This window comes from Lygodium microphyllum, chromosome 7 (assembly GCF_053477565.2).
Source record: "Lygodium microphyllum isolate KBCC chromosome 7, Lygodium_microphyllum_v1.1.10, whole genome shotgun sequence".
NCBI classification, from domain to species: Eukaryota; Viridiplantae; Streptophyta; class Polypodiopsida; order Schizaeales; family Lygodiaceae; genus Lygodium; species Lygodium microphyllum.
In genome coordinates, this window is record NC_141141.1 from 149,618,589 (window position 1) to 149,690,677 (window position 72,089).

Here is a 72,089-nt window from a genome sequence, read left to right on the forward strand (position 1 = left end):
AAGAATAATAAAGAAAAGATTCAATGAAGGAAGACTAATCCAAATTTAGAACTCAAAAAATGGACTTTAAAAATACAATTCCAAAGGAAAATAAGATAAATAGAAGAAGTTAGGAAGAAGACAAAGTTGAAAATATTTGCTACTAAGTTAAGATCTTACTCCCGTTACCTCTCTATTTGTTTAAAACTATTGCTTGAGAAAGAATTGCTTGTGCTTGTAATGGTGCATACAAGTCTAACTTCAAGCTCTTAGAAAGTTGATTGAATAGAATCAAAATCCTAATGTACAAAGTTTGCAACAGGATAAAAAAGAAAGCACACTAGGTCTTCCCCACGGTTAGCTACGGTTCTCTTTTCTGAGGGGGATTAGCTTTGTTGCCTTTTGGAGGATTTTGGACGAAACTCAATGGTGAGAGATTGCTCTTAGAGGATCCTTGGACAAGAGCAACGAAGGGTGCTAGAGGGGCTCTCACCAATAAACTCTTAGAATCCTAGGAATTCTCCAAATCCATATGCTATTTACGATGGACTTCTTGAGGCCGCAATACTAGTTTGGAGCAAAAATCTTGGAAAAAAAATAAAGGCTTTCATGTCGATCTTTCATATGTGAGCAGAAGGTAAACACTTATATAAGAATATTTATTAAATAAATAAGCTATTTTATAAATATTTATTTTCATTGTTTATGTGCTGTGATTTAAATTACATGAACGAATACTATGATTTAAAGGATTAATTAAGAACGCTATTTTTATGTGTACAACTTAAATGTATTTGGTAAGTAGACAACTAAAAGTATTCAACCAAGGAAAGCATGAGGATATTTTTGACGAATCCCCCCTAAGGCAAAGTGGTCTCAGTAAGCCAAGAGCTTCTTTACAAATTCAATACTATCAATTAGAAACTTGACTTGGTATCATTTTAGGGGTAAGCGAGTGAGACTTTACCTTATGGGCATACGAATAAACATGCTCATACTCCCCCTCATTTCTCATTCTCCTTGAACCAACTGTAATACAAGTCAGGTTCAGTTCCAAGAATCTAGCACAAGCAGCTACTTGAAGACGATGCTAGTAAAGTTGAATAGATGACTTTAGTTTACTTACAATCTAATATTCACGTCGATTCTCATGGGAATGGCCAAGGCCTTCCGTTGTGAAGTGGACTTAGGAGAGTGTAGGTGAGAAATATTGTGTTATTCGAAAGAGTTCCAAGTTGTGTCGCCTAGAAAATCATCCCCATGGGAGTCAGTAAATTGTAAACGTAAAAGAAACTAGGGTTTGTCCCTGAGTTTCTTAAAAGAAAATAATAAAGCTAGGAAATCTTAGGTAACAACATCAGCTTAAAGAAACTGAAATGGATTGTTTCGTAACTCCATTATCGCATAGTACGATAAAGGACTTGCGCAGCAAGTACGAAGTCATATGGTCTTGTGATTGAATCACAAGAAGAAAGGCTAAATTCTCGCAACAAGGATGGCAGATCCTTACGCAAGTTATCTTGCAAGAGGATGTATACTTTGATATCCTTCTGAGTAAGGAAGGTTAAAAACCAGAAACTGAAGTACCCAATGAACTTTAGAGTTTGACCAAGTTGGGCTAATAAGGTACGCCTTAACCCAGAATATAAGGGATCTTGCCAAGTTGCAAGACACCTCGGATCGAGTGCTGGATGCATTCGAAAGGAAGGATCCCTTCCTTAGCAGTTTGCCAACAACAAAATCGATCAATGGAAATGTTTGTGCTTGCTAGAGATTTTAGAGCACTGTTTGACTTGTTTGACCAATGAATTACAAAATAAATAAGTATCTATACTTCAGGTTGAAGGCCTGAAGGTGAGAGGCAGCTTTAGTTACCCCCGACTGCCTGCCTGACCCTAACCAAGGGGGTTGTTGACCGCGTCGCGAACGTGGACCAAACACGCCACGAGAGGTCTCTCCGTTGAGCGCTACTTGGAACAGGAGGACGCTTGGGTGCCAGGGGGCTCTGGCCGTAAATCCTTCGCCTTCCAGGTCCTGCACAAGAGGCTAACATGACTCGATATCGGATCTCGAGGCCCGCATACTAGTTGTCAGGTGGAAACTTGGAATAGTGATCCCTGTGGATTGCTAAATAGCCTTCGGGCAGATTGTGGATAAGCCTAAGGGCGGAACTCTTGTATTTCAAAGTTAAATATGATGACCTATTAATAAAAAACTTGTCTGATATTGTTTTTCTATGTCAAGTGATAAGATTACGTGAAAGAACCAGTGCTTAATGGGTTAATTAAAGAAGCTGGTTGTTACATGTCCAACTATTGTGTTAGATAATTACATAACTAAAACAACCTGAGGAAAGTGCGGAGGATGGGCCATGGGTCGTCCTATGGTTGGGTGGTCTCGGTTTTTCGGGAACTTTTCTCAAATCACGCAGAACAACGGGATGATCGTCAAAGGACATGAACAACAAAAGCGTTGACCTAGAGTTATGTCTTATCCCGATTTACACTGTTTTAGGGGAACGGAATGGGACTATGCCTTATGACAGAGAGGTTGAGCTTTGCATCCCTCTCGTTTTCCATTCTCCTTGAACCAAGTGCAGCGTGAATCCGCTTTGCACGTGCCGTTTCTGCGTAAAGTAGTTCGCTTGGGTCCAACGCTAGTTGCTGTTAGGAAATGACCAATTAGGAAAACCCTAATTCAGGTCGATCCTAAGTGGGAACGGTCGGAATACTTCCGCTACGTGGCAGACGCGGAAAGCCCTAGATCGCAAATCTCGTAACATTCCATAGGAGTGCCGGGTAGAGCTTTCTAGACATCCTTTCCGATGGACTGCTAAGACGTGTCCTGGATGATACTAGTGGACACGTTACAGTTGGTATCAGAGCTGACCAACAACGGAATTGTTTTTATGAAATTATAATAAGATGAAGTAAAGCAATTGTTGCTGTCCAAACATTTCCTTACCTTCAATGCTGTCTTGCAAAATTACGAAGCATGGAACAAGTTTTTGGTATTTCGAGTCATGTTTATGATTGACTGCAATGCATTCTCCACTTTATAGACAAAGGATTGGGATGATGAACATCCTGGAGCAGATCTATAATCCATCACTTGTATTGATTACCGAGGGTTGAATCAATCGACAGTCAAGAACAAGTATCCTATTCGTAGAATAGATGAGCTTCTTGATCGTCTTCAGGGTGCGAAGATCTTCTCCAAAATTGATCTCAGGTCAGGTTAGTATCAGATAAGGATCAAGGAAGAAGATATCCCAAAGACGGCCTTCAATACAAGATATGGGAACTTTGAGTTCCTAGTTATGTCATTCGGGCTTACGAATGCACCTACCACCTTCAATAGGTTAATGCAGGATATCTTTAGGCCATATCTTGATGATTTCGTGCTTGTCTTCTTCGATGAAACTTTAATCTATTCTAAAAGGAAAGAATATCATGAACCCCAACTTCGGATTGTCCTTGAGACAATGAGGTCACATAAGCTGTATGCAAAACTGAAGAAGTGTGCATTCTTCAAGCATCAGATTGAATATCTGGGACTCATAGTATCAGCAGAAGAAATCTCAGTGGACCCAACCAAGGTCAGAGATGTGCTTGAGTGGCCAATACCAGTATCCATCAAAGAGATACGTAGCTTTCTTGGATTGACAGGATGGTATAGGGTCTTCATAAAAAACTATGCTTTGATTGCAGCACCTCTGACGGACTTACTGAAGAAGCAAACTTCCATTACATGGTCAACTCCTGAACAAAATAGCTTCGACAGATTGAATAAAAGTTTGGTATGAGCACCTATTCTAAAACTTCTAGACCTCAATAAGGAGTTTGAGGTAGTAACTGATGCTAGCATTCTTGCCTTGGGGTGTGTACTTATGCAGGAAGATCATCCAGTAGCATACTCTTCAAGGAAATTGAAGAGTCATGAAAAGAACTATGCTACGCATGATCTCGAATTACTAGCTATCATCCATGCTCTAAAGCTTTGGAGACACTACCTGTTGGGTAACAAGTTTACTCTAGTAACTGACCATAAGAGTCTCAAATGGATCTTTACCCAGAACGAGCTCAACATGAGGCAACGTCGGTGGATTGAAGTGTTGGAGGAATATGACTTTGAAATCAAGTACCGACCAGGGAAAGAGAATGTAGTTGCTAATGCACTTTAGTCGCAAGGCATTCCTAAATTCCGTAAACTTGCATAATCCATCAACGGCCAGATCTCTAGCTACAAAAGTATCTATGCCAAACAACCCTATACTTGAGTTAGCTAGAGAGGAAGCATGCCATTATTTGGCCTACCAAACAATGCTAAAGGAGATCTCTACCAAGGAGCAGAACCAAAAGTTGCAGGCTAAGTATCAGGAATTTTCCATTAATAGTGGACTTGTCTACTACAGAATAAGGCTGTGTATACCAACAAGAAAGTCACTTAAACAGAAGATATTGTGGGAAGCTCATGGTTCTCCTTTCGCAGGACATCCTGGCTATGCTAAGACTCTTAATGCAGTTCGATAGAGCTACCATTGGGAGAGGCTCAAAGGTGATGTTCTCAAATATGTCACCGAGTGTTTGTCTTGCCAATGTATCAAAGCCGAACATGTCATGATGCCAGGGAAACTGCAACCGCTTGACATTCCCCAAATGAAATGGGAATTCATAAGTATGGATTTTGTTGTAGGCCTACCCCAAGTCCAGGGAGGATACAACTCCATCATGGTTGTGGTTGACATGCTTACTAAGGTTGCACACCTTATTCCAGTAAAGACAAACTATAAAGCCTCAGACATTGCAAGATTGTTTATCAAGGAGATATTCAAGCTACATGGTTTACCGGCAAAGTATTCAGATGACCCCTTTCCAAGCATTGTATGGTCATGATTGTCGAAGTCCCCTAAACTTTTCTGATCCAAACCTAAGGGTTGAAGCTTCAAGGCTAATGTTGGAAGAGATGGATGACCAAATTAAGTCAATAAGACAGGACATACAAGCGGCTAAGGATGGACAAAAGGTATACGTAGATATGAAGCGTCAAGAAAGGGTCTTCGAAGAAGGAGACATGGTCTTCATTCCCGTACGCCCTAAAAAGAGTTCTCTATCCTTAGGAGATTGCATTTCAAAGAAACACAAGAAGGGACTTTACAAATTTAGGCACGGGGAAGGGAAAAGGGTTTATGAGGCCAAGGGGAGTGGGCCTAAGGTGGCTTAAGCACGGGGTGGGGAATTAGTGGCTCCACGGGAAGGGAAGCTTAAAGCCTAAGCCTCCACGGGAAGGGAAGCTTAAAGCGTCCACGAGAAGGGAAGCTTAAGGCCTCCACGGGAAGAGAAGCTTAAAGCCTAAGCCTCCACAGTAAGGGAAGCTTAAAGCCTCCACGGGAAGGGGAGCTTAGAAGAGCCCCCCCTTAGAAGCTTCCCCAAGAAGCTTCTAGGAAGCTTCTGGGGTAATCAAATCGACGTGGAGTAAGAAAACCCCAAAAGAAAGAGGAGGGACGGTGTTAGAAATTGGCGGCATGTAAGGATGGATGGCGGCTGATGACTAATCGGGCTGCACGGCGCAGCACGGACGTGATCTGGTGGCGACCACCACCGCGTAGACGAACATGAGCCAACGCTCGACAGACTCCCCCCCAACTCTGGTAATGTCAGGGCGTCCACTTCCACCACCGCGCAGCCGAACAGAGCAGCTCCCTCTCTTTCCTTTCACCCTTCTCACGGTGATTGGCGGCTCTCTCTCCTTCTCACGTACAGAATCCTCCTTCCCTCTGAACATTCACATATTTTCTTCCTCTCCCTCTCCACCCCCTTGATCTTTAGAGGAGGACATATTTATGGGAAGAGGGGGGTAGGGCCTCCCTCTCCCACGTGGATCCAGCATGCAGTCCCTCCCCTCCACCTCTAACATTCTCCAATTAGAACCATCCTCTTCCCTCGGCCACGCTTCGGCTGGGGGAAAGAGGAAAAAAAAATTGCATTAAGTCCAATATTAATCCCTTATCCTCCTCCCAAGAGGAGGCTCTCATGGAAAATATGCGGTTTCGTTAAACCATGTCTCGTTTGGGCACAGTGGAGAGTGTATTAGTAAAGACTAACCCGTCCCAAACCACAATGCAACATTGTCATTTTCCCAAGACTTCACATGGCCTTATAATATTTTAAACAGAAATATTACATTCTCTCCCCCTTTGGGATAGTCTTCCCATTGGACGAGGCATTCTCTTAGGGTTCTAGATCTTAATTGTCTCTCCCTAACATCTAAGATTCTGTCAAGCCTTAGTTCAAGGACTCCTTGACTAGGCATTACAATTTGTTGGTCATCAAGTACATGGTTAGGGTTGGGTACATATTTTTTCAATAGGCTGATATGGAATACATTGTGAATCTTTAGGTTCTCACGGAGTTGCAATCTATAAGCATTGGGTCCTAGGCATTTGAGGATTTTTTACGGCCCACAATACCTCCGACTTAGCTTCTTGCAATCTCCTAGGGATAGAGAACTCTTTTTAGGGCATACGCGAATGAAGACCATGTCTCCTTCTTTGAAGACTCTTTCATGACGCTTCAAATCCGTGTATGCCTTCTGTCTATCCTTGGCTGCTTGTATGTCTTGTCTTATTGACTTTATTTGATCATCCATGTCTTCCAACATCTGTCTTGATGCTTCAACCCTTAGGCTTGGATCAGAAAAGTTTAGGGGACTTCGACAATCATGACCATACAATGCTTGAAAAGGAGTCATCTGAATGCTCTGTTGGTAAGAAGCATTATAGGCAAATTCAACCAATGGCAAGTATTGAATCCACCTCTTCGGCTCTCGACAGCAGTATGCCCTAAGCATATCCTCGATGACTTGATTTACTCACTCTGTTTGGCCATCCGTTTGGGGATGGTAGGCAGTGCTAAAACAGAGTTGAGTCCCAATAGCTTCAAAGATAGCTCTCCAGAAGTGTGATGTGAAGAGAGAATCTCGATCACTAATGATTCTTCTGGGTAAACCATGTAGTTTGAATATCTCTTTGATAAACAATCTTGCAATGTCGGAGGCTTTATAGTTTGTATTTACCGGAATAAGGTGTGCAACCTTAATAAGCATGTCAACCACAACCATGATGGAGTTGTATCCTCCCTGGAATTGGGGTAAGCCTACAACAAAATCCATACTGATGAATTCCCATTTCATTTGGGGGATGTCAAGCGGTTGTAGTTTCCTTGGCATCATGACATATTCGGCTTTGATACGTTGGCAAGACAAACACTCAATGACATATTTGAGAACGTCACCTTTGAGCCTCTCCCAATGGTAGCTCTTCCTAACTTCATTAAGAGTCTTAGCATAGCCAGGATGTCTTGCGAAAGGAGAATCATGAACTTCCCACATTATCTTCTGCTTAAGTGACTGGCTTGCTAGTATACATAGCCTTGTTCTGTAGTAGACAAGTCCACTATTAATGGAAAATTCCTGATACTTAGCCTGCAACTTTTGGTTCTGCTCCTTGGTAGAGATCTCCTTTAGCATTGTTTGGTAGGCCAAATCATGGCGTGCTTCCTCTCTAGCTAACTCAAGTATAGGGTTGTTTGGGATAGATACTGTTGTAGCTAGAGATCTGACCGTTGATGGATTCTGCAAGATTAGGGAATTTAGGAATGCCTTGCGATTAAGTGCATCGGCAACTACATTCTCTTTTCCTGGTCGGTACTTGATTTCAAAATCATATTCCTCCAACACTTCAATCCATCGACGTTGCCTCATGTTGAGCTCGTTCTGGGTAAAGATCCATTTGAGGCTCTTATGGTCGGTTACTAGAGTAAACTTGTTACCCAACAGGTAGTGTCTCCAAAGTTTTAGAGAATGGATGACAGCTAGTAATTCCAGATCATGCGTAGCATAATTCTTGTCATGGCTCTTCAATTTCCTTGAAGAGTATGCTACTGGATGATCTTCCTGCATAAGTATACACCCCAAGGCAAGAATGCTAGCATCAGTTACTACCTCAAACTCCTTATTGAGGTCTGGAAGTTTTAAAATAGGTGCTGATACCAAACTTTGCTTCAATCTGTCGAAGCTATTTTGTTCGGGAGTTGACCATGCAATACAAGTCTGCTTCTTCAGTAAATCCGTCAGAGGTGGTGCAATCAAAGCATAGTTTTTGACGAAGACCCTATACCATCTTGTCAATCCAAGAAAGCTATGTATCTCTTTGACGGATACTAGTATTGGCCATTCAAGCACATGTCTGACCTTGGCTGGGTCTACTGATATTCCTTTTGATTATACTATGAATCCCAGATATTCAATCTGATGCTTGAAGAATGCACACTTTTTTATTTTTGCAAACAGCTTATGTGACCTCATTGTCTCAAGGACAATCCGCAGTTGAGGTTCATGATGTTCTTCTTGTTTAGAATAGACTAAAGTGTCATCGAAGAAGACAAGCACGAAATCATCAAGATATGGCCTAAAGATGTCCTGCATTAATCTATTGAAGGTGGCAGGTGCATTCATAAGCCCGAATGACATAACCAGGAACTCAAAGTGCCCATATCTTGTATTGAAGACCGTCTTCGGGATATCTTCTTCCTTGATCCTTATTTGATAGTAACCTGACCTGAGATCAATCTTGGAGAAGATCTCTGCACCCTGAAGACGATCAAGAAGCTCATCTATTCTAGGAATAGGATACTTGTTCTTGACTGTTGATTGATTCAACCCTCGGTAATCAATACATAGTCGAAGTGTCCCATCTTTCTTTTTCTGGAATAGTACTGGAGCTCCCCATGGTGAATTGCTAGGGCGGATGTAGCCCTAATCTAATAGTTGCTTGAGTTGTTTCTTCAGCTCAATTGCTTGTGGTATGGACATTCCATAAGGTCTCTTTGCAATTGGTGCAGCTCCAGGCACTAACCTAATCTCATGATCCACTTCTCTTTGAAGCGGAAGTTCGATCAACTCTTCACGGAATACGTCCGCGTATTCCTTTAGCCAAGATGGTCCTTCATGATACTCTTGCTTTTGATCTAACTTATTGAGTTTGATCAAGTAAACGGGTAATCCTTTTCTGACTCCTTTTATGATCCGAGATAATTTGGCCAATTGGATTCTTGGCACTCCTGCCTCACCTTGAGTTATGACTAATTCCCTTTCAGAGTTTTGAAAGGAAACTTGATCTTTTTCACAGTGAATGTGGGCGTCCTTGGGCTTAAGCCAATCCATTCCGAGTAGACACTCATGGATACCTAAATTCATGACTCTGAATTTCACTGAAATCTTCTTTCCTCCCAGAAAGAATTCCACCTTAGCAGTTTGCCTGGTACAAGTTACCTCATGACCATTTGCCAATTGCACAAGCAGGGTAGGTGCTTCTACTGTGGCTATTCCTAATCTTTTTGCACATGCTAGTGAGATAAAGAAATGTGTACTGCCACAATTAATCAAGGTTTTGAAACCTTTACCTTGATAGTCCGACGGTGTCTGAATCACTGAGAACTGGCAATTCGGCCCTTTCTTGTGTAAACCGGCATGGACTGTCGCTCTTTCGAACTCTGCTTCCATGGTCGGATCTTCTTCTTCCCCTCCTTCGCACATTTGCCTATTGGCAATGCAGGCGGTTCTTCCTCTTCCACGGGTAGCGGCTCCTTGACCACGGCCTGCTCCTTGAAAAGGCGCTTGGCGATGTCCTCCGCTGAGCTTGGGACATTGCCTCTTGAAGTGACCGGGTTCCTTGCAATGGAAACAATGGAGGTTTCGGCCATTACTTTGAGTAGGAACAAAGTTGTTGACGTTATTCGTCCTTGCATTCTTTCTTTTCCCTAATTATGACCTTGAGCTCTCTTCCTGTGAGGTCTGAATGCTCCTCTATTTGGGTCATTATAAGACCAAGTTTTGTTACCCCTTGGTCTAGCTTGCACCTCCTGAATTATAGGCACTGCTCAAATGAGTGCATCCTGAAGATCTGATGGACGCATATATTCGAGACGGGTATTTACTGGTGGATTTAAGCCCGCACAAAATTTGGACACCTGCTGTGTCATGTCCATCTGTGGCACATACTTTAAAAGTGAGACGAATTTAGAGCAGTATGCGTCAAGAGTGAGTCCTAGCTGTTTTAGCTTGTATAACTTGTTCATTTTCTGCGTGCAATATGCAGGTGGTAAGTATCTTCCCTGCACGGCTTTCTTCAGCTTCTCCCAGGTAACAGATCCCTCTGCAATCCCTTGATCCTTGCACCATTGCTTCCAGCAAATTGTGGCTTCGTCGGTGAGTTTTAATTTGGTGAGCATAGCCTGATTGGTGGGTGCAGTACCAGCTGCTTCGAAGTAATCCTCCATGGATTCAATCCAAATTTCAGCATCAGCCTGGACAAATCTGCCTCTCCTGTCAAACTCAGGTGGCTTAATCTGTTTGAGAAGGAACTTCTTCTCCTAGATCACAGCAACACTTGATGTAGGAGGCGAATTAGGAACCTGTACCTAGGGTTGTGCCTGAAAAAAGGTTTTCTTAACATTATTATACGATAATCGACGTTATCATATCTTTAATTCAGTTATCTCGTAAACAATGTAGCTACTTAAATTTTTATCAACTCTTATGCACAGCCAGACATTGATGAAAAGAAGTCTTTATTTGTATATACATGGGCATAGCCCTTTCAAATACAACGTTCCCTGTGATGATAAGTCAATTGTTACATTTAGTTTGGGGAGAACAATGTTGTATTGCATTTATCTACAGGAACTGTGTAATAGTAGGGTTTTGGGTCATGGATCTTCAGGAATTGATAAGTCATTGGAAGTTTAGGATATCCTTTCCGTTGGAATCCATACTTCTCATGGCGGCCCAACACTTTAATCGTGTCGGCGGGGATTACACAGGTTACTTCCTCATATACATATGAGTTCATTTCAACCTTCTGACCTCGAATATGTAAAGTCAAATTTACGTGAGCTTCCACAAAAACGAACAGCTTCACGAATTTCAAGTCTTCCAACCACTTGATCCTCTTTAGGTTGGTCTATAGATAAGCAAACCGGTGGGCGGCTATATAGTAGATTCATGAAGCACCCATCCATCTTCGTTCTATGTACAAAGGTGATGGATTATAGATCTGCTCCAGGATGTTCATCATCCCAATCCTTTGTCTATAAAGCGGAGAATGCATTGCAGTCATAAACATGACCCGAAATACCAAAAACTTGTTCCACGCTTCGTAATTCTGCAAGACAGCATTGAAGGTAAGGAAATGTTTGGACAACAACAATTTCTTTTACTTCATTTTATTGAGATCTCATAAAAACAATTCCATTGTTGGTCGGCTCTGATACCAACTATAACGTGTCCACTAGCATCATCCAGGACATGTCTTGCCCGGCACTCCCATGGAATGTTACAAGATTTGCGATTTAGGGCTTCTCGCGTCTGCCACATAGCGAAAGTATGCATTTTGTCAATACGCTCCACGCGAAAATGCCGTCCGCGCGACCACGCTGCACTGTATATTTTGTACTGTATATTGAAACACTCAAATTAGATGTCGCATATAAAATTTAGATACGACAGATTCTAAACCCCTCATCACCTTTGGACTACATCCCCTCGAGAATTCCCACTCCTCCATTGAGACCTCTGTCCCTTCGCTGGATGCTGCGGTCAAGGCTCCATGCAACCATCGTGTTGACATAAACCGTGGCATCTCCTCCATGCCTTCGGGATATCGAATCGATCGATGACGCGTACTACGTCGGAATTCAGCTCGCACTTCCTCTCGATCTTGCCTTGCAATCTGGTACTTGGCGAGCCATGTCTCCATGGAGGCATTGTGCAACATACAAAAGCGATTCACCTTCTCTTCCATTGAGGCATCCATTCTTTTCTCTACCCCATTTCCAACCACCACATCTCCAGTCAGTCTATCATCGTCCTTCAGCGTCCATAGCATTTCATTGTTTGGTTCCACCGTTGGTAGCCATTGTGAGATATGTACTAATGCCTCTGACACCAACTGGGAACTTTTCTCAAAGAACAGCGGGATGATCGTCAAAGGACACGCACAACAAAAGCGTTGACCCAAAGTGATGTCTTAACCGATTTACGCTGTTTTAGGGGAACGAAATGGGACTATGCCTTATGGCAGAGAGGTTGAGCTTTGCATCCCTCTCACTTCCCATTCTCCTTGAACCAAGTGCAGCGTGAATCCGCTTCGGACCTAGCGTTTCTGCGTGAAGTAGTTTGCTCCACAATGGACTGTGGTGTCATGGCAAGGTTCGAGGAAGAGAGCCGACGACGAGCAATGGATCCAAACATGGTTGTGGATGAGATGGAGTATTTTGGAAACTTGCAAAGTATTATTACGGTGGATTACCATAGCTTCTCCATGATACTATTCGATGTGCAGTGGTTCAAAGTGGTACTTGGAGGAGCTGGAGCAATAGTTCGACGAGGTCCATCGGGATTTCTCGAAATATATTCCGAAAAAAAATGGACGGATTTGCGCGACACCTTTGTGTTGCCGCCCCATTGTGAACAGGTGCATGGAGTCATTTACTTGCTAATTGTAATACGACATGGTTTATGTCACAATGGTTTGAACTCGCTTTGTATGTGTTTATGAACAAGTAATCTTCTATCCAAACCCCCGACAATCTCGATGGTGGTATGTTATACCTTCAACTCCCCGAAGTGAGAGAGTATATGATCAAAGCGATGTTCCGAGCATAGATGAAGATAATATACAAATAGAGGGGTCGATATTACAAGGGGTGGAGGTGGTCGAAAGCTTGGAGCCTGCATCGGCTAACAATGATGAAAATACAGGAGTCCAAGAATTTTTTGAGAATGAGGCAGATTCATTCTTTTGTAGTGACATGTCTATCGACCTTCCAGTGTATGCGGAGTTGTGTCAGGAGATTAACATGGGACCATAGGATACTCATACTTGGAGCATCCACTTACTCAATTTGTTGTTTAGATTATAAAGATACATAAGATATGCATTTTAAGAGGGATTTTTTAAAAATGATTTATATTAGTGTGATTTGTATAATTTAAATTGATTATTCTAACACCATTTTTTATTTGTGCAGGTGACATTTTCAGGATGAGTTGAGGGATGAGTGATGAGGAGTTGCAAGACACCTTCGCATGCATGTCTCCAAACCAGCTCGCGAGATTCAAAGAGATGGCAGACCAGGAGCTGTCTCATTCTTTGTCAGGGCACTCTGCTAGATCTGCTTCAACGCGATCAGATGCTTTGGCTTCGAGCAGACGATCTCAACACTCACGACTTGGACCAGAGGGAGGGACTGCATTGGGATCAGGGGGACGTCGGTACACCGGATGTAGAGGGGTCTTCTGGATATACCCAGGAGCGTGGACGGAGATGGGAGAGGATCCATCTTAGGCACACTCCTAGGGGTTATGGATATCTAGTCGATAGTAGGTTAGGAGCCATCATCATGAATGATGAGGGGAGGAGGGCGATGGCTCGCATGAGAGACTTGTGCCAATAAGTTTTTCAGCACAACGTCTTGGATCATTGGAAGAACATACAGGATGGGAGCAAGGACTACATAGTAGTATCCTTGCACGAGGAGTTTCTGTTTTGCCAGCCACAGTAAATAGATTCTCTATGGGCTGGATGATGAATTGCATGTGTGCATACATGTCACATAGACGATCCGACGCACGCAAGGCAATCAAGAGTGGGGCTGCAAAGCCCGAGTGGTTAGATATAGACAATTAGCGTCGACTGAGGGAGGAGGCTACAGATTCTCCAGGACGTTGGAGTCAGCAGCGCGAGGCGGCGAGGGCACGACTCGAGGCCGGAGTGGTCCGTCATCTTGGGAGTGGCGGCCACAGGACATATTTGGAGGACTTTGTAAGTTTTTCTTTTGTCTTGCTTGTTTGTATTTTTAAAATATTCTTTATACTAACAATCATGTTTCTAACAGTTAGCATTTTGTCTTCTTTGCAGCATTCCATTACAAATCGCGATCCGCAAGGCCTTGAGACTCGATATGCAGAGAGGCACGGTCTCAATGCATTGATCGACCGATTGTATAGACATGGCAGCCTGTAAGTCACTCATCTTTCTTGTCTGTAGTTACCATGAGATATTTGAATGCATTATTGTATGGTGGATTGATGTATTGTTTCTTTTTCTGCAAAATCCATTCGATGCTCCTTTGCGGTGAGACGAGCTTTCGGGGGACGAGGATTTGTAGCTCGCCCTTGGATCCTTGGAGCTCACACACCTTTATTTTTTAGTCGCTTGATCTATGTAGACATTTTCTATGTATTAGTGATATCCTATCATGATTGTACCAATCACTTTTTATGCGATCATGTATTTATTTCATGTATCAGTTTTATGATTTCAGTATACATTCTTTTTGTTTGCAAGCGCTTTGTATACAGTAGTGCTGAAACTATTTTGTATGGCTTTCATACAGCACACAGTGCTATACAAAATTTTTTAAATCCCTGTTACCGTTGCTATTAGCGTCGCAAATTTACTGCTCGCGTCGCTATTGCTGTTGCTATGCACGTCGCTAATTTACTTGTTGCGTCGCTATTGGCATCGCTATTGGCGTCGCTATTAGCGACATTTCTATGGCGTCGTTAATAACGACGCTTTTTGCGACGACGGGGACAAATTTTGTTGTTTGTATTTTCGTCACTTTAAACGTCGGTATAAGGTCTATATCTTGTAGTGATGGGACATACATTTGCATCTACTTCAATTTGCATACAATAATACACTATACACAGCTACTCATAAAGCACCTTTTGAAATCATTTATAGACATAGTTTGCCTACACTGTCACATCATTGTCGAACAAAGTTAAAGCTATTGATGATATTGCCAATACGCATGCTACTATTTTTTCTCAAGTTAAAGACATGATTGGAAAAGCCTAACAATCATACACTAAACAAGCTAATAAGAAAAGACAAACCATGAGTTTCAATACTAGTGACTATGTAGGGTTACACATTGAAAAGAGAAGATTGCAAAGTATTGAGAAACACCCTGTTGTTAAATTAGCACTTAGGTTTTATGGACCTTTCAAAATATTTCACAAGATCAACAACAATGTATTTAAATAAGAACTATCCAAATAATGGAAGATCCATAATACTTATCATATCAGTTTGTTTCGACCTTTTAGAAGCCAATTACCTATCCACCTTGTCTATGAAAACCCTCCTTTGTTAGAAGAAGAAATTGAAATCCTTGAACTTGAAACTATCCTAGACCCTGACTTTATGACCACTAGAACTGGCCATAGATATTCTAGATATTTGGTTAAGTTTAAAAATCATCCTCTTGAAGAGGCCCAATGGATGCACACTCGCGACCTTAGTGCTTACCCCTCACGGCTTGCTCCACATTGAGATAATAGCAATTGAGGACAATTGTTATCCCACAGGCTTGGGGATATGATGCCAGGAGACATATTCCATGGTGGATTTTGTAACTATATTTATTTTCGGAGGCTCGTACACAAGGTGGATTCCTTGTGCGAGAAGTTGATGGGGATGCCTGTTCTTTTCGGGCATCAGCTTAATTGAATGTGCATGTGGGTGATTCGATACCGAGTAATTTCATAAAATACATGTTAAATTAAGAGATGTTTACGAGTTTAGAGTGCACACTCTAATTAAATTAAGGTCAAGACAGAGTTCCGACCTATTTAATTGGTACACAGATCGAATGCTGTAAGCGCGCGTAGTGAGCGTCAGAAGGTCCCCAAGAACAAAAGAACTCTACTTTTTGCACACAAATTAATGTAGAAGACTTGTACGCCTTGTGTGAGCGCTCCACAAAGCATGTATTTTATGTATTAATCATCTTCAAGCTCAAATAATAGCCAAAATTACAAAATAGCACGCTTTTGGATTTTGAGTTTGCTTTTGTGCCAAATAGAAATAAAGCTAATGGGCGGGTGCCCAAGAAGTCAGGCATACCCAATACAATGTCCAAATACAAATATCTAAATCGTGAATCCATGCACATACAAAAATAATAAATAAATATCAAACGCCTTGATAAATAGGCGCGACAAAATATAGGCGCTATGCCTAAGATATGCACCCATCAAAATATAGATGATAACTCGAATACACGCTATCCTCCAATGCTTTCCACCGCCACTGCTGCTATCTCTACACATCAACTAAAGCATTCACAATCATTAGTAAAATAATACAATTAAACCAACAAAAGTGAATATCTAGCAGTCTTCAGCTACATAAATAAATCAATTGGTTAGAAATCAATCCTAACCTTAATTTATCATGAGTGTGCACTCTAAACTCATAAATATTTATTAATTTAAATATGTATTTTGCAGAATCACCCGCTATGGAATCACCCATGTACACACTAAATTAACAAAACGTGTGAAAAGGATAGGCGTCCCCATCGACTTCTCGCACAAAGAATCCACTTTGTGTAGGAGCTCCGATAATAAAAGTTTACGGAATCCACCGTAAAACCTCACGGAATCCACCGTGGCACGGAATCCACCGTGTAATATGCCTCCTAGCATCATACCCCCGGGGTGGGATAGCAATTGTCCTCAGTTGCTATTAGCTCAATGTGGAGCTAACAAAGTGGGGAAAGCATTTAAGACTCTAGCGTGCATCCATTGGGCCTCTTCAAGAGGATGGTTTTTAAACTTGACCAAATATCTAGAATATCTACGGCCAGTTCTAGTGGTCATAAAGTCAATATCTATAGTAGCTTCAGGCTCAAGGATTTCAGTCTCTTCATCTAACAAAGGTGGGTATTCATAGACAGGGTGCACAAGTAATTGGCCTCTAAAGGGTCATAATAAACTAATATGAAAGGTGTTGTGAATTTTCCAATGTGGTGGTAGTTCTAGTTTGAATGCATTGTCATTGATTTTGTGAATGATCTTGAATGCTCCATAGAATCTAGGTGCTAATTCACAACTGGGTGTTTATCTACGTTTTTCTATTCTTAACCAAACATAGTCATCAACTTTGAAATTCATGGCTTGTCTTTTCTTATTTGCTTGCTTTGTATATGATTGCTGGGCTTTGGCAATCATATCTTTAACTTCATAAAAAATAGTAGCGTGCATGTTAGCAATATCATCAACACTTTGAATTTTATTTGGTAATAATGCAACAGATGTAGGCAATCTATATCCATAAATCACTTCAAATGGTGCTTTCTTTGTAGCTGTGTGTGGTGTATTGTTATATGCAAACTGAAGTAAATGTAGAAGTGTATCCCATGTATGTGGTTTTGAAATAGTGTAAGCACGTAAAAGATTTAAGATAGTACTGTTAGTAGCTTCTGTTTGACCATTTGTTTCAGGATGAAATGCGGATGAAAAATCAATCTTTGTTCCTAAGTTAGCAAAAAAAGTAATCCAAAAATAATCTAGAATCACGATCAGAAATAATAACTTTTGGTAAACCATGATTAGTAAACACAGTTTTTAAAAACAATTGAGCTGCTTGAGATGCTGTTAAAGTTTTCTTACATGGAATGAAATATTCTTGTTTGCTAAACCTGTCTACAATAGTCCAAATCATATCATGATTAGCTTTAGTGTTAGGTAAACCAGTGATAAAATCCATAGAAATTTGTTCCCATGGTCTTGATGGAATAGATAATGGCATTAGTAAACCATACTGTTTACCACGGTGTCTTTTAACTCTTTGACAAACTAAACATTTAGAAACAATGTTAGATACATCAGTGTCCATATGTGGCCAATAAAAATCTTCAATCAATGTACACAAAGTAGATATAATACCTCTATGACCTTGATATGGAGGACAATGAATCTCATTCAAAACAAAAGATCTAAATGAAACTGTAACACATAATCTCTTTTCATAAAACATGAATCCATTATTGTAAGACAGTGAATCAATAGGAATCCAATTATTTGCAACTAATTTATTCCAATCAGATTGAAAAGTAATATCCAGATGATAAGTATCTTTCATAGGGATAAGGGAATCAAATAATATGATAGAGATATTATGAATTTTTGGTCTTCTACTTAAAGCGTCGGCTACTACATTCTCTTTTCCTGGTTGATATTGTATAAGGGGATGAAAACTCTGAATAAAAGCTGCCCATTTGATATGTCTGCCAGATATTTAGGGTTGACTAAGGAGATGTCTAATACTTTGTTGGTCAGTTTTAATCATAAACTCAGAACCCATTAAGTAATGTTTCCATTGATGTAAGGCTTGTACTACACCTAGCAATTCTTTATCATATGTAGAATATTTAAGTTCGGATGGTTTCAGTTTACAGCTAGAGTAGGCTATGGGATGATTATCTTGTATAATTACAACTCCTATTGCAGATCCGCTAGCATCAGTAACTACTAAAAAGAATGGTCTATTGAAATCAGGTAGTTGTAATACAGGAGCATGGGTTAAAGCATGTTTCAATAAATCAAAAGATTTTTTTTGATTATCAGTCTAGTTATAAGCAATACCCTTCTTTAAAAGTTTAGTCAAAGGCAATGCAAGTAATGAAAAATTTCGCACAAAATTTCTATAAAAACTAGCAAGACCTAGAAAAGAACGTAACTCATGCACATTTTTGGGTATGGGCCAATTTAAAATTGCTTCTATCTTTTTAGGGTCAAGCTTAATACCTTCTGATGAAACAATATGACCTAGATATTCAATTTTTGTTTGAAAGAATTCACTCTTTTCTGGATTAGCATACAATTGATTATCTTTTAACAACTTGAAAACTAAAGACAGATGTTCATAATGCTCATGCTCATTTTTACTGAATACCAAGATATCATCAAAGAATACTATAACACGATGCTGATATTTCAAGAATATGCGATTCATCATTTGACTAAATGTAGCAGGTGCATTAGTTAAACCAAAAGGCATCACTAGAAATTCATAGTGTCCAAATTGTGTTCTAAATGCAGTTTTGAATATATCAGATTTATCCAATCTCACTTGACGATAACCACATTTAAGATCTATCTTACTAACTATGGCAGATCCTTGTAGCTTGTCCATAAGTTCATCTACCCTAGGAATCGGATATCTATTCTTTACTATAATTTTATTTAGTGCACGATAATCAATGCACATACGATAAGTATTATTCTTCTTTTTTACTAATAAAACAGGTGCGCCAAATGGAGAACTACTAGGTCTAATTAATCCTCTGTTTAGCAATTCCTCTACTTGATTTTGAATTTCTTTCTGTTCAATTTGGTTATGCCTATATGGTGCTTTACATGGTGGTTGTGTACTAGGAATTAAATCTATTTTGTGATCTTCAGGACGTGAAGGTGGTAAATCATCAGCAAAACAATCTTTAAATTGAGCAAGAAATTGTGTATGCCTAGGATGCATATGTTTTTCTTTAGCTTGAAGTTCATTCACCCAAATTAAATAAGATTTGCTACTTTTACGTAATGCACATTTATCTTGAGTATGATTAAGCAGTGGAAAATTATTGGAGGCGTGCAACAGGGACACACGAGAGAGGAGGCGGGGAGATTAAGCCTCTTGCTGCTACCGCCGACATCTGCAGTGAGGAAGGACGGAAGGAGATACACCGCTACCCAGCTTCGTGTGCTTTCGCCTGATGCTGTCGCCATCACCACCGCCTGCAGTCCATTTTCCCCCCAGTTCGACGCCGCCATGATTCTTCCCTCCCCCCCTATGGCTCCTAAAACCTCCATAGAAGCTTCAAGAAGCTTCTTGAAGCTTCTAAGGGGGACCACCTCAAGCCCCCCTTCCTGTGCTTTTTCCCTTTCACCCCCCCCTCCCCGGTTTTCTTAAAACCCATTCACCCCCTCATATCCCTTCCACTCCATAAATTCGTCCCCCCTACCCCAGGTTTTTAAAACCCTCAAGTTCCCCTTCCTATACCCTTCCTTACCCTTTCATTCCCTCCCGATTCTAACCTTTAGAAATCCTTTGCCCCCCTAGCATCCCTCGAAAGCCACCTTAGCCCATTTCCCTTGACCTCAAAAACCCTTAATCCCCGTGCTTAAATCCATAAGTCCCATCTTGTGTTTGAAACCCCGTGTTTTACCCATCATATTTCTTTTTTTTAATACACCCCTAAGCCTTTCTAAACCCGTGTTCCCTTTTACTTACATGCCTTTTCCCCCATACTATAAACCCTTGTGTTATCTTTCAAAATTTCCCCCTAGGTTTGAAAAACCCCTAAGTCCTTTCACTCCAGTTTCCAAAAGATCTCCCAAGGCTTTCATAGATGTTGTCAAGCCACACTCACACATAACCTTTCACCATGATTATATCCTATAGACCCTCTTTCTCTAAAGCTTTATAAACCATTTCCCTCTCCGAAGAAGCTAAGATTTTAGAGGTCTTATTATCCCTCCTCGTTGTCAACCTTTTGAACGACTCCTTGCCTCGAAAGAGAGACAGTGGAAATCCGAAAGAAAGAGTAAAAGCTACCTTCACATTCGAACTGCGATGCCACCTAAGAAAGTCCAAGGAGTAGCTAGCAGGAGGGTCATCTCCCGGTATCCATGTGGATATCTCACCCCAAAACCAGGTTTTCCCTTCTTGGTTTTATATTGGTTTTAAGTCAATCATGCAAAAATAAATTGTTAGGGATAGGATATATTTTTCTGAGTTATTTACAATGAAGGAGTTTAGTTTAATTGAACAAATGATAATGTATAGAACATAGTTTCCTTCGAATAGCATCATGCATTATAACGAATTACGAACAAGCTTATCTACTTACTATAGTGGTATATTTCAGTTAAATCCTGAAGGTATAAGAACTGCATCTTGCACCATTAACCCTATTCTTTTTGTAACGAATCATCATGAAATTCATGAAAGGTTTTTTTAACGTTGCTCAAATTACTAAGAAGTTATCAATGCTAATTGCATATCTTTGCAAGGAAAAATGAAGATTAAATTGAATTTACCTACCTCAAAGAAATAAAGTTTAGGACTGAAAAATCAATTGTCACAAGGATAACAAATCGTGCTGAGGTGATCAATATTACCTTCCAAAAGATAACCAAATCAATCTAAACTTAGAAATACCATGCTGCAAAATATGCCTTGGAAATGATTTAAAGACCAAAGAAACGTTTATACCTTAAACACTTGACTAGCTTTCCTGATTGTAGGGTCAATAAATTCGTAAAGGTAAAAGAACTAGGGTTGTCCCTGAGATTCTTAAAAAGAGACCCTAGGTCCGACATACATCAGCTTAAAGAAACTACAACGGATTATTTCATCGCAGGACTTGCGCAGCAAGTACGAAGTCATATAGTCTTGTGATTGATTCACAAGGAAAAAGGGTAAATACCTTCAACAAGGATGGCAGATCCTTACGCAAGTTATCTTGCAAAAGGATGTATTCTTGGATATCCTTCTAAATAAGGAAAGTTATAAACCGGAAACTAAAGTATCCAATGAACTTTAGGGTTGACCAAGTTGGGTTAATAAGGTACGCCCTAACCCAGAATATAAAGGATCTTGCCAAGTTGCAAGACACCTTGGAACGAGTGCTGATACATTCGAAAGGAAAGAATAATTCCTTAGCAGTTTGCCAAACAACACGGTCGATTAATGGAAATGTTTGTGCTTGCTAGATATTTTAGAGCACTGTTTGATTTATGAATTACAAATTAAATGAATACCTATACTTCAGGTTGAAGGCCTGAAGGGAGAGGCAGTTTTAGTTACCCCCGACTGCCTGCCTGACCCTAACCAAGGGGGTTGTTGACCGCGCCGGGAACTGGACCGAACCTACCGCGAGAGGTCCCTTTGTTGAGCTCTATTTGGAGCAAGAGGATGCTTGGGTGCCAGGGGGGGCTCTGGCCGTAAATCCCTCGCCTTCCGGGTCGTGCACAAGAGGCTATTGGGACTCGGGATTAGATCTCGAGGCCCGCATACTAGTTTATGGGCGAAAGCTTGGAATAGTGATCCCTGTGGATTACTGGATAGCCGTCGGGCAGATTATGGACAAGCCTACGGCGGAAACTCCTTGTATTTCAAATATAAAAATTATGATATGTTAATAAAGAACCTATTTGATAGTGTTTTTCTATGTCACGTGATAAGATTACGTGAAGGAACCAGTGCTTAACAGATTAATTAAAGAAGATGATTGTTATATGTCAAATTAATGTGTTAGATAATTACATAACTAAAACAAACCGAGGAAAGTGTGGAGGATGGGCCATGGGTCCGGTTGGGTGGTCCCGGTTAGCCGGGAACTTTTCTCAATATCTCGAAGAACAGTGGGATGATTGTCAAAGAAAACGAATAACGGAAGCGATGACCTAGAGTTATGTCTTAACCGATTTACGTTGTTTTAGGGGAACGGAATGGGACTATGCCTTATGGCAGAGAGGTTGAGCTTTGCATCCCCCTCGTTTCCCATTCTCCTTGAACCAAGTGCCGTGTGAATCCGCTTCGGACCTGGTGTTTCTGCGTAAAGTAGTTCGCTTGGGTTCGACGCTAGTTACTGTTAGGTAATGACCAATCAGGAAAACCCTAATTTCGGTCGATCCTAAGTGGGAATAGCCAGGATACTTCCGCTACGTGGCAAAGGCGGGAAAACCTAGATCGCAAATCCCGTAACATTCCATGGGAGTGTCGGGCGGAGCTTTCTAGGCATTCTTTCCGATGGACTGCTAAGACATATCCTGGATGATACTAGTTGGACACGTTATAGTTGGTATCAGAGCCGACCAACAACGGAATTGTTTTATGAGATCTCAATAAAAGGAAGTAAAGAAATTGTTGTTGTCTAAACATTCTCTTACCTTCAACACTGTCTTGCAGAATTACGAAGCGTGGAACAAGTTTTTGGTATTTCGGGTCATGTTTATGACTGCAATGCATTCTCCGCTTTATAGACAAAGAATTGGGATGATGAACATCCTGGAGCAGATCTATAATTCATCACCTTTGTACATGGAATGAAGATGGACGGGTGCTTCAGGAATCTATTATATAGCCACCCACCGGTTTTCTTATCTACAGACCAACCTAAAAAGGATCAAATGGTTGGAAGACTTGAAGGTCGTGAAGCTGTTCGTTTTTGTGGAAGCTCACGTAAATTCAACTTTACATATCCGAGGTCGAAGGGTTGAGATGAACTCATATGTATATGAGGAAGTAACCCGTGTAATTCCCCTCGATAGGATTAAAGTGTTGGCCCGCCATGAGAAGTATGGATTCCAACGGAAAGGTTATCCTGAACTTCCAATGACTTATCGATTCCTGAAGATCCATGACCCAAAACCCTACTATTACTGAGTTCCTGTAGATAAATGCAATACAACGTTGTTCTCCCCAAACTAGATGTAACAATTGACTTATCATCACAGGAAATGTTGTATTCGAGAGGGCTATGCCCATGTAAATACAAATAAAGACTTCTTTTTATCAAAGTCTGGCTGTGTATAAGAGTTGAAAAAAAGTTAAGTAGCTACATTGTTTATCTAAGCTAATGTCGATTATCGTATAATAACGTTAAGAAAACCTTTATTCAGGCACAACCCTAGGTACAGGTTCCAAACTCACCTTCTACATAAAGTACTACTGTGATCCACGAGAAGAAGTTCCTCCTCAAGCAAATTAAGCCACCTGAGTTTGACGGGAGAGGCAGGTTTATTCAGGATGATGCTGAAATTTGGATTGAATCAATGGAGGATTACTTCGAAGCAGCGGGTACTGCACCCGCCAATCAGGCTATGCTCACCAAGTTAAAGCTCACCGGCGAAGCTAGACTTTGGTGGAAGCAATGGTGCAAGGATCAAGGGATTGTAGAGGGATCCGTTACCTGGGAAAAGCTGAAGAAAGCCGTGCAGGGTAGATACTTACCACTTGCATATCGCATGCAGAAAATGAACGAGTTCTACGAGCTAAAACAGCTAGGATTCACTCTTGACGCATACTACTCTAAATTCGTTTCACTTTTAAAGTATGCGCCACAGATGGATATGACACAGCAGGTGTCCAAATTTTGTGCGGGCTTAAATCCACCAGTAAATACACGTCTCGAATCTATGCGTCCATCAGACCTTCAAGATGCACTCATTCGAGCGGCATCTATAATTCAGGAGGTGCAAGCTAGACCAAGGGGTAACAAAACTTGGTCCTATAATGACCCGAACAGAGGAGCATTCAGACCTCAAATGAAGAGAGTTCAAGGTCATAATCAAGGACAAAGAAAGAAAGCAAGGACAAATAATGTCAACAACTTTGTTCCTACTCAAAGTAATGGCCGAAACCTCTGTTGTTTCCACTGCAACGAACCCGGTCACTTCAAGAGGCAATGTCCCAAGCTCAGCGGAGGACATCTCCAAACGCCTTTCCAAGGAGCAGGCAGTGATCAAGGAGCCGCTACCCGTGGAAGAGGAAGAACCACCTGCATTGCCAATAGGCAAAGATGCGAAGAAGAAGAAGAGGAAGATCCGACCATGGAAGCAGAATTCGAAAGAGCGACAGTCCATGCCATTTTACACAAAAAAGAGCCAAATCGCCAGTTCTCAGTGATTCAGACACCGTTAGACTATCAAGGTAAAGGTTTCAGAACCTTGATTGATTGTGGCAGTACACATTCCTTTATCTCACCAGCATGTGCAAAAAGATTAGGAATAGCCACAGTAGAAGCACCTACCCTGCTTGTGGAGTTGGCAAATGGTCGTGAGGTAACTTGTACCAGACAAACTGCTAAGGTGGAATTCTTTCTGGGAGGAAAGGAGACTTCAGTCAAATTCAGAGTCATGAATTTAGGTATCCATGAGTGTCTACTTGGGATGGATTGGCTTAAGTCCAACGACGCCCACATTCACTGTGGAAAGGGTCAAGTTTACTTTCGAAACTCTAAAAGGGAATTTGTCACAACTCAAGGTGAGGCAGGAGTGCCAAGAATCCAATTGGCCAAAATATCTCGGATCATAAAAGGAGTCAGAAAAGGATTACCCGTTTACTTGATCAAACTCAACAAGTTAGATAAAAAACAAGAGTCTCATGAAGGGCCTTCTTGGCTAAAGGAATACACTGATGTATTCCCTGAAGAATTGACCGAACTTTCGCCTCAAAGAGAAGTAGATCATGAGATTAGGTTAGTACCTGGAGCTGCGCCAATTGCAAAGAGACCTTATAGAATGTCCATACCAGAAGCAATTGAGTTGAAGGAATAACTCAAGCAACTGTTAGATGAGGGCTACATCCGGCCTAGCAATTCACCGTGGGGAGCTCCAGTACTATTCCAAAAAAAGAAAGATGGGACACTTCGACAATGTATTGATTACCGACGGTTGAATCAATCAACAATCAAGAACAAATATCCTATTCCTAGAATAGATGAGCTTCTTGATCATCTTCAGGGTGCAAAGATCTTCTCCAAGATTAATCTCAGGTCAGGTTACTATCAGATAAGAATCAAGAAAGAAGATATCCCAAAGACAGCCTTCAATACAAGATATGGGCACTTTGAGTTCCTGGTTATGTCATTGGGCTTACAAATGCACCTGCCACCTTCAATAGATTAATGCATGATATCTTTAGACCATATCTTGATGATTTCGTGCTTGTCTTCTTCGATGACACTTTAGTCTATTCTAAACAAGAAGAAGATCATGAACCTCAACTTCGGATTGTCCTTGAGACAATGAGGTCACATAAGCTGTATGAAAAAATGAAGAAGTGTGCATTCTTCAAGCGTCAGATTGAATATCTGGGATTCATAGTATCATCAGAAGGAATATCAGTAGACCCAGCTAAGGTCAGAGATGTGCTTGAATGGCCAACACCAGTATTTGTCAAAGAAATACGCAGCTTTCTTAGATTGACAGGATGGTATAGGGTCTTCATAAAAAACTATGCTTTGATTGCAGCACCTATGACGGATTTACTAAAGAAGCAGACTTCCATTACATGGTCAACTCCCGAACAGAATAGCTTCGACAAATTGAAGCAAAGTTTGGTATCAGCACCTATTCTAAAACTTCCAGACCTCAATAAAGAGTTCCAGGTAGTAACAGATGCTAGCATTCTTGCCTTGGGGTGTGTACTTATGCAGGAAAGTCATCCAGTAGCATACTCTTCAAGGGATTTGAAGAATCATGAAAAGAATTATGCCACGCATGATCTGGAATTACTAGCTGTCATCCATGCTCTAAAGCTTTGGAGACACTACCTGCTGGGTAACAAGTTTACTCTAATAACCGACCATAAGAGTCTCAAATGGATCTTTACCCAGAACGAGCTCAACATGAGGCAATGCCGGTGGATTGAAGTGTTGGAGGAATATGATTTTGAAATCAAGTACCGACCAGGGAAAGAGAATGTAGTTGCCGATGCACTTAGTCGCAAGGCATTCCTAAATTCCCTAATCTTGCAGAATCCATCAATGACCAGATCTCTAGCTACAAAAGTATCTATGCCAAACAACCCTATACTTGAATTAGCTAGAGAGGAAGCATGCCATGATTTTGCCTACCAAACAATGCTAAAGGAAATATCTACCAAGGAGCAGAATCAAAAGTTGCAAGCTAAGTATCAGGAATTTTCCATTGATAATGGACTTGTCTACTACAGAACAAGGTTGTGTATACCAACAAGCCAGCCACTTAATCATAAGATAATGTGGGAAGCTCATGATTCCCCTTTCACAGGACATCCTGGCTATGCTAAGACTCTTAATGCAGTTAGGAAGAGCTACCATTGGGAGAGGCTCAAAGGTGACGTTCTCAAATATGTCACTGAGTGTTTGTCTTGCCAACGTATCAAAGCCGAACATGTCATGATGCCAGGGAAACTGCAACCGCTTGACATCCCCCAAATGAAATGGGAATTCATCAGTATGGATTTTGTTATAGGCTTACCCCAAGTCCAGGGAGGATACAACTCCATCATGGTTGTGGTTGACATGCTTACCAAGGTTGCACACCTGATTCCAGTAAAGACAAACTATAAAGCCTCCGACATTGCAAGATTGTTTATCAAGGAGATATTCAAGCTACATGGTTTACCCAGAAGAATCATTAGTGATCGAGATTCTCTCTTCACATCACACTTCTGGAGAGCTATCTTTGAAGCTATTGGGACTCAACTCTGTTTTATCACCGCCTACCATCCCCAAACGGATGGCCAAACAGAGCGAGTAAATCAAGTCATCGAGGATATGCTTAGGGCATACTGCTCTCGAGAACCCAAGAAGTGGATTCAATACTTGCCTTTGGTAGAATTTGCCTACAATGCTTCTTACCAACAAAGCATTCAGATGACCCCTTTCCAAGCATTGTATGGTCATGATTGTCGAAGTCCCCTAAACTTTTCTGATCCAACCCTAAGGGTTGAAGCGTCAAGACAGATGTTGGAAGACATGGATGATCAAATAAAATCAATGAGACAAGACATATAAGCAGCCAAGGATAGACAAAAGGCATACACAGATTTGAAGCGTCAAGAAAGAGTCTTCGAAGAAGGAGACATGGTCTTCATTCGCGTACGCCCTAAAAAGAGTTCTCTATCCCTAGGAGATTGTAAGAAGCTAAGTCCAAGGTATTGTGGGCCATACAAAATCCTCAAATGCCTAGGACCCAATGCTTATAGATTGCAACTTCCTGACAGCCTAAAGGTTCACAATGTATTCCATATCAGCCTATTGAAAAAATATGTACCCAACCCTAACCATGTACTTGATGACCAACAAATTGTAATGCCTAGTCAAGGAGTCCTTGAACTAAGGCTGGATAGGATCTTAGATGTTAGGGAGAGACAGTTAAGATCCAGAACCTTGAGAGAATGCCTCGTCCAGTGGAAAGATTATCCCGAAGAGGATGCCACCTGGGTAGATGAAGGCACTCTCAACCATCAATATCCCTAGTTTTTCTCGAGATGAGGACATCTCGATTCTTCTAAGGGGGAGAGAATGTAATATATATATATATATATATATATATATAAAATTTGCGCCTTCGTGGCGGCACATTGGGTTGGATCTTCGAGGGGGGATAGAGGGGGCCAGCAAGCTCTTCGTCGCTGGAGCTTGCTCAGGCCCCTCGCCATGCAAGGGGACAGGCAAGGGGGGGAGGATTCCCTCCCCTCCCCTATATAAAGAGGGAGGGGCCGTAGGTACAGGGACACACGAGAGAGGAGGTGGGGAGATTAAGCCTCTTGCTGCTGCCACCGACATCTGCAGTGAGAAAGGACGGAAGGAGATATGCCGCCGCCCAGCTTCGTGTGTTGCCGCCTGATGCTGTCGCCATCACCGCCGCTTGCAGTCCATTTTCCCCCCAGTTCGATGCCGCCACGATTCTTCCCTCCCCCCACGTGGCTCCTAAAACCCCCACAGAAGCTTCAAGAAGCTTCTTGAAGCTTCCACGGGGGACCACCTCAAGCCCCCCTTCCTGTGCTTTTTCCCTTTCACCCCCCTCCCCGGTTTTCTTAAAACCCATTCACCCCCTCATATCCCTTCCACTCCATTAATTCTTCCCCCCTCCCCCGGGTTTTTAAAACCCTCAAGTTCCCCTTCATATACCCTTCCTTACCCTTTCATTCCCTCCCGGTTCTAACCTTTAGAAATCCTTTGCCCCCCTAGCATCCCTTGAAAGCCACCTTACACCATTTCCCTTGACCTCAAAAACCCTTAATCCCCGTGCCTAAATCCATAAGTCCCATCTTGTGTTTGAAACCCCGTGTTTTACCCCTCATATTTCTTTTTTTAATACACCCCTAAGCCTTTCTAAACCCGTGTTCCCTTTTACTTACACGCCTTTTCCCCCATACTATAAACCCTTGTGTTATCTTTCAAAATTTCCCCCTAGGTTTGAAAAACCCCTAAGTCCTTTCACTCCAGTGTCCAAAAGATCTCCCAAGGCTTTCATAGATGTTGTGGAGCCACACTCACACATAACCTTTCACCATGATTATATCCTATAGACCCTTTTTCTCTAAAGCTTTATAAACCCTTTCCCTCTCCGAAGAAGCTAAGATTTTAGAGGTCTTATTATCCCTCCTCGTGGTCAACCTTTTGAATGACTCCTTGCCTTGAAAGAGAGACGGTGGAAATCCGAAAGAAAGAGTAAAAGCTGCCTTCACATTTGAACTGCGATGCCGCCTAAGAAAGTCCAAGGAGTAGCTACGGGAGGGTCATCTCCCGGTATCCATGTGGATATCTAACCCCAAAACCAGGTTTTCCCTTCTTGGTTTTATATCGGTTTTAAGTCAATCATGCAAAGATAAATTGTTAGGGATAGGATATATTTTTCCGAGTTATTTACAATGAAGGAGTTTTGTTTAATTGAACAAATGATAATGTATAGAACATAGTTTCCTTCGAATAGCATCATGCATTATAACGAATTACGAACAAGATTATCTACTTACTATAGTGGTATATTTCAGTTAAATCCTGAAGGTATAAGAACTGCATCTTGCACCATTAACCCTATTCTTTTTGCAACGAATCATCATGAAATTCATGAAAGGTTTTTTCTACGTTGCTCAAATTACTAAGAAGTTATCAATGCTTATTGCATATCTTTGCAAGGAAAAAGGAAGATTAAATTGAATTTACCTACCTCAAAGCAATAAAGTTTAGGACTAAAAAATCAATTGTCACAAGAATAACAAATCGTGCCGAGGTGATCAATATTACCTTCCAAAAGATAACCAAATCAATCTAAACTTAGAAATACCATGCTGCAAAATATGCCTTGGAAATGATTTAAAGACCAAAGAAACGTTTATACCTTAAACACTTGACTACCTTCCCTGATTGTAGGGTCAATAAATTTGTAAAGGTAAAAGAACTAGGGTTGTCCCTGAGGTTCTTAAAAAGAGACCCTAGGTCCGACATACGTCAGCTTAAAGAAACTAAAACGGATTATTTCATCGCAGGACTTGCGCAGCAAGTACAAAGTCATATAGTCTTGCGATTGATTCACAAGGAGAAAGGGTAAATACCTTCAACAAGGATGGTAGATCCTTACACAAGTTATCTTGCAAAAGGATGTATTCTTGGATATCCTTCTAAATAAGGAAAGTTATAAACCGGAAACTAAAGTATCCAATGAACTTTAGGGTTGACCAAGTTGGGTTAATAAGGTACGCCCTAACCCGGAATATAAAGGATCTTGCCAAGTTGCAAGACACCTTGGAACGAGTGCTGATACATTCGAAAGGAAAGAATAATTCCTTGGCAATTTACCAAACAACACGGTCGATTAATGGAAATGTTTGTGCTTGCTAGAGATGTTAGAGCACTGTTTGATTTATGAATTACAAATTAAATGAATACATATACTTCAGGTTGAAGTCCTAAAGGGAGATGTAGTTTCAGTTACCCCCGACTGTCTGCTTGACCCTAACTAAGGGGGTTGTTGACCGCGCCGGGAACGTGGACCGAACCCGCCGCGAGAGGTCTCTCCATTGAGCTCTACTTGGAGCAGGAGGACGCTTGGGTGCCAGGGGGGCTCTGGCTGTAAATCCCTTGCCTTTCGGGTCCTGCACAAGAGGCTAACGTGACTCGGGATTGGATCTCGAAGCCCGCATACTAGTTTACAAGCGGAAGCTTGGAATAGTGATCCCTGTGGATTACTGGATAGCCTTCGGGCGGATTATGGACAAGCCTACGGCGGAAACTCCTTGTATTTCGAACATAAAAATTATGATATGTTAATAAAGAACTTGTTTGATAGTGTTTTTCTATGTCACGTGATAAGATTACGTGAAGGAACCAGTGCTTAACGGATTAATTAAAGAAGCTGATTGTTATATGTTAAATTAATGTGTTAGATAATTACATAACTAAAACAAACCGAGGAAAGTGCGGAGGATGGGCCATGGGTCCGTCCTATGGTTGGGTGGTCCCGGTTAGCCGAAAACTTTTCTCAATATCTCGAAGAACAGCGGGATGATCATCAAAGAAAACGAATAACGGAAGCGATGACCTAGAGTTATGTCTTAACCGATTTACATTGTTTTAGGGGAACGGAATGTGACTATGCCTTATGGCAGAGAGGTTGAGCTTTGCATCCCCCTCGCTTCCCATTCTCCTTGAACCAAGTGCAGTGTGATTCCGCTTCGGACCTGGCGTTTCTGCGTAAAGTTGTTCGCTTGGGTCCGACACTAGTTGCTATTAGGTAATGACCAATCAAGAAAACCCTAATTCCGGTCGATCCTAAGTGGGAATGGTCAGGATACTTCCGCTACATGGCAGACGCGGGAAAACCTAGATCGCAAATCCTGTAACATTCCATGGGAGTGCCAGGCGGAGCTTTCTAGACATCCTTTCCGATGGACTGCTAAGACGTGTCCTGGATGATACTAGTTGGACACGTTACACTTCCATTGCTCCAAGATAATTGATATGGACATGCGGCTTTTTTCATTGAAAATTGGCTGCTAGATGTCCATGTTGATGGCATTTGTAATAAACTATTGGTTTGGCTTTAGATACATTGTTGGCAATGGCAGGAAGTCTAGGAATATTGGGATTTGGCTGTGAGTATGGCTTAGGGTTTTGATTGGTATTTGATGGCAAAGCAGGTGGTCGTGTCCAAGACTTACGGAAGGAAGATGGAAGAAAGTGACTTTGATTGAATCTTCTAAAATTTAAATTGAATTGCTTGGAACCATAGTTACCATTAGCTTGAAATTGTTGTGGATGCTTGTCTCTTCCTTGAATCTTATCTTCAGTGTCATGAGCCAAAGAAATTGCATCTTCAAGGGTTGTTGGATTGAACTTATTGACTTCAGCATAGTAATGTCCAAGTATGCCAGACATAAACTTGCGTTTGTGAGTCGCTTCAGGTACATCTTCGAGCATGCGTAATTGTAGTAGGGCATTCCAAAAATGTTCAGCGTATTGAGAAATAGGTTCATGTTCTCTTTGCTGAAGAAGATCCCATTGTTTTATGGCTTTTTCATGGAATTGAGGAGTAAGGAAATTTTGCAAAAACTTCTTTTGGAAACTCTCCCAAGTAATGGGACAATCAATGCTCTTGCGAACCACAGTCCACCAAAGAGATGCTCGATCGACTAAATGATTAGTGACACATTTAATTTTGTCTTTCTCAGCATATGTCTCTTCATGAAAGTAATCATCAAACTGACTAATAAATGCAAGTACAGTCTTTCCATCTTGTGATCCATTGAAAGCACGAAATTTGAAATTTCTTTTACTTATCTTTGTTTCTTTGCGGATGGATTGAGCATCGAGCGTCACATCGATGGTACATCAAATAAGATCTTCGGGTTGCGGTCCATCTTTGTCGGTGGTAGATCATTGTAGATTGGCCAATTGAACTTGCAAAGCTTGTCGGGCTCTTCGTTCTTCATCAAGCTGCATCAGAATTAAATCCAATTTTTGTTCCATCATTGATTCAGGTAAATCACCTTCAGCCATTAAATCATCCATATTTTGTTCCGTCATCCTGTAAAAATCCAAAAGACCTCACTCTCTTGAAATTTGATTAGCGGGATGAGCGTAGCTCAAAGTCAGGTATACAAGGCTTATATATTTTTGTTTGGCTTTTACGGTCTTTATCTTTTGCAATTGCGAGATTCGTTGTCTTCGTAGAAACTGAGTATAACCTTCTGCGTTTGCTGAAACTGTTTCAGCAAGTCTGCGTGTGTGAACAGAGTCTTCCAGGGAGCAATTCCGTAATTCTGTGCTTCAATGCAGGAACAGTCTTTATGGGAGTAATTGAGATAAGTCTGCTTTGATTTATGTGGACTTGCAGAAGTAATAGGACTTGCAGAACTTAGTAGACTTTGGAAAATTAGGAAGCTTAGTAGCTTTAGTAATCTAAAGCTAAACGAATTTTTATTTTGGGGACGTCAGTATACTGTCAACAGATTCGACGCTGCCAAATACATACTCATGCCGCTCGTCGACGAATTTTATGCTTGAAGCTTCTTAAATCTTAATACTAAGCTTTCTAAGCTTTGACTTAAGCTTTTAAAATTTTTTGAGATATGGAAGAAGAGTTTACTGTCTGTTGAAAAATGACTTGTAGAAGGAGCTTTCCTTGTGGTCCTCCGCCTCCTCAGGCCGGTCCTTCATGATCAAAGGCTGCAGATAGGGGTTCTCGACCAGTAGGAAGCCACCTATATCGACCGTTCGCGATGAAACTGACTGTAGAGCTTGTTCATTCTAGGAGGTCCGCCTTTGCGCAAGATGGTAAGCGATTGGAAGCTCTCAATCTCAGCTTCGCTCTGATACCAGTGGTGCACAGATCGGATGCCGTAAGCACGTGTAGTGAGCGTTAGAAGGTCCCTAAGAACAAAAGAACTCTACTTTTTGCACACAAATCAATGTAGAAGACCTGCACAACATGATTCAGAGACCAATTGGGTGCAATTTTTCCCCCATGCCTTGTGTGAGCGCTCCACAAAGCATGTATTTTATGTACTAATCATCTTCAAGCTCAAATAATAGCCCAAATTACAAAATAGCATGCTTTTGGCTTTTGAGTTTGCTTTTGTGCCAAATAGAAATAAAGCTGATGAGTGGGCACCCAAGAAGTCAGGTATACCCAATACAATGTCCAAATACAAATATCTAAATCGTGCGCCCATGCACATACAAAAATAATAAATAAATATCAAATGCCTTGATAAATAGGCGCGACAAAATATAGGTGCCATGCCTAATATATGCGCCCTTCAAAATATAGATGATAACTCGAATACACACTATCCTCCAATGCTTTCCACCGCCACTGCTGCTATCTCCACACGTGAATGAAGGCACACTACTTTTAGCCCCCTCAATATGGTCATGTTAGAGAGAGATGATGAGTGAAGGTATTATGAAAATGCCATAATCAAGCCATAAGGCTATGAGTAAGAGATATACATGAGAAATAAAACAATAATCAATCCAACTATTTTTGGATAAGGATAGCCATATTTGGAGCTAGAGACAATGATGATGATGAGTTGATCCTTGATTCTTCCTCTCTTTTCTTGTTTCTCCTCTTGCTCTTCTCTAGCTTTCCTATAGTCCTATCAAAATATGCTACCCTCCTCAACAAGCTCTTTTTAATGCCTTTTTCATGATATGCCAGAAATAGAGAGATCAACTCTCAGTTTCTCTACTTCACTATGATGAATCCTTATGCTTGTGATGGATGTTTATTGTGTGACGAAGGCTTGTGGTTTTCACACTCAATTATACAAAGACTAGAAGAATTAGATTTCTGAATAGTTTTAAATATTTTGGAGAACTTGATTTGATTTTTTTCTTACTAATCCACCACCAATTCTAATGCAATGAAACAAATAGAAAAAGTAAAACCCCAATCAAACGAATCAATTTTATCTCAATCCAACCCTTTGTAAATTAGCCATGTCACATTTTAAAGTGCCTCCATCATTAAAGAGTCTTAGATTCTATCACATCGTCAAAGTGTATGTGCTACAATGGTTAATTCCTCCATTGTCTTAACACACAAAATTGAAATGTTGGACTCTTCACTCAACAATGAGACTTTCATAGGACTCTTATTGATTCATGAATCTCAACTATATTGTCTATGCTCACTCATCTAGCTAAAATAGTCTTTCTCTATCCAATCTAGGAATGATCAACCCACAAAGAAGATAAAAAAGAGACTAGATTCAAGTTCTAGGGAGCTCACCCACTTATTTATCTTGTTGTAGTCCTCGTTGCTCCATAGCTTGCAAGTGGCTCCATGATTCAAGAACTATGCCTCATGATCCACTACATAGTTCTAATTGGATCCATGTGGATGCTCCAAGACACTACAAGAGAAAGGCCCTATAGACACGCACTGTACATGCGAAATAGCGAGCGCGTTTATCAGCCCTCTATTGGTGCTAGTATATAGACACGAAAAATGTGTCTATATACCCGTTTTTTTAAATGCGCTTATAGATGAGAAAATAAACACACATATTTTTCATTTCTCATAAAGTCCCTAAATATGATCAAACATCTTAACATCTACTATTTTTTAGAATACATTACCAACTTTACTTCTTTGTAGTCTAATATAGCTTACCCAATTGTACTTCTTTGTGCACCTTGGTGCATTGTTCTTTGGATGTGCGCATTCAATTCTAATACTATAACACAACAAACGTTATATGTATCACAAAAGTAAACAACTCTTAATTGATATTTTAGTTGTTTTTGAGTATTACCAATATACATCCAATCATTCAAAGCTAATGATATGCTACAATGAATGATCAATCTCATCTTCAATGAGATCGGCTATGTTACCAATAGGAAATGAAACAAATAAGTCTATCCCATTGTCAGATGTATTGCTATGCTCAATTTCTTCATCATCATCTGCAACCATATTGTTATCCTCTTTTGCACTTCCTTGAACATCCTCGCAGGAAACATCTTGCACTGCATCATGTATATCATCGATCATGGCATCATCATGCACATCATCATTGATTGTTGGATTGTCATCAACTATCTCTATGTTGATAGCATTGCCATATATTGGTTTTGAATTATTAGATATGGGGATGACATGCCACCATCGGTTATTGTTTAACATTGGGTGATACTCAACCTATATTTAAAAAACAAAAAGTAAGCAACTTAGATATTTATTGTATTTTGAGAATGTATCAAGAAGTAATATATATGAAAATAAATAGCTTCTAATTTACCTGCTCGGATTGTTGAGGTAGTACGAATGTGTCATTCTTGCCTTGGTGAAATTTTGTAGAGTCAATCACTACAAAACCACTTGGATGACATCTAAATTTGCAATGCTCATCCGTTGTTACTACTTCTTTAAACCACTTCACACCTAGTACATATATAAAAAATCACCTAAAGTCAAGCTTTAAAATATCTTGGATCAAGCCACAATAACCTTCCATGGTGCCATTGGTATCTTGGAAGTTTGCAAGGATACCACAATCCTGGGTATTTCTCTTATCATCTATACGTTGAGTTCGAAAATGTTTGCCTTCACACCAAATAGCATTGAACAATGTGCACTAGTAGTACATTCTTGAGATCATATTAATGATTTAGTTAAAGATGAAATATGTAAAATTATTATATCATATACAACTAAAGATAATTTAATTATAAGTATGTCTCACCTTTGATAGGCAACCTCCTGCGTATTCCCACTCCTCTTGCAATATATCCATTGCCTCCTCATTTTCCATCTTCCCCATTTCTTCATGTAGCCAATCTATATCAATATGACATGGCTTAAATGTTCTGGATATGGGACATTATGTCCATGTCTAGCACAAAATGCTTGCCTTTTGCTTACTCTTCTTGCCTTTGCTTCTTTATATAGTGCCACCCATTTGCTCATTACTTTGCTATTAAGCACACAAAATACATTTAACTTATGAAGTTCCTCTTTCATTAGCACTTTGCTTCTTCCTTTTCCTTAAGGTATTATAGAGGTCATCCTCAAATCTTCATCATCTTTCCATAGTCATGGTAAAGAGGGGTCCACTTTAGTAAGATATTCAGAGATTTGTACAAGGGATGATTACACTAACCAACCCTCAGCCATGCTTCCTCGGGTTGTGCATTTTGCCTTACAAAATCTTTTAGGGTTTTCATAAAGCACTCTAGAAAAAACATCCACCTGGCATGAACTACCCCATAAATTGCGATCTCATCAATCAGATATATGAGTAAGTGTACTTGAGTAGTCAAAATGGAGCTAGGAAAAGTTTCCTCCACCAAACAAACCACCTCAATGGACAATACTCGAGCCTCTTGCAACGTATTTGGATCGATTTCCTTCAAACTCACAAATCTACCAACATGCAATTGAGAAAGATGATTAGTTTTGTCCATAAATTCAAACGAGTTTACTACGTGATGTACGTAATATATAAACTAAAAAATAAGTATAATGTATATATACCTCGCGAGCTCACCCATCTTGTAAATGATATCGCACACATCTTTCGAAACACAATGGGATATGCTAGTGGGAAGGATGAACTGTATGTAAATATTCATACATTGTTAATTAGTCTACATAGTTACTCCACTAATTAATATATTTATGGCTATAAAAATCCTTACTTGAATCATTTTGTGTCAATCGTGAGACTTCAAACCGTATAGTTGCTCCACACCTCTTTTCTTTTTCTTTATGAAGGCTCCCTTGAGGCATCTCATATATCCTGTGTGGGAGTTCGAAAGCTACATATCTGCAGATTTACCATCTTTTCTTTGGTCTTTGACAACATCCAAGGTGCATGCGGTAACTCGATCTTTCCTCTGGGTCTGATGCGTGGCCAAGCTCGTCTCATACATCCAATGCGACGTAAATCCTCCCTTACATTGATAGAATCACGAGCCCCGATTAAGTGATCCCATAATGTAGGGGCAACATTCTTGAATATATGCATAAGGTCCAACATGTGATTGATCTTGAGTTCAGTCCAATATGGGAGACAAAAAAATATAGAGAATCTAAGGCACAAACAATATATTATTTCTTGTTCTCATAATGGAGTGTACTTTAAAGACAAACAAAAGAAGTAAACTTGTTACCGACTCATGCCGAGTAGAGGATGATCATTGGCATGTGTCCAAGTGTCCTTCCAAACTTGAATGGTCAGAGATTGTGGAGTTCTTCCATTAGTGGGGGGTGCATATTTGGGGTGGTCAATAGGAAGAAAACAATGATGATTGTCATAGATAACCTTCTTCAAGCGTGCCAGTCTAGAAGAAACCAGAGAGGGGCCACAAATTGGACATGCATGATATCCTGATGTAGTTAAACCTGTAGAAACAAGTGACCTAATGATGACATATATTTGATTAAGGGTAAGAATGAATAAAATAGAGTACGCAACTACCTGAACACTCTTTCCATAGCATAGAAAGTCATGCATGGTCCACAACAACATGCCCTTTAAAGTGAAATCTCTAGAGGACAATGATGCACTCACATCTTGCACCTCAATACCTCTCCATAACATTTTTAGCTCCTCGATCAAAGGCTCTAATTAAACCTCCATGTTTTTTACTTTGTGTTTTCCAGGAATCAAAAGGGATAACATTACATGTCCTTTTTTTATTGCCATGGACAGAGGGATATTATAGTTCACCAATACCACTGGCCATACACTATATGAGGTGCTTTTGATGCCAAATGGATTTATTTCATCTAATCCTAGACTAAATCTCAAATTTCTAAGCTCTTCTTTGAAAGTAGGCCACAAATTGTCTACGTGTTGCCAAGCTAGTGTGTCTGAAGGAATTCTCCACTTTCCATCACTTGGATGGTGACTAGCATTCCATGACATGAGTTTCGCAATAGATTCACACTTAAACATAAGTTGAATACATGGAATAATAGGAAAGTGTCACAAAACCTTACAAAGAACATCCATTGATTTCATCTCCTGGTTGTATCTTGGTTCACCACAAATAGGACACTGTCATGCAGATGCATGATCCCCACGAAATAAGATGCAATCATTGACATATGCAAGGATTTTAACGTAATCGAGACCTCCAAGAGATGTCAAGAAATGCCTTGCTTTCTCCCTTCTAGTTGGTAATTTATTTCCATTTGGAAGCATTTGTGACAATAACCTGCATATATTGTGCAAACAGAGTTAACAAACCACAAATATTGTCTAGAAGCATTTATGAATTAATATGAAATGGTACATACTTCAATAATGCATTCAAGCTAGCATTAGTCCATCTATAAATGGTTTGTAAGTTTAGTATCTCGAGAGATGCACATAGAACGGAGTATGTGCAACCTTCCTACAATGGAGTTTTTGACGCTATGTATAGTGGGTCATTTGTCTCTCTAATGGCGCCCTCCCCCCGAACCTTATGGAAAAATCAATTGTGCACCATGTTGTCCAAAATATCTTCCTCCAAAACTTGATGGGGCATTTGAAGAGGGCTGCTATCTTCATCATCAATCTCTACTCTTCTTGAGGACTCTGCCTCCTCGCATCGACACTTCGGAGCCTCTCGATGCCCTGGTGGAGGGACCATTTGAGGATGTGGTACCGCATCCTGCTTAATAAAAAAAAGGAGGTTTTGTTTAATGGTGAAGACGCAACATAGACCAATAATATTTGTGCAAATAAAGTAGTAAAGATTATTGGGTCTTTTTCTGTATCCCACTCTCCATACATGCTGAGGTGTGACATTGTGCTTCGACGTGCTGGAAAAAAACATCCTCGACAACGATCACACATACATTTGGTTTTCCATTGTAGCCAAGGGCCTGGATTGTGAACACGCAAAGTCTCATCCTCACTAGAGGATGTACTGTTTGTTGACTCAGCATGTCCCATACTAGTAGAAGATGACAACATAATTACACCTGAATCATAAGAACATATATGATTTCATTTGGTGTATATGTCATATTCCCTAAATAAGCCAGAGAGTAAAGAACAAGAGCCAAAAAACAAGGAAGAGAAGAAGAATCAGGCAACCTACCAAGGGAAGGGAGAAGGAGAACAAGGAGCTTGCAACCTAGCCTCCACCCGTCGGAACAAGCAAAGAAGGTGAGTTCTTCTTCTCTCTCTCAATCTTCTTTGCTTTCTCTTTGTCTGTTTCTCTCTCTCTATCTCTCTCTCTCTCTCTCTCTCTCTCTCTCCTTACATGCTTCAGACAATCTATGGAGGCTTCACACCATTTTTCATAACAGTTTTTGAAAATATGGATCGACTTTGTGCGTCTGTAGTAGGCACGTCTAGTTGACAGTCTAGATGCATTTTTAGACACGTATATAGATGCGTTGTCAGCATAACTAATTAGAGTTAAGGTCTAAGTTTTTTTGTTTATTTAGTATTATGCTTTTACATCTGTTGGCGCGTCCAAAATGAAGAGTAGACGTGGGTATAGACGCGCTAATAGACACGAAACAGAACTGCATCTTTCAAATGTTCTTGATTTTGTAGAAATGGATTTTTTCTTGTGTAGATGTGGAATCCTCGATTATCCAGCATTGATCTTGATTTGGAATGCATGAACAACACGTTAGTGGAGTTTTCTAGAGGTGTTAGTAGTTTTTTTGGAGGTTTTCTGAACAATGAGTATTTCATGGGGGAGATGACTAATTATCTTGGTCGCTCTCCCATTGTTACAGAGGAGGTTTTTAGTGTCATGTATGGGACACCTATCACATCTTTACCTAGCACTGCCGCACAAACACCAAATCTTGGCACACCAAACCTTGGTGTACCTTTAAAAGTTACTCCACGCACTATGCATACACACAGATCAGTTGATGCACAGGGATCAACTGAAGTACATGGATCGACCAAAGCATGTGCATCGAGTGAGGTAGAGGGTAGTGCCCGTCGAGGAAGGAGGGAGAGTCGTGCGGGAGGACGAGGAGGTCGAGGGCTTTGTGGGGGTTGCCTAGGAGGTGACTCTTGATCACCCTCACTAGGAAATGAGAGAGGTGAGCCTCCACAAATGTACTACTCTATTACAGATATTGGTGGTATCTTGCATACTCGGGGGGGGGGGGGGGGGGGGGGGGTCACTCATGAATATATGTATATATAACGTGAGTTCAAAATAAGGGATTTTTAAAACACCAATTATATACATTTTTTTACATACACAAGCTTGTCTTATAAAGGGGTTACTTACAGATTGAATAGAAAAGGGTTGTATTTTATTCAAGAAAAGTTCATAGATTAGGATATTTATAAATAGGCCATGAATGCACGTTATATAGAGGATATATATATAGTGAACATCCCGAGCTTGCATAACCCTTAGGGGAGGGAAGTGATATCCTACTTGAGAAGTGTCATGCATGCCATATACAAAGATTGAATGATTCTTTTCAAGCACCAAAAAAGTGGTTTGTGGCAAGAGGTGCTAAGGGTAGTACATAGAAGGTACCCTAATCCCAAAAATTCACGATTAACAGATGATTGGGGATGGTCAAAGGTGAGAAACGCACTTTATAACAAGAGGTCTCACCTTATGACACACGCCAAGGAGTCACTGCGGAGACAAGAGCAGGGGCGTCATGAATATGGCCAGCCACCCAATTTCCACTACAAGGAGTGAAAAGAGGCCAAGAAGAGAGTATCAGAGAAAAGGACAAGTTGTCAGCATGCAGAGGTGTGACATATCCAGATGACAACCATGGGATCGTCGCATTATGGATCGGGTGGCAGGAAGTCATGGGAGGATGAGTTTGTAAGTATTATTTAATTTCTTTTTTTAAATTAAATTTTATGATTATTTCAATTCATTATGTAGTGTGTTCTAATACATTGTATGTTAAAATTGTTTTGTAGTATCATATCGTTGGTAGGATGCCTACTCTTAGAGAGGTAGGCTACCATCGAGGTCATAACCGGGCGTCCACTTGGTAGCATTTCTATGAGGAGGGGCTGATCACGAAGGAGCAATACAATCGTGCCATGAGGATTCCACAGCTAGAAGACGTATGTTTTATTTTTTATATGAAAAGTACAGGTAACTCTAATTTATTGTTTGTAATGGTATTTATATACCTTAATCCTTTGTGTAGGCGAACCTTGATGTAGTCGAGGATAACGAAGGGGAGACTAGCAGTAGCGGTGGTAGCAGCAGTAGCGGTGGTAGTAGTAGCAGCGGCAGCGACATTGACAGTGATGGTGGTAGCGACGATGATGCCTCTTCTGAGGAGATGTAGAGGAGCACCGTGCATGCATGCCTCCCCTTGGCCTTGTAGTTTTCATTTTTGATATGTATTACTTTCAGCTACTAGTACTTGCGACCATGACCATGCTTGAGGTCACAAGCACTAGAACTCATCATGTAAAAATGTTTCATCTTTATATATGAAATTTTGTGTTCTACATTGTTTTGTTTTCAATAAAAAAATCTTCGAAAATATGTATAAATGTTTCAGCACAGTATGCTCATCATGTGTTATTATCAATATATGGACTTTGGCTCTCCACATTCTTTTGCTTTCACTATAATAATCTTTCCATGTTTTCCCTAAGCATATAATTTGATGGGGAAAAAAAACCAGAGAGCATGTGGCTTTGCAAGCCACATGCTCTCTGGTTTTTTTTTCATACTCTATTTTGCGCGTCTATCCACGCGTCTAAATTGCAGGAAAAATGTGTGTCTATAATCATCAAAAAATTGCAGAGTACATGCCTTTTTAGACGCACATTTACATGCCTCTATAGATGCAAAATTTGAATATATCTACTTTTTTATAAATATGATTATATATTTATAGAACCGTCAATAGGCGCATCTATATTTGTGGATATTTTTGAATCTATATGTGCATGTAGTTTTCACTATAAGCGCGCTTGTAGACGCGAAATTTTAGACGCACTAGTAGACGCGGTAATAAACATGCCCAAAATTTTTAAACACAATTCAAATATTGTGTCTACAAGCGCGGCTATGGAGCCTTTTGTTGTAGTGAGAAATTGTGAATAAAGAGATGAAGAAAGGAATAGTATGAGAGTTTAAGAATACCTTATCCAATGGCCCTTCATTCACACACACACACATGCACATGAGCACACATACACACACAGAGTCTCAAACACTCTCTCTCACTCTCTCAAGGTACTCCCATGGAGATGATAGAAGCAAGCAGAAGAGCTCTCAAAGTTGGCACACACAAGAATAACTTTTTCTATTCAACTTTCAACCTTTTAATACATAGACTCAAATTTTAGGATATTTTTCCTAAAGATTGCCATCTTATCCATTTACTAGGCTCATAACTTATCCTTGTATCGCATGTATACACTTAGAGCCTTAATCTTGGACTTTCACTAAATTAAGATTGTTATGATTTTCATGGGGCCTACTTTTATACCTATATTATAATATCTCTTATAAATATTACAAGTATTTCATTTTGATGAAGATCCTTTGCTTGTGTCTATAAAATCTATCCTTCAAATTCTTGAGCATCTATTCTCCTTCATGTTTTCTCAAAAAATGAGATCAACACATGTAAAATGATTAGTGATGATAGTGTCTAATTTCCCCTACCCCCCCCCCCCCCCCCCCCCCCCAAATCACACCCCAACCCCTCAACCCCCCTCAATCAAAGAATTATGAAAATAACATAGTAGAGTTAACCCTAAATCCAAAAAGGTGAACATCAATAAATATAATAGTAAAAATAGAAGAGAAAATAGAAAGAATAAAGTCTCTCCCAAAAAAAATTGTAGAACTCCCTTTGATAGATAGAAATATCTTTGCACCAATGATATATGGTGAAGAATTCCAAGATTTTGATGTTATCAAAGAATACATCCTCTTGCAAGATAACTTGCGTAAGGATCCGCCATTCTTGTTGAGGGTATTTAACCTTTCTTCTTGTGAATCAATCACAAGACCATATGACTTGGTACGTGCCGCGCAAGTCCTGCATCGTACTATGTGATAATGGAGTTATGAAACAATCCGTTTCAGTTTCTTTAAGCTGACGTTTGTCAGACCTAGGGTTTCCTAGCTTTTATTATTTCCTTTAAGAAACTCAGGGACAAACCCTAGTTCTTTTACGTTTACAATTTACTGACCCTACAATCAGGGAATGTGGGCAAGTATTTAAGGTATAAATGTTTCTTGGATTTTAAATCATTCCCAATGAATATTTCGCAGCATAGGTATTTCTAAGTTTATATTAATTTGGATAACTTTTAGAAGGTAATATCGAGACCACCTTTGCACGATTTGTTATCTATGTGTCAATTGATTTTTCAATCCTAAACTTTATTGATTTGAGGTTAGGTAAATTCAATTAATCTTCCTTTTTCCTTGCGAACAAAACTCATGCCAAATAAGCAATCTTTCCCTTGCTAAGTTATGCAGATAGCAATGATAACTTCCTAGAGTGTAAGCATCGTAAGAAACCTTTCATCATCCACACCTTCCATGATAATTCATTGTAAAAAGAATAGAGGATTAATTATGCAAGATGCAGTTTTATACCTTCTAGACTTAACCGAAGTATACTACTTTAGTGGGTAAATAATCTTGCTCATAATTCGTTTTGATGCATAATGCTTTTTGAAGGAAAACTATGTTTATACTTTATTTATTTTGCATGTTTAATTAAACTAAATTCCTTCGTCGTAAATAACTAGGACAAAATATACCTTATCCCTAACAATTCATCTTGCACAATTGAATTAAAACCGATATAAAATTAAGAAGGAAAAACTTGGGTTTGGGGTGAGATATCCACATGGATACCGCGAGATGACCCTCCCGCAGCTACTCCTTGGACTTTCTTAGGAGGCATCGCCGTTGTAGTCCTTCGAACATGGAAGCAGCTTTACACTCCTTTTGAGAATTCCACAGTCGCTCGCTTGCACGTCAATTACTCTTCTTCTCTTTTTCGAGTAGGGGAGAAACCAAGTCCAAGGGGTATTTTGGAAAGGCACGGAACAGTTAAGGGTCTAGCCACGAGGAGGAGTAATAAGACCTTTAAGGTCTTAGTTTCTTTTGGGGGAAAAGGTTTACAAAGGCTAAAGAAAAGGCCCTATAGGGTATATACACAGGAAAAAGGGTGTGTGGGTGTGGTTCCAGAAGGCGTAAGAAGAGGCCTTGGGAAAACTTTGGACATAGGAGTGAAAAGGACTTTAGGGGTTTTAAAACTCGGGGGGGAAAGATGAAAGGCAACACAAGGGGGGAAAAAAAAAGGGGGTGAATAGTTTTGAAGCCCAAATAAAAGGGGCTTATAAAAGGAGGAAAAGGGTCTTTAAGGCCTAAGGAAAAGGATTAATGATTTTTAACATGGGGGGGAGGGTAAGTTCCAATCCAAGGGGAAAGGTAAAGGGTGAAAGGGGGCTTATAGCACGGGGGGAAAAGATGAAGGGTAACACAAGGGAGATGAAAGGGATTAGGGGAATTTAAAAACCCTGGGGGGAAAAAGAAAGGGTATAAAATAAGCTTGGAAAGGCTTTAATCCTGTGGGGTTTTGGGGTTATAAAAACCTATCTCAGAGGCAATAGGAAAGGGGTTTAAAGGTGGCAAGGACTTATATATCACCACCTGTGAGGGGTTAAATCTTGGGGGGTGCAAAAAGGGAAAAAGAAACCTTCAAGAGGAAGGCTTAAAAGAAACTCACAGGAAGGGGGGCTTAGATCCTCCCCTTAGAAGCTTCTCAAGAAGCTTCTGAGAAGCTTCTGCGGGCTCAAAAAGCCTCGTGGAGGGAAGGGGAATGACTTAATGGTGGCGGATGGCGATTCCCAGGTGGCAGGTGGTGATGTCTAGGCGGCCGATGTTGGCAATGGATGGCAGTTCTGGCATAGTCTTCAGAATCCCCTCTCTCATCTTTTCCTGGCGGCGTCACGGCTCTTGGCTCCCTCAGCGTGACGGCTCTTCTCAGCGTCCCGTTCTATCTCCCCACTTCAGCTCCACCTCATCTGTCTGGCAGCGTCGTCCTATCCCAATCACAGCGCTGTCATCTATTTAAAGAGGGGAGGGGAGGGGGATCCTCCCTCCCCTAACGTGTCAGTGTGCATGGTCCTCCTCCCTCCAAAGCATCCAACAAGGATGCTTAGTCATCCACCATTCCCTCCCTCTCCCCCAGCACAACAGTCAGCTGGGGGGAAGGAGGGAATAATAATTTAAAAAATAATTGCCTAATTTAAAAGAAAAAATATTATCCCTAATAAGAGGGTATTCATACGAAATGCGTATTTCTACTATGGAGCTGTCACATTCTCTTCCCCTTAGAGGAATCGAGATGTCCTCATCTCGAGATAAACTAGGGATATTGATGGTTGAGAGTGCCTTCATCTACCCAAGTTGCATCCTCTTCGGGATAATCTTTCCACTGGATGAGGCATTCTCTCAAGGTTCTGGATCTTAATTCTCTCTCCCTAACATCTAAGATCCTATCAGGCCTTAGTTCAAGGACTCCTTGACTAGGCATTACAAGTTGTTGGTCATCAAGTACATGGTTGGGATGGTACATACTTCTTTAATAGGCTGATATGGAATAGATTGTGAACCTTTAGGTTCTCCGGGAGTTGCAGTTTATAAGCATTAGGTCCTAGGCATTTGAGGATCTTGTACGGCCCACAATACCTTGGACTTAGCTTCTTGCAATCTCCTAAAGATAGGGAACTCTTTTTAGGGTGTACGCGTATGAAGACCATGTCTCCTTCTTCGAAGATTCTATCTTGATGCTTCAAATCCGCGTATGCCTTCTGTCTATCCTTGGCAGCTTGGATATCCTGTCTTATTGACTTTATTTGGTCATCCATCTCTTCCAACATCTGTCTTGAAGCTTCAACCCTTAAGGTTGGATCAGAAAAGTTTAGGGGACTTCGACAGTCATGACCATACAATCCTTGAAAAGGGGTCATCTGAATGCTTTGCTGGTAAGAAGCATTGTAGGCAAATTCAACCAAAGGCAATTATTGAATCCACCTCCTCGGCTCACGACAGCAGTATGCCCTAAGTATATCCTCGATGACTTGATTTACTCGTTCTGTTTGGCCATCTGTTTGGGGATGGTAAGCGGTGCTAAAACAGAGTTGAGTCCCAATAGCTTCAAATATAGATCTCTAGAAGTGTGATGTGAAGAGAGAATCACAATCACTAATGATTCTTCTGGGTAACCCATGTAGCTTGAATATCTCCTTGATAAACACTCTTGCAATGTCTGAGGCTTTATAGCTTGTCTTTACTGGAATAAGGTGTGCAACCTTAGTGAGCATGTCAATCACAACCATGATGGAGTTTTATCCTCCCTGGACTTGGGGTAGGCCTACAACAAAATCCATACTTATGAATTCCCATTTCATTTGGGGAATGTCAAGCAGTTGCAGTTTCCCTGGCATCATGACATGTTCGGCTTTGATACGTTGGCAAGACAAACACTCAGTGACATATTTGAGAATGTCACCTTTGAGCCTCTCCCAATGGTAGATTTTCCTAACTGCATTAAGAGTCTTAGCATAGCTAGGATGTCCTGCGAAAGGAGAATCATGAGCTTCCCACATTATCTTCTGCTTAAGTGACTGGCTTGCTGGTATACACAGCCTTGTTCTTTAGTAGATAAGTCCACTATTAATGGAAAATTCCTGATACTTAGCCTGCAACTTTTGATTCTGATCCTTCATAGAGATCTCCTTTAGCATTGATTGGTAGGCCAAATCATGGCATGCTTCCTCTCTAGCTAACTCAAGTATAGGGTTATTTGGCATAGATACTTTTGTAGCTAGAGATCTCGCCATTGATGGATTCTGCAAGATTAGGGAATCTAGGAATGACTTGCAACTAAGTGCATCGGCAACTACATTCTCTTTCCCTGGTCGGTACTTGATTTCAAAGTCATATTCCTCCAACACTTCAATCCACCGACGTTGCCTCATGTAGAGCTCGTTCGGGGTAAAGATCCATTTGAGACTCTCATGGTCGGTTACTAGAGTAAACTTGTTACCCAATAGGTAGTGTCTCCAAAGCTTTAGAGCATGGATGACAGCTAGCAATTCCAGATCATGCGTGGCATAATTCCTTTCATGACTCTTCAATTTCCTTGAAGAGTATGCTACTGGATGACCTTCCTACATAAGTACACACCCCAAGGCAAGAATGCTAGCATCTACCTCGAACTCCTTATTAAGGTTTGGAAGTTTTAGAATAGGTGTTGATACCAAACTTTTCTTCAATCTGTCGAAGCTATTTTGTTCAGGAGTTGACCATGCAATGGAAGTTTGCTTCTTCAATAAGTCCGTCAGAGGTGCTGCAATCAAAGCATAGTTCTTTATGAGTGAAGACCCTATACCATCCTGTCAATCCAAGGAAGCTACGTATCTCTTTGACCGATACTGGTGTTGGCCACTCAAGCACATCTCTGACCCTGGCTGGGTCCACTGATATTCCTTCTGATGATACTATGAATCCCAGATATTGAATCTGACGCTTGAAGAATGCACACTTCTTCATTTTAGCATACAGCTTATGCAACCTCATTGTCCCAAGGACAATCCGAAGTTGAGGTTCATGAACTTCTTCCTGTTTAGAATAGACTAAAGTGTCATCGAAGAAGACAAGCACGAAATCATCAAGATATGGCCTAAAGATATCGTGCATTAACCTATTGAAGGTGGCAGGTGTATTTGTAAGCCCGAATGACATAACTAGGAACTCAAAGTGCCCATATCTTGTATTGACGGCCGTCTTTGGGATATCTTCTTCCTTGATCCTTATCTGATAGTAGCCTGACCTGAGATCAATCTTGGAGAAGATCTTTGCACCCTGAAGACGATCAAGAAGCTCATCTATTCTACGAATAGAATACTTGTTCTTGACTGTTGATTGATTCAACCCTCGGTAATCAATACATAGTCGAAGTGTCCCATCTTTCTTTTTCTGGAATAGTACTAGAGCTCCCCACAGTGAACTGCTAGGCCGGATGTAGCCCTGATCTAACAATTGCTTGAGTTGTTCCTTCAACTCAATTGCTTCTGGTATAGACATTCTATAAGGTCTCTTTGCAATTGGCGTAGCTCCAGGTACTAACCTAATCTCATGATCCACTTCTCTTTGAGGCGGAAGTTTAGTCAACTCTTCAGGGAATACGTCCGCGTATTCCTTTAGCCAAGAAGGTCCTTCATGAGACTCTTGCTTTTGGTCTAATTTGTTGAGTTTGATCAAGTAAACAGGTAATCCTTTTCTGACTCCTTTTATGATCCGGGACACTTTGGCCAATTGGATTCTTGGCACTCCTACCTCACCTTGAGTTGTGACTAATTCCCTTTTAGAGTTTCGAAAGGAAACTTGACCCTTTCCACAGTGAATGGGTGCGTCGTTAGGCTTAAGCCAATCCATTCCGAGTAGACACTCATGGTTACCTAAATTCATGACTCTGAATTTAACTGAAGTCTTCTTTCCTCCAGAAAGAATTCCACCTTAGCTGTTTGCCTGGTACAAGTAACCTCACGACCATTTGCCAATTTCACAAGCAGGGTAGGTGCTTCTACTGTGGCTATTCCTAATCTTTTTGCACATGCTGGTGAGATAAAGGAATGTGTACTGCCACAATCAATCAAGGTCTTGAAACCTTTACCTTGATAGTCCGACGGTGTCTGAATCACCAAAAACTTGCGATTCGGCCCTTTTTTGTGTAAAGCGGCATGGATTGTCGCTCTTTCGAATTCTGCTTCCATGGTCGGATCTTCTTCTTCCCCTCCTTCGCACATTTGCCTATTGTCAATGCAGGCGGTTCTTCCTCTTCCTCGGGTAGCGGCTCCTTGACCACGGCCTGTTCCTTGGAAAGGCGCTTGGCGATGTCCTCCACCGAGCTTGGGACATTGCCTCTTGAAGTGATCGGGTTCATTGCAGTGGAAACAACGGAGGTTTCCGCCATTACTTTGAGTAGGAAAAAAGTTGTTGACGTTATTCGTCCTTGCTTTCTTTCTTTTTCCCTGATTATGACCTTGAGCTCTCTTCATTTGAGGTCTGAATGCTCCTCTGTTTGGGTCATTATAAGACCAAGTTTTGTTACCCCTTGGTCTAGCTTGCACCTCGTGAATTATAGGTGCCGCTCGAATGAGTGCATCTTGAAGATCTGATGGACGCATAGATTCGAGACGGGTATTTACTGGAGGATTTAAGCCCGCACAAAATTTGGACACCTGCTATGTCATGTCCATATGTGGCGCCTACTTTAAAAGTGAGACGAATTTAGAGTAGTATGCGTCAAGAGTGAGTCCTAGCTGTTTTAGCTCGTAGAACTTGTTCATTTTCTGCGTGCGATATGCAGGTGGTGAGTATCTTCCCTGCACGGCTTTCTTCAGCTTCTCCCAGGTAACGGATCCCTCTGCAATCCCTTGATCCCTGCACCATTGCTTCCACCAAAGTCTGGCTTCGCCGGTGAGTTTTAACTTGGCGAGCATAGCCTGATTGGCGGGTGCAGTATCGGTTGCTTCGAAGTAATCCTCCATGGACTCAATCCAAATTTCAGCATTAGCTTGGATGAATCTGCCTCTCCCATCAAACTCAGGTGGCTTAATCTCCTTAAGAAGGAACTTCTTCTCCTGGATTACGGCAGTACTTGATGTAGGAGGCGAATTAGGAACCTGTACCTGGGGTTGTGCCTGAATAAAGGTTTTCTTAACGTTATTATACGATAATCGACGTTAGCTTATATTACATCTTTGATTCAGCTATCTCGTAAACAATGTAGCTACTTAACTTTTTATCAACTCTTATGCACAGCCAGACATTGATAAAAAGATGTCTTTATTTGTATTTATATGGGCATAGCCCTTTCGAATACAACATTTCATGCAATGATAAGCCAATTTTTACATTTAGTTTGGGGAGAACAACATTGTATTGCATTTATCTACATGAACTGTATAATAGTAAGGTTTTGGGTCATGGATCTTCGGGAATCAATAAGTCATTGGAAGTTCAGGATATCCTTTCCCTTGGAATCCATACTTCTCATGGCGGCCCAACACTTTAATCCTGTCAGCGGGGATTACACGGGTTACTTCCTCATATACATATGAGTTCATCTCAACCCTCCGACCTCATATATGTAAAGTCGAATTTATGTGAGCTTCCACAAAAACGAACAGCTTCACGACTTTTAGGTCTACCAACCACTTGATTCTCTTTAGGTTGGTCTGTAGATAAGCAAACCGGTGGGCGGCTATATAGTAGATTCCTGAAACACCCGTCCATCTTCGTTCCATGTACAAAGGTGATGGATTATAGATCTTCTCCAAGATGTTCATTTTCCCAATCCTTTGTCTATAAAGCGGAGAATGCATTGCAATTATAAACATGACTTGAAATACCAAAAACTTGTTCCACGCTTCGTAATTCTGCAAGACAGCATTGAAGGTAAGGAAATGTTTGGACAGTAATAATTGCTTTACTTCATTTCATTGAGATTTCATAAAAACAATTCTGTTGTTGGTCGGCTCTGATACCAACTGTAACGTGTCCACTAGTATCATCCAGGACACATCTTAGCAGTCCATCAGAAAGGATGTCTAGAAAGCTCCGCCCGGCACTCCCATGGAATGTTACGGGATTTGCGATCTAGGGCTTTCCACGTCTTCCACGTAGCGGAAGTATTCTAGCCGTTCCCACTTAGGATCGACTAGAATTAGGGTTTTCCTGATTGGTCATTTCCTAACAGCAACTAGCGTCGAACCCAAGCGAACTACTTTACGTAGAAATGCCAGGTCCGAAGCAGATTCATGCTGCACTTGGTTCAAGGAGAATGGGAAACGAGAGGGATGCAAAGCTCAACCTTTCTGCCATAAGGCATAGTCCCATTCCGTTCCCCTAAAACAGCATAAATCGGTTTAAGACATAACTCTAGGTCAACGCTTTCATTGTTCGTGTCCTTTGACAATCATCCCACTGTTCTTCGAGATTTGAGAAAAGTTCCCAGCCAACCGGGACCACCCAACTGTAGGACGGACCCATGGCCCATCCTCCGCACTTTGCTCGGTTTTTTTTAGTTATGTAATTATCTAACACATTAGTTGGACATGTAACAAAACCAGCTTCTTTAATTAATCCGTTAAGCATTGGTTCCTTCACGTAATCTTATCACGTGACATAGAAAAAAAATATCAGACAAGTTCTTTATTAACATATCATCATATTTATCTTTGAAATATAAAAGTTCTACCCGTAGGCTTATCCACAATCCGCCCAAAGGCTATCCAGCAATCCACAGGGATCACTATTCCAAGTTTCCGCCCAATAACTAGTATGAGGGCCTCGAGATCCAATCGCGAGTCACGTTAGTCTCTTGTGCAGGACTCGGAAGGCGAGGAATTTGCGGCCAGAGCCCCCCCTGGCACCCAAGCGTCCTCCTACTCCAAGTAGCACTCAACGGAGAGACCTCTCGCGGCGGGTTCGGTCCACGTTCCCGGCACAGTCAACAACCCCTTTGGTTAGGGTCAGGCAGACAGTGGGGGGTAACTGAAGCTGCCTCTCCCTTCAGGCCTTCAACCTGAAGTATAGATATTTATTTAACTTGTAATTCATAAATCAAACAATGCTCTAAAATTTCTAGCAGCACAAACATTTCCATTGATTGATCTTGTTTTTGGCAAACTACTAAGGAAGGAATCTTTTCTTTTGAATGCATCTAGCACTCGATTCGGGGTGTCTTGCAACTTGACAAGATCCTTTATATTCTGGGTTAGGGCGTACCCTATTAACCAAACTTGGACAACCCTAAAGTTCATTGGATACTTTAGTTTCCGGTTTTTAACCTTCCTTACTTAGAAGGATATCAAAGAATACATCCTCTTGCAAGATAACTTGCGTAAGGATCCGCCATCCTTGTTGAGGGTATTTAACCTTTCTTCTTGTGAATCAATCACAAGACCATATGACTTCGTATGTGCCGCGCAAGTCTTGCATCGTACTATGTGATAATGGAGTTACGAAACAATCCGTTTCAGTTTCTTTAAGCTGACGTTTGTCAGACCTAGGGTTTCCTAGCTTTTATTATTTCCTTTAAGAAACTCAGGGACAAGCCCTAGTTCTTTTACATTTACGATTTACTGACCCTACAATCAAGAAATGTGGGCAAGTATTTAAGGTATAAACGTTTCTTGGATTTTAAATCATTCCCAATGAATATTTTGCAGCATAGGTATTTCTAAGTTTATATTAATTTGGTTAACTTTTAGAAGGTAATATCGAGACCACCTCCGCACGATTTGTTATCTATGTGTCAATTGATTTTTCAATCCTAAACTTTATTGATTTGAGGTTAGGTAAATTCAATTAATCTTCCTTTTTCCTTGTGAACAAAACTCATGCCAAATAAGCAATCTTTCCCTTGCTAAGTTATGCAAATAGAAATGATAACTTCCTAGAGTGTAAGCATCGTAAGAAACCTTTCATGATTCGCACCTTCCATGATAATTTGTTGTAAAAAGAATAGAGGATTAATAGTGCAAGATGTAGTTTTATATCTTCTAGACTTAACGGAAGTATACTACTTTAGTGGGTAAATAATCTTGCTCATAATTCGTTTCGATGCATAATGCTTTTTGAAGGAAAACTATGTTTATACTTTATTTATTTTGCATGTTTAATTAAACTAAATTCCTTCATCGTAAATAACTAGGACAAAATATATCTTATCCCTAACAATTCATCTTGCACGATTGAATTAAAACCAATATAAAATTAAGAAGGAAAAACCTGGGTTTGGGGTGAGATATCCACATGGATACCGCGAGATGACCCTCCCACAGCTACTCCTTGGACTTTCTTAGGAGGCATCGCCGTTGTAGTCCTTTGAACATGGAAGCAACTTTAAACTCCTTTTTAGAATTCCACCATCGCTCCCTTGCATGTCAATTACTCTTCTTCTCTTTTTTAAGTGGGGGAGAAACCAAGTCCAAGGGGTATTTTGGAAAGGCACGGAACAGTTAAGGGTCTAGCCACGAGGAGGAGTAATAAGACCTTTAAGGTCTTAGTTTCTTTTGGGGGAAAAGGTTTACAAAGCCTAAAGAAAAGGCCCTATAGGGTACATACACGGGAAAAAGGGTGTGTGGGTGTGGTTCCAGAAGGCGTAAGAAGAGGCCTTGGGAAAACTTTGGACACGGGAGTGAAAAGGACTTTAGGGGTTTTAAAACCCAGGGGGGGAAAAGATGAAAGGCAACACAAGGGGGAAGAAAAAAAAAGGGGTGAATAGTTTTGAAGCCCAAATAAAAGGGGCTTATAGGAGGTTACATCCGGGGAGGAAAAGGGTCTTTAAGGCCTAAGGAAAAGGCTTAATGATTTTTAACACGGGCGAGAGGGTAAGTTCCAAGCCAAGGGGAAAGGTGAAGGGTGAAAGGGGGCTTATAGTACGGGGGGAAAAGATGAAGGGTAACACAAGGGAGATAAAAGGGCTTAGGGGAATTCAAAAACCCCGGGGGGGAAAAGAAAGGGTATAAAATAAGCTTGGAAAGGCTTTAATCCTGCGGGGTTTTGGGGTTATAAAAACCTATCTCAGAGGCAATAGGAAAGGGGTTTAAAGGTGGCAAGGACTTATATATCACCGCCTGTGAGGGGTTAAATCTCAGGGGGTGGAAAAAGGGAAAAAGAAACCTTCAAGAGGAAGGCTTAAAAGAAACTCACATGAAGGGGGGCTTAGATCCTCCCCTTAGAAGCTTCTCAAGAAGCTTCTGAGAAGCTTCTATGGGCTCAAAAAGCCACGTGGAGGGAAGGGGAATGACTTAATGGCGGCGGATGGTGATTCCCAAGCGGCACGTGGCGATGTCCAGGCAGCCGATGTTGGCGACGAATGGCAGTTCTGGCGTAGTCTTCAGAATCCCCTCTCTCATCTTTTCCTGGCGGCGTCACGGCTCCTGGCTCCCTCAGCGTGACGGCTCTTCTCAGCATCCCATCCTATCTCCCCACTTCAGCTCCACCTTGTCCTTCTGGCAGCGTCGTCCTACCCCAATCACAGTGCCGTCCTCTGTTTAAATAGGGGAGGGAAGGGGGATCCTCCCTCCCCTAACGTGTCAGTGCACATGGTCCTCCTCCCTCCAAAGCATCCAACAAGGATGCTTAGTCATCCACCATTCCCTCCCTCTCCCCCAGCATGACAGTTGGCTAGGGGGAAGGAGGGAACAATAATAATAATAAAATTGCCTAATTTAAAAAAATATATTATCCCTACTAAGAGGGTATTCATACGAAATGCGTATTTCTACTATGGAGCTGTCACATTATTTGAGGCCATTAGTACCCAACTTTGTTTTAGTACTACAAAATGATGGGCAAACTAAATGAGTCAATGAAGTCATTGAAGACATACTTGGAGCTTAATACTTCATAGAACCTAAGTGGTGGATACAATACCTACCTTTGGTGGAGTCTGCTTACAATGCATAATATTATCAAGGCATCCAACTGACCCCATTCCAAGCTTTGTATGGACAAGAACACCTAACCTCGCTAAACTTTTTTGACCCTATCCTAAAAGTATAAGCTTCCAAGAAGATGTAATAAACCCTACTTTTTAAATAAGAATCACCTTGCAATGGGTATTTTTACCTTGTCCTTATAATCTTGAATGTTTGTATGTAATCAAAGAGCACAAAGGAAGTGTGATGGGCCATAATGCCCAACTTTGAGATGATGACATCTCAATCTATCTAGGGAGAAAATGGTAAAATTCCTTGGCCTTTCAAGAAGGCCCACATGTGAAAGGGGCACATAGAGGAAAGAAATTAACTAAGAAATGACAACCTTAGTGGAAAAGAAAAAGAGAAAACTATTCATGAACAAACCATCAAATGAGTGGAGCAGCTCTACTACGGAATTGATCACCATTCTCATCATCGAACTTGTCCCCATCACTATCTTGCTCGAGGGGGTCACTCATGAATATATATATATATATATATATATATATAACGTGAGTTCAAAATAATGGATTTTTAAAACACCATTTTTATAAAAATTTTACATATAGAAGGGTGTCACATAAAGGGGTTACTTACAGATTGAATAGAAAAGGGTTGTGTTTTATTCAAGAAAAATTCACAGATTAGGATATTTATAAATAGGCCATGAATGCACATTATATAGAGAATATATATATAGTGAACCCCCCGAGCTATCTCGGACTAGGAACCATATCAATCACAAATATGAATGTCACATAATCAACCTCAAATGCATCAACCGGAGGCGAGGGAGAGCTCTAGGATAACACGACAGGATAACTCGTTAGTTATTAGAGAGAGAGAGAGAGAGAGAGAGAGAGAGAGAGAGTGTGTGTGTGTGTGTGTAATGTGTCCACTAGTATCATCTAGGACATGTCTTAGCAATCCATCGGAAAGGATGTCTAGAAAGCTCCGCTCGGCACTCCCATGGAATGTTACGGGATTTGCGATCTAGGGCTTTTTGCATCTGCCACGTAACGGAAGTATTCCAGCCATTCCCACTTAGGATCGACCTGAATTAGGGTTTTTTTGATTGGTCATTTCCTAACAGCAACTAGCGTTGGGCCCAAGCGAACTACTTTACGTAGAAACGCCAGGTCCGAAGCGGATTCACGCTGCACTTGGTTCAAGGAGAATGGGAAACGAGAGGGATGCAAAGCTCAACCTCTCTGCTGTTGAGAGAGAGAGAGATACGAGAGAGATACACAAGACATGCTCCCAAAGAATGATTCATATTGATGTAGAGTTAGTATATATAGGTGAGACCTAAGTTAAGTGAGAGATGATATATATAGTTGTAACATCCCCACTCAAACAAAGGTCTCTGGCTGTGAGTGAAAAACCCTTAGGGAGAACAAGGGAAAAACCCGAGCCCCTACACATACCTACGATACAAAAATGATTTACTATAAAGTTTTCTTGAATACAATGATACATGCCTCAATCAGTGAGACAAGAACTTGGAACAATACCAAGTGCATGTCTTAATGAACTAAAGAGAGCTTCACTAAGAGCTTTTGTGAAGATGTCTGCAACCATTTGATCACTAGGACAATGCTCCACCATAATGGAACCTTTCTTGACTTCATGTCGAACATAATGATAATGAATAACAATATGCTTTGATTTACTGTGTTGTATATAGTCTTTGGTAAGACTAATAGCACTTTGGTTATCGCATCGAAGAGGTGTACTAGATGATGAAGGATGTTCCAAATCTGCAAGTAGTTGTCGAAGCCAAACTAGCTCGCGAGCTACTAATGATGCAACAACATATTCGACCTCAGTTGTAGAAACCGCAACACATCGTTGTTTCTTGCTGGACCAAGAAACCAAACATCCATTTACAAAGAAACAATTCCCACTTGTAGATCACATGGATAAGTGTGAACTTGCCCAATCAGCATCTGTATATCCAATAAGGTCAAGAGAAGTTGAAGAAGATAAAGAAGAATCCTCTCGACGACGATAAATAAGACCAAATTCCTTAGTACCCTTGAGGTACTTAAGAATACATTTTGCAGCACTCCAATGAATAGTGGAAGGGGAAGAAAGATACTGTCCCAAGAAATTAGCTGCAAATAAAATATATGGTCTTGTGTTTAAACCAATAAATTGAAGACAACCAACAAGATTAGCAAAAGGTTGATGAATGGTTGATTCTTCATTGCGTGTTGTAGATGTACCCTTGGTAGAGCTTGAAAGAATGGGAGTGTTGGCAGAGTGCGCATTTGTCAACCCAAACTTCTTAACAATATCATTAATAAACTTTGTGTGGCGAAGAAGAAGAATGCCTTGTTGTCGGTGTCGTTGAACTTGAATACCCAAACAAGAATGTATCTCACCAAGATCCACCATTTCAAATGCAATCGATAAAAGCTTCTTCATAGCATCCAAGAAAGCAATATTATTTGACACAAGAATAGTATCATAAACATATAGAGCAAGAATAATAAAATATTTTTCCTCCCTTTTGATGTAAAGATTTGGGTCAGCAAAACATGCAACAAAACCTGTAGATGTGAGGAACTGATCAATCTTAATATACCAAGCACAAGAGGCTTGCTTCAATCCATATAATGCACGATGAAGCTGGCATACAAGATGCTCCTTTTCTGCAATCATAAAACCTTCAGGTTGCTCCATATAGATTTATTCTTCAAGATCTCCATTGAGAAAATCCGTTTTAACATCCATTTGGTGAATTTCTAGATCAAATAGTGTTGCAAAAGCCAAAATCATACGAACAGTTGTGGAGCGCACAACAGGAGAAAATGTTTCTTGATAATCTACTCCTGCAATCTGTGAGTGACCTTTTGCAACAAGTCGTGCTTTGAACTTATCAAACGAGCCATCAGCATTGGTCTTGGTTTTATAAACCCATTTACATTTGATAGGAACATGATTTGGGGGGAGTTCAGTAAGAATCCATGTACCTTTGGAGATTAAAGAATCGTACTCAGCTTGCATAGCTTCTTGCCATTGATCCCTTTGAGACGAATTGATAGCTTCCATATACGATATTGGATCCTCTTGCAGACATAGCATCATCAAAGACATCATATTCAATAGAATAGAATCCATGCTCTATCTCAATAGGAAGATCGACATAGATCTCCAAATTTTCATCAATCTTCTTTGGAGGTGAAGGAGGTTTATGATGATTCGAATTAGTAGAATCACAAAGCAAGTAAGGAAATGCACTAAGCAAAGACTATGTATCATTTGAAACATCTGAGGACCATGTGCCACCCATAGTCTTCTCATCAAATATAGCATCACGACTAATGATAACCTTTTGAGTAGAAGGATCATAAAATTTGTAACCTTTGGAATGATCAGAATAACCAAGAAAAATAACCTTCAAACCTGGAGGATCCAACTTATGTCGAGTGTCCTTGGGCACATGAATATAAGCAATGCAACCAAATGTGCGAAAATGAGATACTGAAGGTGTCTCCCCTGTCCAGATTGTTATAGGAATTTTACCAGCAGGTGCAGTAATTGGAAGATCATTTTGAATAAAAACAGCTGTTAGAAGTGCTTCAGTCCAAAACTTTCGAGACAAACCAGAGTGTATAAGCATGCAACGTATAGTATTAAGAATAGTGCGATTTTTGCACTCAGCAACACCATTTTGCTAAGGAGAATAAGGAACTGTAAACTCATGATGAATCCCTTGATCGTTACAAAAGTCATCAAATACATTGGATACATATTCACCGCCATTGTCACTGCGAAGCGTCTTTATAGAAAATCCAGTTTGAAGCTCCACACTTATCTTGTATTGTTTAAATATAGATAAAGCCTCAGACTTATGTCGAAGAAGATAGACATGTGTGTGCAGTGAGAAATCATCAATGAAAGTTATAAAATATCGATATTGAGACTTTGAGGCAGGGAAAGGACCGCAAATATCGGTATGAGCCAAATCCAAGAGAGCACAGGAATGTGATGCAATAGAAGTGTGGAAAGGCAAACGATGGTGTTTTCCAAGTGCACAGTACTCATATATTCCCATACGTGGATGAGATTTAAGATCCATACCTTGCACAAGACCATGACAATGAGGATCAAGAATTTTGGCAAAATCGGAGTGTGCAAATCGTTGATGCCATAATTTGCAATCTGCATCTCCAGGGGCAGTAACAACATTTGCAACTGTATCGTTCAATGATAGCTCAAATAGATTACCATGTCGAGGAGCCACTGCTATAGTATGCCCGTCTTTCTCTATACGACATTGATTATGATCAAAGCCAACAAACAAACCAAGATCAACTAGATGAGCAACAGAAAGAAGATTTCTTTGCAAATCTGGAACATGAAGAACTCCTCTTAATATTCTGGTGGATGAAACAGTCCCCAGATATAAATCACCCACTCCTTTGACTTGACAAGTCGTATCATCTGCAAGATAAAAAAACTTCTTGATAGGAAGAGAATGATAACTGTGAAGCCACTGCGATTGGTATGTCATGTTTCTAGTGGCACCTGAATCAACGATGAATAGAGAACCATCATGAACATGAAGTACCTTTTCTGGAGAGATATCATGATGGATGAAATTGAGCTCCTGATGAGTATAATCATCATTAGTTGTAGTTTGTTGAACAATATAATCTCGAGAACGTTCTTCATCATATCTGTGTTTATAACAATGATGAGATGGATGATCTGTATGTGCACAATAATCACACGGAGGAAAAATTTTGGACGAGCGAGGTTGCTTTGTAGTAACTCCATGCTCCTCATTATATTGACGTGCCCAGCAATCAAAAGCCACATGGCCTTTCTTATCACAATAAGAACAATGTTTGTTAGGATAAGCAAGACGAGAAGATTTACTACCTTGATTAGGGCGTCCACCCTGCTGAAAACGTGAAGCGGGACGCTTGCGAGCAACAAAAGTAGCATCAAAATCCCTTCGTTCACGAGTGACCAAAACAGCATCAGATTTTTCCAAATGATACTCATGACGTTGAGAATATTCAATAAGAGATATACATGCTTTGTCAAAGTGGATATCATCCTTATTAGACAAAATAGTGATGATATTGTCATATAAAGGATCTTTGATGGTATGAAGAAGTTGAGTAACAATCTGATTTTTAGCAACAGGAGCACCGGCAGCACCAAGCTGATTGATAATGTCTTTAAAAGCCTCAATATGAAAGTGCATAGAAGTATCAACCTTATATTGAAGATTCTTCAAACAAGTTTGGAGATATAAAATTTCGGTGACCGATTTCTTCTCAAACGTTGAGATAAGATACTCCCAAATAGCATGAGAGGTTTCCAGATGAAAGACATCCAACATAAGTGAGTCATGAAGTGCAGACAATATATAACGACGAGCCACTTTGTCACGACGAATCCAATCAGTATGATCAATTTTCCATTGTTCAAATAATGGACCATCAGTAATCACAGAATTGTTATTCATCACATCAATACGTTGAACTGGCAAGACAGGTCGCCCAAAACAATATCAAATAATTCGCCACCTTCAATAATTAGCATCATCTTTGCTTTCCACCCAAGAAAGCCTTGTCCTTGGAAGAAGGGAACCAAACGTTGGCCAGACGGATATCCGTTAACAATTACGCAATTGGCCATGCATGTATGTCGAGAGAAAAAAAATAAGATGAGATCGCAGAATCTGCAAACCATGATCAAGACGAGCGTAGTTGAGACGCATGACAATCAAAATAGGGATATGCACGTAAGAACGACGAAAAGTATTGAATGACTAAAAAGAAAGCCCGAAATAGAGAGGCGTAACGTGCAAGACGAGATGACTCATATAAGAAAAGTACTATTTCGGTCGAGTAAAGAACGTGAACGATAATAAAACATCGCTAAAAATAGCAAGATGTTTGCTTGTCGTAATCAACATCATTAACGAAGACGAGCAATTAACAAACTGTAATTGGGGATTAACGAACTGTAATTAGAATTATAGTTTTAAATAAAGAATTGCAGATTCGAGCAGAATTGCTGTCTTGAATCCTAAACTGTCATAACTTTTGATCCAGAACTCCGATTGACAAAATTAACTAATACTTCTAATTTGAACAAGTTCATGTATCAAATCATCACTTGTGCAAAGAATTCAATCAAATATAAACAATGAAACAACTTATCTTCCTTGTTGTTGCTACGCATCCATAGCTCTGATACCATGTTGAGAGAGAGAGAGAGAGAGTACGAGAGAGATACACAAGACATGCTCCCAAAGAATGATTCATATTGATGTAGAGTTAGTATATATAGGTGAGACCCAAGTTAAGTGAGAGATGATATATATAGTTGTAACATCTGCCATAAGGCATAGTCCCATTCCGTTCCCCTAAAACAGTGTAAATCGGGATAAGACATAACTCTAGGTCAACGCTTTTGTTGTTCGTGTCCTTTGACGATCATCCTGCTATTCTTCATGATTTGAGAAAACTTCCCGGCCAACCGGGACCACCCAACCGTAGGACGGACCTATGGCCCATCCTCCGCACTTTCCTCAGGTTGTTTTAGTTATGTAATTATCTAACACAATAGTTGGACATGTAACAACCAGCTTCTTTAATTAACCCGTTAAGCACTGGTTCTTTCATGTAATCTTATCACTTGACATAGAAAAACAATATCAGAAAAGTTTCTTATTAATAGGTCATCATATTTAACTTTGAAATACAAGAGTTCCGCTCGTAGGCTTATCCACAATCCACTCGAAGGCTATTCAGCAATCCACAGGGATCACTATTCCAAGTTTCCGCCCAATAACTAGTATGCGCGCCTTGAGATCCAATCTCGAGTCACGTTAGCCTCTTGTGCAGGACCCAGAAGGCGAGGGACTTACGACCAGAGCCCCCTGGCACCCAAGCGTCCTCCTGTTCCAAGTAGCGCTCAACAGAGAGACCTCTCGCGGCAACTTCGGTCCATGTTCCCGGCGCGGTCAACAATCCCCTTGGTTAGGGTCAGACAGGCAGCCAGGGGTAACTGAAGCTACCTCTCACCTTCAGGCCTTCAACATGAAGTATAGATACTTATTTATTTTGTAATTCATTGGTCAAACAAGTCAAACAGTGATCTAAAATCTCTAGCAAGCACAAACATTTCCATTGATCGATTTTGCTGTTGGCAAACTGCTAAGGAAGGGATCCTTCCTTTCGAATGCATCCAGCACTCGATCCGGGGTGTCTTGCAACTTGGCAAGATCCCTTATATTCTGGGTTAAGGCGTACCTTAATAGCCCAACTTGGTCAAACTCTAAAGTTCATTGGGTACTTCAGTTTCTGGTTTTTAACCTTCCTTACTCAGAAGGATATCAAAGTATACATCCTCTTGCAAGATAACCTGCGTAAGGATCTGCCATCCTTGTTGCAAGAATTTAGCCTTTCTTCTTGTGATTCAATCACAGGACCATATGACTTCGTACTTGCTGCGCAAGTCCTTTATCGTACTATGCGATAATGGAGTTACAAAACAATCCGTTTCAGTTTCTTTAAGCTGATGTTGTTACCTAGGGTTTCCTAGCTTTATTTTTTTCTTTTAAGAAACTCAGGGACAAACCCTAGTTTCTTTTACGTTTACAATTTACTAACTCTACACTCAGGGAATGTGGGCAAGTATTTAAGGTATAAATATTTCTTGGATTTTAATTCATTCCCAATGAATATTTCATAGCATAGGTATTTCTAAGTCTATATTAATTTGGTTAACTTTAGAAGGTAATATCGAGATCACCTCCGCATGATTTGTTATCTACGTGTCAATTGATTTTTCAATCCTAAACTTTATCGATTTGAGGTTAGATAAATTCAATTAATCTTCCTTTTTCCTTGTGAACAAAACTCATGCCAAATAAGCAATCTTTCCCTTGCTAAGTTATGCAGATAGCAATGATAACTTCCTAGAGTTTAAGCATCGTAAGAATCCTTTCATGGTTCGCACTTTCCATGATGATTCGTTGTAAAAAGAATAGGGGTTAATAGTCCAAGTTGCAGTTTTATACCTTCTAGGCTTAACCGAAGTATACTACTTTAGTGGATAAATAATCTTGCTCATAATTCGTTTCAATGCATAATGCTATTTGAAAAAAAAACTATGTTTATAGTTTATTTATTTTGCATGTTCCATTAAACTAAATTCCTTCGTCGTGAATAACTCGGACAAAATATAACTTATCCCTAACAATTCATCTTGCACGATTGAATTAAAACCGATATAAAATTAAGAAGGAAAAACCTAGGTTTTGGGTGAGATATCCACATGGATACCGGGAGATGACCCTCCCGTAGCTACTCCTTGGACTTTCTTAGGAGGCATCACAATTGTAGTCCTTCGAATGTGGAAGTAGCTTTACACTCTTTTTCGGAATTCCAGCGTCGCTCCCTTGCACATCAATACTCTTCTTCACTTTTTCGAGTAGGGGAAAAAAAGCCAAGTCCCAAGGGTATTTTGGAAAGGCATGGAACAGTTAAGGGTTTATCCACGAGGAGGGGGTAATAAGATCTTTAAGGTCTTAGTTTCTTTGGGAGGAAAAGGCTTACAAAGCCTAAGGAAAAGGCCCTATAGGGGTTTATACACAGGGGGGAAGGGTGTGTGCGTGTGTGGTTCCAAAAGGCATAAGAAGAGGCCTTGGGAGATTTTTGGGCACGGGAGTGAAAGGTATAGGAAGGGGGTCTTGGAGGGGTTTTAGGACACGGGGGGTGGGGTGTGTGGACACGGGGGTGAAAAAGGCTTAGGGGTTTAAAACCCAGGGGGGGGAAAGATGAAGGGTAACACAAGGGGAGGTGAAAAGGGCTTAGGAGGATTTTTAAAAAAAATCGGGGTGAAAGGGTAAAAGGGGGAAAGGTGAAAGGGTGAAAGGGTGAAAGGGGGCTTATCTAGCCCCCTTAGAAACTTCTTTTTAGAAGTTTCTAAGCTTCACGTGGCCAGGAGAGGGAGATTGATGCCGTGACGGTGACGGCCTGATGGCACTTATGTCTGGCCGAGGAATGAAGTCAACGGCTGCAGGCGGCTCCCTCTCTTCCTCACGGTGCAGGGAGAGTCTTATGCCACAGGTGGCGGTGCTCTGACTGGCAACCCCCTCTTGCACGGCGACTCCACAGTGACAGGAGCTTCTTCCTCCCCACTTTAGCTCCTCGTACTGCGAGTCTGGGTAGTGTCGTCCTCTCCACACTCCCATGGAGGCAGCAACCCCTCTCTTAAATAGGGGAGGGAGGGGAATCCTCCCCCTTCTTATGTGTCAATATGCATGGCAGTGGAAGGCACCGAGCTCCACCAAGGAGCTTAGTCCTCCATTCTATTTCCCTCCCCTTGTCAAGATTGTGGGAGAGAAGGAAGGAGTCTCACTTGTAGCTTTCTTGCTTGCACAATGGGGGAATACACACAAGGGTGGAGGCTGAAAATAGTTTTCCTCTTCTTAGTCGTGTAAGCCAAAAAGAACTCTCATACAAAGAAATAGAAGAACCCTATATATGGGTCTCAAACCAAACTCAACTAACTAAGGTGGCATACTAACTGAGCCACGAACTAGAGTAGTTAAGGATAGCTATCATGTAGCTATTATTCATGGGCGGTGTACCAACCGCGTCTGCAACTGACAAGTCGGTGACATAAATACACAACGGTCACCCTGGCATATCATGAGTGGAGCTCGATATCTCAACACTCCCCCTCGAGCTCAATCCCAATTCCTGCACACCAAGCAGGTCTCTGAACTTGCGCAGCTTCTCTGCACCCAATGCCTTCGTAAATATGTCAGTTACCTGATCCTCTGTGCTGACATAAACTAGATCAATAAGACCTAGTAAAACCCTCTCCCGCACATAGTGATAATGCACCTCAATGTGCTTTGTTCTAGCATGATAGACTGGGTTATTTGCCAAGTGTATACTGCTCATGTTGTCACAATAAATGACAACTGGCCCATCTGTAGGCTGATGCATATCATAAAGTAGCTTATGCAACCAAGCTACCTCACATGCAGCCATTGCTGCACCCCTGTACTCGGCCTCTGTGCTCGACAAGGCAACTGTAGGCTATTTCTTGCTGCTCCAAGTGACTGCAGCACTCCCAAAAGAGAATACATATCCACTGGTAGATCGTCTATCAGAAATACTACTAGCCCAATCAGCATCAGTGTATCCATGCAGTTGTATCTGAACCCCTGTCTCATAAAATAGTCCATACTGCAATGTGGACTTCACATACCTGAGTACGCGTCTAGCCGCATCCAAATGCGATTTCCTTGGAGCCTGCATAAACTGACTTACCAATCCAACAGCATAGCTCAAATCTGGCCTGGTAATAGTCATATAAATCAAGCTTCCTACTATGCATCTGTACATAGTAGGGTCTTCCAGAAGCTCACCTGCATCCGCACTCAGCTTCACATTCTGCTCCAAAGGAACTGAAATAGGCTTACAGCCTGTCATCCCATATTTGGACAGCATGTCCAATCCATACTGCCGCTGCAAAGTTGTATCCCACTTGGTGATCTAATCACCTCAATGCCCAAGAAATAACTCAGCTCTCCCAAATCCTTCATCTCAAACTTCTGCTTCAATAGCATTTTCACATGAAGGATATCTTCATCACTGTCACCTGTCATAATCAAATCATCAACATAAATGACAAGTAGCATAATACCTTTCTCTGTTTTTCTCACATAAAGTGAGAAATCTGCCTTGGAAATCTGAAAGCCAATAGTGACAAGATACTGTCCTATCTTGTCAGACCATGCTCTAGGTGCTTGCTTCAAGCCATATAAGGCTTTCTTCAACCTGCAAACAAACTCAGGATGAACATCATGCACATAACCTGGTGGCTGCTCCATATAGAGCTCTTCTTGCAAATCACCATGCAAGAAGGCATTCTTTACATCCATCTGATGTAAAGACCATTCCTTTGATGCAGCCATAGCAATGACTGCTCTTACGATTGCCATCCTTGCAACCGGACTGAATGTTTCTTCATAGTCAATGCCATATGTTTGTGCATACCCCTTGACTACTAATCTTGCCTTGTATCTGTTCACAGAACCATCTGCATTGTGCTTTACCTTATAAACCCACTTACAGCCAATTGCATTCTTACCTTTAGGCAAAGGTACCGATTCCCATGTAGCATTTGCTTCCAAGGCATCCATTTCTTCATCCATGGCTTTCTCCCATTTTTCTTTTTCCATGGCTTGCTCAAAAGAAGTGGGTTCTGGTTCCTGTATCACTTTGACCATATATGCATAGTGAATGGCTATAAATCCATCATATTTCAGCCTATCCATAGGATACCTAGCTCTCGTAGACCTGCGCAAAGTAGGTTCACTCCCAGATGCTCTCAAAACATCCCTGGTCTTCCTTACTCCAGGTGTAACAATAGAGGGGATACCCAACTCATCATCAATGCTCTGTTCTGAACCCCTGGATTCACCATCCACATAAGAGTGACCTGCATTCACATCAAACATGGGCTGATCAACCTTCTATTTTCCTTTTCGTGATACCTGCATACCACTATCTGCATTGTTTTGAGAAGATTCTCCTGATCTCAATCTACCTGTCCATGGCGAAGAATGTGAACCACTGCTAGAGGACGCTCCAGGTCCACTAATATTTTGTGACTGCTGCTGTGAATTCTGTGCAGCATTACCATTTTGTGCATCTACATCATCAATCACATTTACTGGTTTATACCAGCTACTCATCTCATCAAAAACAACATCTTTGCTCACTATAAACTTACGAGTAGAAGGGTTATAGCATCTATACCCTTTTTGCTGCAGAGAGTAACCAATAAAGATGCACTTCTCAGCTTTTGGATTCAACTTGGATCTCAACTCATCTGGCACATGTACATAGGCAATGCAACCAAAAATTTTCAAATGAGAAATATCTGGTTTCCTACCAGTATACCTCTCCTCTGGAGTCATTCCATGTATTGCTGCAGTGGGAGTCCTGTTCATTATGTAGACTGCTGTAGCAACTGCTTCAGCCCAATAAAAATCTGGCAAGTCTTTTTCATTGAGTATGGCACGAGATACCTCTCCAATATGCCTGTTTTTCCTTTCTGCAATTCCATTTTGTTGTGGGGTATGACTGCATGAATATTGCTGCTTTATGCCATGCTCCTGCAAGAACCTTGCAAACTCATTTGAGAGGTACTCTCCCCCTCCATCTGACCTTAGGCATTTTATCTCCATGCCTGTTTCTTTTTCAACCATAGCTTTAAGAGTTTTGAAGTGCCCAAAAACTTCACTTTTCTTTTTCATAAAATACACCCAAACTTTTCTGCTATAGTCATCAATAAAAGTGACAAAATAATGACAGCCTCCAAGAGATGCAGCTTTAGTAGTCCACATATCAGAGTGGATTAATTCCAATGGCTTTTTACTTTCTTGAACATGTCTAGGAAATGGTTTCCTTGCCTATTTTCCAAACTGACAGGCTTCACATACCTTATGCATTTCTGCAACCTTGAATTTAGGCAATCCTGCAACAATATTTTGGGCCTGCATTGATTTAAGTCGCTGTACATTAACATGACCAATGCGTTTATGCCAGATATCAATATCTGCAACTACACCGGTCCCATGTGCAAACATTGCTGCACTCAATTCAGACATGTCTGCATCCAACGTAAACATTCTGCCCTTCTTCTTTCCTTTTGCTATCAACGACCTTTATTTTTCATAACCTCAACAAAGCATCCATGAGGATTAAATCTGACCTGCAAGCCCTGCTCAACCATTTGACCAACAGAAAGCAGATTCTTGGTGATATTCGGGACATGAAATACATTGGACAGGTATTTATTTTTCCCATCCTGCATAGACAAGGGAATTTTTCCAATCTGCACAATAGGATGTGCAGTATCATCACCAGTCTCCACAAATCCTGGTTTTTCCATTTTTCTTGCATCCTCCATCCATTCTGCATGACCTGTCATGTCGTTTGATGCACCTGAGTCAACATACCATACATCGTTGCTTTCTTCTGCACTTGTCATAGAATTTTTCATGTGCTACACCATAAACAAATGCTCATTTCTGTCATCACCCTGTCTACTAGAAGATGCATAATTCCCTTGTTGCAGTTTTCCATTCATGATGTCATTCTACTTTTTATAGCAGTCTTTAGCCATATGACCCATTTTACCACAATAGTAGCATTCAACATTACTGTTTGCATTTTGGCCTCTTTGCCATCCACCACGACCTCTTTGGCTCCCCCTGCCTCTAGAGTTACCACGTCCTCCTCCATAGGACTAGTTTTCTTGAGTTTGCTGTATATTCTGATTTCTACCACGGCCTCCAAATCAGCCTCCTCTACCTCTGCCTCTACCTCTTCCAGCATTTGAGTAGAAGACAGCTTCTTTTGAAGTTCCTCCTGAAGAAGATGCACCACCATTTCTCTGCTCCTCAGAAATTAGAAGAGTAATCAACTCCTCAAAATCACGAAATCTTTCACGAACTGAAATGGATGTCCGAAACTGTGCATAATCCTTTCCTAGACCATTCAAGGTCACGGAAACTAAATCATCATCTTCCACTGGCGACCCAATGGAAGCAAGTGCATCTGCAATCTTCTTCAACTTCATGTGGTAGTCATTGATGCTCATATTTTCTCTTTGCACATTATGCAACTCTTGCTTGAGCTGCATTTTCCTGGCTTGCGTATTTGTGCTATACATTTTTGACAAAGTATCCCATGCCTCCTTTGGCGTACTTGCATCTTGAATATGCACAATCATAGAATCTGAAATGCTGATAGACAGTCAATACATAACTTTCCTGGCTCTCTCATGCCATGCTTTAAATGCCTGCATTTGCTGTTGATTGGAAACATCAGGAAAAACTGGTTCTTCTTCATTTCCTGCAACAAATTCCCAATATCCTTTTCCCATAAGGAATGTAACGTGTCCACTAGAACCATTCAGGACACGTCTTAGCAGTCCATCGGAAAGGATGTCTAGAAAACTCCGCCCGGCACTCCCATGGAATGTTACGGGTTTTGCAATCTAGGTCTTCCCGAGTCTGCCACGTAGCGGAAGTATCCTGGCCGTTCCCACTTAGGATCGACCTGAATTTGGGTTTTCCTATTTGGTCACTAGCTAGCAGCAACTAGCGTCAGCCTCGATCGAACTACTTTACGTAGAAACGCCCGGTCTGAAGCGGATTCAAGCTGCACTTGGTTCAAGGAGAATGGGAAACGAGAGGGATGCAAGGCTCGACCTCTCTGCCACAAGGCATAGTCCCATTCCGTTCCCCTAAAACAGCGCGAATCGGGTAATAGTTAATTCTAAGTCATCGTTCTCGGTACTTGTTTCGGTGATGACGATCAACCTCTGTTCGTCGAAGACTTTGAGAAAAGTTCCCGGCTAACCGGGACCACCCATCCATAGGACAGACCAATGGTCCATCCTCCGCACTTTCCTCGGTTTGTTTTAGTTATGTAATTACCTACCACATTAGTTTGACATATACAAACAGCTTCCTTGATTAACCCTGTTAAGCACTGGTTCCTTCACGTAATCTTATCACAGGACATAAAGAAAACAAAGTCAAACAACTTCTTTGTTATCATTTAATCCTTTTATCTTTGCAATACAAGGAGTTCCCGCCCGTAGGCGCATTCATAATCCGCCCGAAGGCTATCCAGTAATCCTTCAGTGATTACTATCCCAAGTTTCCGCCCGTAGACTAGTATGCGGGCCTCGAGATCCAATCCCGAGTCACGTTAGTCTCTTGTGCAGGGCCGGGAAGGCGAGGGATTTACAGCCAGAGCCCCCCCTGGCACCCAAGCGTCCTCCTGCTCCAAGCAGAACTCAACGGAGAGACCTCTCACGGCGGGTTCGGTCCACGTTCCCGGCGTGGTTCACAACCCCCTTGGTTAGGGTCAGGCAGGCAGTCGGGGGTAACTGAAGCTGCCTCTCAGGCACCAACCTGAAGCTTTAGATATATTTTCATCATTTAGTTCATTGAGCAAACAATGCAAACAGTCATTTCTAAACTGTTACAAGCACAATCAATTTCAATGGTCGTTTAGCTGGCAAACTGTTAAGGAGTGACTCCTTTTCTCCGAATGCAACCCGCATTCGATCCGGAATCAATTGCAACTTGGCAAGATTCCTATCATTCTTGGGTTAGGGTCGTACCCTACCAATACTTTAGGTCTTGTTGTGGTAGATTCCAGCGACCATGTCGCTTTAGTTTGTTGTCTGGTCATTTGCTTCAAGACAAACACCTAACCTTTCTTTTTCCTTGGCAGTTATTCCCCAAGTGAGTAACAGGATGATTACCCATCCTCTTGTAAGTTAAATTCTTTCAATAACTTGCCAACCTCATTTCGAGAGATGATAAATCTCTCTGGTGGGCAAATCTCAAGTCTATACAAAGTTGCAGCTTTTTGCACATGTATTGCATCTAATTCCACGGGATCATTCCATTGCTTAGTGTTTTCCGTTCACGGAATTTACCCCAGCCGAGTAACAGGGTTTTAGGGTATCCTCTAAATCATTCCTAATTAGGTTGGTCCATGGTTCTAGAAATATGCAACCCCGTCGGAGTTTCGTCATGATCCTTAGGATAAAACCTTAGATCATTCCATGCATGAACATCCCATTGCTTCGACATTTTGTGAACTTGTGTAGGATCTTTAGAATCACGGTTTTTGTCTAAAGCTAGGTCAAATTGCACTAAACCCTAGTTAACACTTAGGATTCCTATCATATCGACTCAATCATGTCCATACGAATCCTTGTGGTTTAGATTACTTAGTCAATTCAATTATGCTTGTCTTGCGACAAGGATGATCCTTCTCAAGGGTGATAATCTAGATCTAACGGGGAGCAATAGATACAATTCCACCAACACGCGTAAACATGTGATTTATCGCCTTTACGCATCACATGGCCCATGATAACTTTATCTTTCTTTGGTGCACGATAATCTGGCTACTAACCTTGCCTAGGACCTACTAGGTCTTACATCAATAGTCGTACTTACAACCTTGTTGTCTACACTTTGGCATCTTATGCTTTGACTCCTAATTGCGGCTCTTAATGAATGACATTTTTCACATGACGACTACGCAATACACAACATTCTCCTAGCTACGAAGTAGTCAATGAACTCATCCAAAGCTAGTGCTAACTTATTCCATCTTACATGCTATTTACAAGTTCATAAGATCATCTTCGTTCTTTATTATTTCTTTCCGGATGATACCTTATGGTGCTAACCTTTTCCTATGAAATCATTGCGAGAAGTATGTTGCCTAATGTGCGGCACCCGCTTATTCCTACCCTGTCTAGGACGGAAGAGAATGCATTTATAAATTCCATTTCTTTGCCTAAGTTTAGACTCATTACCTTGATAAGGTACCAATCTATATGCAACTAGTCTTTTACTCGTTCAAATTCATGACAATTTTAATCTTACCTAATGTTCAAGAGATGTATTTCTTTCCAATTTCCGTATGCATTAAACATAAAATGCAATTCCTTTTATGGGCTAAGCGCGCCTTATCACTTCCTTATGCGGAATTAACTCGAAAGAACCTGGACTTGAGGAGTCGGGGAGATGTCCACTTGTACATTCGGAGATGAGCCTTCCGCGGTCGCACCTTGGGATCTTTTTGGGGCCATCGAAGACGTAAATTCGACTTCCGATTCGCCTTAGTGGACTATGGAGTGACGGCCCTCGGAATGTGGCTTTCCGACCTCTGCCTTTATCCTTGTATGCGGGAGGGTTCCTCTTTGGAATGGTGCTTGCGACGAAAGCTTAGGAGTCTTTCAAGAACTCGAATTCGGCACGGTGTTTATCCTCGGACGGTTTGCGGCTTAAATCTTCTTGCGGAAATCATTCGATGGATCTTGCGGTGGACTTTATGGCTTCCCCGTCCCCTCTTCCAAAATCCCGGGAAGGGGTATTAATGGACCTTCTTGGAAATGGGTGGGAAAGGGTCTTTGGGAAGGCCTTTGGAAAAAAAATGGTGGGAAGGTGTATGAACGGTCTAGTGGGAAGGGGGGCTTAAGAAGTCCCCTTAGAAGCTTCTTGAAGAAGCTTCTATGAAGCTTCTGGTTCACAGAACCACGTGGGCAGGGGGTCGTGACAGCGTGGCGGCGGCCTGAGCTGGTCGGCGGACAGGGCGGCAGCAACTGGCGGACTGGGCTGGCGGCGGCAGCTACAGCAGCTGGCGGC